Source organism: Benincasa hispida, chromosome 7 (assembly GCF_009727055.1).
Source record: "Benincasa hispida cultivar B227 chromosome 7, ASM972705v1, whole genome shotgun sequence".
In the NCBI taxonomy this organism is placed as follows: domain Eukaryota; kingdom Viridiplantae; phylum Streptophyta; class Magnoliopsida; order Cucurbitales; family Cucurbitaceae; genus Benincasa; species Benincasa hispida.
The window spans coordinates 38,755,217-38,827,305 of NC_052355.1; the positions used below are offsets into that span (position 1 = coordinate 38,755,217).

The following is a 72,089-nucleotide window of genomic DNA, read 5'->3' on the forward strand; positions in this document are numbered from 1 at the left end:
TCCATGTATAATCTATAAGATCGTGGCCAAATTCAACGCATAATCCACGCTTCTGTCCAAATCTCGCTCTTTCTGTTCTCAAAATCTCGCTATCTTCAGTTTTCTCGCTGGTTTGGCTCTCGTAACTCTCGCTCTCGCTGGTTTGGCTCTCGTGGCTCTCGCTTTCACTCTCACTCCCGCTCTCTCCCACTGTCTCGCTGAGAATCTCGCTCTCTCCAATTTTCTCTCCAATCTCGCTCTCTCCAATTTCCTCTCCAATCTCGCTCTCTCCACTCTCGCTCTCTCCAATTTTCTCTCCAATCTCGATAGTTTTCACGCGTGGGTTGCCTTCACTGCTTGTGGTTTCCACTTCCCCTTTTTAACTCTTTCAAATTTTAAGAGTATATGGGCAATTAATTCACCTCCAATTCTTCCAATGAGCAGTGCCTAAACAAAAAGTTATCTACTGCCCTTTGTCTCTAAATTAGCTAGCGTCCAACTTCTAATTAATCCTCCCTGATTCTGCCCCTTATTCATTATTTTTTGGATAATTAATAAATTTCTGTTTTTTTTCCAATTCTAAATTCCACCCGATTTTCCTATTAAGTTTATATATTTTTCATTCTTAATTATATATTTTATTTGTTTTCCTGCTTTCTAATTTAGGGTTAGGGTATTACATTTACCACCCCTTTAAATAAAATTTCGTCCTGCTTAACACTTGACATTTAATTTCCTATAGTGTATGCGTACAAATTTGGGTTGTTACATAAATCTTCTTTATTATATTTATTGTACTAAAAAATAAATTACTTATTTTACTTTTGTTAATTCAAGCATAACTTGACAAATTAAAAGTATATATGTATACACCATCAATTATTTTAAGCTTTTATTCACAAATATAAATGTAGAAATCTTCTTCACTATATTGTTGTTTTGCCTCTAGGGTTGGAAAAATTCTTCGCGGGATCGAGGCTCTGCGGGGAATCCCCAGTTTGATCGAGGATGGGGTCAAACTGGAAAAAATTTTTGGGGTCCCGTCCGGAGACAGGGACAGTATCCCCGCCCTGTCCCCGACCCGATTAATCCCCGATCCTGATTTGATATATTTATATTTTTTATAAATATATATTTATAATATATAAAATAATTTATTTATATATATGTTTATAATGTATAGTTTTTGGATTGGAGCCCAATATTAAATATCCAATTTCTATCTCTAAGCCCAAGAAGTCAAGCCCAAACTTAAAAAACAAAAAAAAAAAAAAAACCTAAATTGAATATGGTAGGGGATTCCCCGGGGGGAATTAGTAGGTCCCTGTGGGGAAACGGGACCACGTTCCCCGACGGGGACAGGGAACACCCCCCCCCCCCCGGCCTCATTGCCAACCTTACTTGCCTCCTCCTCTTATTTGAAACAAACGAGAAGGATGCATGTGAGGAGAAAGAAACATTAAACTTCCAAAGCTACATTAATAATGTGGAAAACTGATGACATAGACCAAAATACTACCGAATCCAAATTAAGAAACCAAATGTTCAGCACATTTTCTTTCATAAGCTTATTATTGTTAAACTTAGACCTCGAAGTTAATAGTGTTAGTTAAGTTATGCTTGTATCTTTTTTTTTTTTTTTTTAATTTACTTGTAATGACTATTACCATTGAGTTAAAATAACAAGTGGGGGAGAGATTTGAACCCTCCAATACTATTAGTCGAAGATACAATGCATTTTACGTCTAATATGCTAAAGTTGATAGTTAATTTCTTTTTAAATTTAATAAAACATTATTTGTAACATATATAAATGGTAAAACATCAACTTTTGGGTTCTAAAAAAAGAGCATGATGGATACATGGTGCCACCCCTTCTTTCCTAGCTTCCAAAAATAATATCACACTTTTGTAGGTTTTGGCTTAATTTTCTCTCTTTTTTTTTCCTTATTTAAAAAAAAAAAAAAAAAAACCCATTGTTTTCTAAACTCAATCTCATTCTTTAATGTTTAGCAACATAAGATGTGGACCACTAGATTTGTGTTACCTCTCTAGTTCTAACCGACTCAAAATTCCTCTTTTGTTCAATATCCTTCTTTTTTAGCTGACGACTCAAAGTGAAGGTTCCTCCAAAAAGAAATTTTGGATATGGGTCCTCTTATTAATTCATATTCATCCCTTTCTTCTTTTCTTCTTATTTCCCTCATTTCTAACAACTTACCTTCCGACTTTACTTTTTCTTTCAAAAATACATCTCTACTTTCTTAAAACTTACTCAATTATCTCTCATCTTTTCATAAATGTTTCGAATCTATCTTTATTACATATTGGTGAGTTCATTTTTAATTTTTGGTTTTTGAAATTCAAGTTTATTTTCTCACATTTCCTTATAATGATTTGCATCTTTATGAAATACACAAGTTGAATTTTTAGCCTTTTTCTTCTTTAAAAAAAGCTGTAAAAAGCTACTTTTTTAATTTTTAAAATTTTGTTTGGTTTTTAAAAATATTGGTAAAATGTAGATGACAAATTAAGAAATTTAGAGTTGGTAGAGATTTTTGTATGCTTAGTTTTAAAAAAATTAAGATCTCGTTTGGTAACCATTTTGTTTTTTTTTAAAAAAAAAAAATTAAGTTTATGGACACTACTTCCACCTCTAAATCTCTTCTTTTGTATATCTACTTTTTACCAATGGTTTAAAAAATCAAGTCCAATTTTGAGAGCTTAAAAAAATAACTTGTTTTTTTAATTTGACTAAGAATTCAATCATTACATTTAACATAAATGTAAATTATTATTAAAAAAACGTGGATAATATTGACTTAATTTTGAAAAACAAGAATAAAAAATTAAATAATTATCGAAGGAGTACAAATGATTAATCACCACGGACCTCGAATGTTAGTATGTTGATTTTTTTTTTTTTTACATGATCTCTCTCTCCGACTTTTACTTTATTTCACTTCATTCAATATAACCCTCAAGATAAAAATATATTTTTTACTGCAATCTTCTTTGATTTCCCATTGGTGGGTTCAGAAAAGGTCAATTTTTTAAAAAGAAGAAAGAAGAAGCAATATCAAAATAAAAAAGATAAAAAATTATAGAGAGAGAGTATGTATAGGAAAAGGTGATTATTTGAAGTTTTAAAAAGGGTATATATATACCTCTTAAGACATAGTTTCTTCCCTGCAAATTCATATATTCCTTCATCTATCCCTCTTCCCATGGAGAAACACAAATCTCTCAACAACCCTGTCATCAACCTTTCCAACAAATTTCTCGATCGCCCGACCGCCTCCAACCGCCCCACCATGCCTCCCGGAGGCGGATGGAAAGCTGCCATCTTCATAATATGTACAATTCTCCACTTCTTTTTCAATTTCTTACCCTCTTGCTCAAAACCGAATCACAAATTTATAGATTTTTCCGAAATTATATATCGGAAAATATAATTGTTAAAATCTTTAATATTCAAATTATATATCGGAAAATATAATTGTTAAAATCTTTAATATTCTTTCTCTCTTTTTTTCTTTATAATTATAATTTACAACGACAGTTAAACTGACTGTCACTGTCGTATTTTACTTCATTCTGATTGATTTTCATTGTCGACAGTCGTGGAGGTTGCTGAACAATTTGCCTTTATTGGCTTGTCCAGCAACCTCATCATGTACTTCACCACCGTCTTCCACGAACCCCTTGGTGTGGCGGCGAAGCAAGTCAATAACTGGGTCGGCGTCTCCGCTGTGTTCCCGTTACTCGGCGCCTTTGTCGCCGACTCGCTACTTGGCCGGTTCAAAACCATAATCATAGCCTCCCTCATCTACTGTCTTGGAATGGTGCTGTTGACGATATCGGCCACCGTTATCGGAGCCGATCATCGGAAGCCGGTGTTTTTTTTGGCCTTGTACATTTTGTCGGTCGGAGAAGGCGGTCACCGACCTTGTGTACAGACCTTCGCCGCCGATCAGTTTGACGAGGAGTCGCCGGAGGAGAGAAAGAAGAAAAGTTCGTTCTTTAATTGGTGGTATGTGGGCCTTGTGGTGGGCTCCACTTTCGCTGTCTTTGTGGTTATTTACGTTCAGGTATTGTTTTATTATTATTTTATTGTTTTATTGTTTTATTTTTTATTATTATCTTTCTTTTATTATCTTTTTTTTTTTAATTTAATCTAACTGAATTTCAAATATCTTTCTTTTCACAAATCAATGTCAAAGAAAAGAGGAAAGATTAAAAGTAGGTCGTTTTTCATTGGAAAGACATATATATATTCTTTAATAACAATAAAAATACATATTTTCAAATATAAAAAAATAAATCAAAATATTTATAAATATAGCAAAATTTTATTGTCTATCTGTAATAAATCACGATAAGACGTGATAGAGTACTATCTGTATCTATTTATATCATGATAGATACAGATAGTAGTCTATTGCGATCTATCACAAATAGATAATCATATTTTATTATTATTTGTAAATATTTTTAGTAATCTTGTCATTTTAAATAAATTTTTTAATAAAAACACACAAACTATAAATATTTATTTCCTATAACCGTAAAATGTAAGATGTGACGTTTGAATTGAATAATTTTTTTAAAACAAAATTGAATAATTGTTAAAGGTATTGTTTGAATTTAATATTTTTTTATTTTTGCGGTGGTATGTCTTGCTGTTAAAATAAATGTTATAGAAATTAAAGAGAGATTGTAAAAAGAAATAAAATATGGGGTGACTCGAATTATGTTTGTGTTTTATGGTTCTTCAATTTTTTTAAATTTTTTATGAGGATAGAAATTTAAAAAAAAAATGTTCAGAGAGCATGTCCGAATCGATTTTTTAAATGTTAAAATACCTATACTTGAAATAATAATTCATATAAGTGTTAAGTTTTTATAACCCGACAATGGATACATATAACCATAAATTCCAAGAAAAAATAGCATAAATTATTACATGTATAGGAACTTATTTTTTTAATTTATAAAAATAACAAAATGAAAACAAAAGACTCAAATGTTAAATATTTAAAGAAAAATATGTTATTCAGTGAAGATATATTTTAAAATATATATTTTATTTAGGCCATTAACTAAAAGTTCCATACTTTTTCCATACAATAATATTATATTAGTTTTCTCTTTCTTCTATTATATTCAAATATAAAATTAACTCAGCTTTTTTCTTTTTTATTTTTTTAACAACAACAAAATAAAATAGGATAATATCGGATGGGGACTGAGTTTTGGAATTCTAGCCGGAGTTTTGGCGGCGGCGATAATTCTATTTCTGGCCGGAGTGAAGAAGTACAGACGCCAAGTTCCGGTCGGAAGTCCGTTGACGAGGATTGCTCAGGTGGTGGTAGCGGCAGTGAGGAAGTGGCGCGTGGACGAGACGCGCCATGAATGGAGAGTGTGTTACGACGAAGAGAACCACGCCAAAAATGAGGGGGAAAGTCAATATAAGCTTATGACTTTAGTTCGCACAAACCAATTCAGGTATGTGTCAATTTTCCTTTGAAGGTCAACTCTTTTTTTTTCTTTTTAATAAAATTTAATAAACATATCTTTTTTTACTACTATTATCTCGACTCCCAAATGTTTTAGGCCATGTTTACTCAAGTGAAAACCTAATAAATTAATGGTAATGAAAAAAATAGGTCCATTTGATTATCTTTGGTGTTGTGTTGTTTACTCGTGTTCTATACCATACTGACATCTGAAATCTACTTCCAAATATGTAATACAGAAAATGCAAACTAATTGATGAGCATAAAATACTCAATATAATTGCATTTGAAAATTAAGTTGTATCATTACCGTTACGGTTATTAATATTGTTATTGTTCCAGAAGAAAAAAAAAATGAATTTTGACACTTTTATTATCATCATTAATGTTTGACCCTTAGAGGTAAAAGTAACGGTAACAATAAATGAGACAATTAATCATTCTAAGTAAACATAATAAAAAAAACAATTATATTTACGATTGTGACCCATTATAATTGGTTTATCAATTGAATTTCATTACGACTACATCAATTTTTATTAGGAACCAGTAAATGTGATCTTATTTCAATTTATAAACTTCAAATAAAAAGTTGTTTTAGTTTTTAAAAGGTTCATTAAGGAAGGACTTGACTTGTTTGACATATTTTGTAATCATTTAGTTGATGAGTAGATATCTATATAAATAAATGTTTAAAGCTTGATGTTGCGGCTAAAATGAACATAGGTTAGGGGTAATTGACATTAATTGCTCATTTCTTTTGTATGTTAGAGGTTTAAATATCAATAACCTCACTTATTATATTAAAAAAAAAAAGTTTGATGTATTGAATTAGATACATCGATGTTTTTACAAATAATTTTTTTTTTTGGTTAAATATTTAATGAGAGATTAATAGTTAAAAAACCCTAATGGGTAGAACTAGAAAATTTTCTTCTCTTCTAATATTTTGTGAAAATCCAACATAATACTAGAAAATTTTCCGATATTTTACTATGTTTGGAGCAGGATTTTGGATAAGGCGGCGTTGATAGACGAAGAAGACGAGGCGAGGAAGAAGCGGAACCCGTGGCGACTGAGCACAGTGAGGGAGGTGGAGGAGGTAAAGCTGGTGGTGCGGCTGATTCCGGTGTGGGTGAGCTGTTTAATGTTTGCAGTGGTGCAAGCTCAGATGCACACATTCTTCACAAAGCAAGGCTCCACCATGCTCCGCTCCGTTGGCCCCCACTTTCAGCTCCCGCCGGCATCTCTTCAAGGGGTCGTCGGCCTCACCATCCTTCTCACTGTCCTCTTCTACGACCGCGTTTTTGTACCCGCTGCCAGAAACTTTACAGCCCACCACTCCGGTAACCACTTCTTTTTTCTATTTTCCCCCCTTAATTTCCATATTAAATTATCTTTGAATGTTGGATTATGTTGCAAATTTGGTCTGTATAGCTTTAAAAGTTGTGGGGGTTAGTACAAATTCATCATTTTTTTACATCTTTAATTTACCTTAAGAACCCAATAAAAACTATATATGTTTTGAGTTCTATAACACAATGATAGTAGATGTGTACACATAAGCTAAATGAACAAAAGACATCATTATGTTATATACTCGTAAATTTCTATTGACTTATTTATTAAAAGAAAAAATTAACAATAGCGGCTAATATAGACATTTATGCAAAATCAAAGACAATTTTATGGACTTAAATTTAAAGTTGCATTTCAAATTTGTATACGACAATTATATATAAATTTTAACCTCCGATGATTTACTATTGAGTTAAGTTATAAAGGATCATTTTTATAAAACTTACATATTATAATGCAGTTACATTGAATAATTTTTCATTTTACGTACACAGGCATAACAGTGCTACAAAGAATAGGAATGGGCCTATTCATCTCTATCCTCACCATGGGTGTCTCCGCGCTGGTAGAGGCCAAAAGAGTAACTATCGCTGCCCAGCACGGCCTCACCGACACCCCGAAAGTGACGATTCCGATGACGATCTGGTGGCTAATTCCACAATACATGCTCTGCGGAGTGTCGGACGCCTTTGCCATCATTGGTCTCCAAGAACTTTTCTACGACCAAATGCCCCAATCCATGAGGAGCTTAGGCGCGGCGGCATACATAAGCATCATTGGGGTCGGAAACTTCCTGAGTAGCGCGGTGATCTCGATCGTCCAGGCCGGGAGCGGAGGGAGCTGGCTGGAGGACAATTTGAACCGTTCAAATCTACATTACTTTTATTGGGTTTTGGCTGCATTGAGCGCATTGAATTTGTGTGGGTATGTTTGGATTGCCAATGGGTTTGTGTACAAAAGAGTTGGAGACAAAAATAATGGTGATGATGTGAAGAACAGTAATAATATTAATGGCTGCTATGGGGATGATATGATTTGAAGAATTATTATGATATGATTAGAGAGAAAAGATATATAGAATGATGATGATTAATCTCTATAATGATGATGATTAATCTCTGTCTTCTTAATTTTACTAATTTGCTAGAGTTTGAGTTAATGTAGAGGTCTTTGGTTTGTGTTGGGTGGGTTTTTTTATTGGGATGTCATCATTATAGTTATGGTTAATTGACATATTAGTATTCATATTATAATTTGTAAGCTTTTTAAGTTCTAGTTTAATAATCATTCAGTTTTTTAAAATTAAGTATATAAATATTATTTTTATTTGATAATTCATTTATATTTTTATTATATACTTCATATTTATAATTGAGAAAAACTTATGAGATCAGAGTTAGTAGAACTATACGAATTCATTTCTTTAGTTTACGTTCGTAATGTTGTTAGCAGATAAAGTTGCTAAGCAAGCTAGGTTACATTCCATTATTTTAATGATGTGTCATTATCCTCGTTTTTTAAGTAGATAGTTGATCTTGTTATTTCAAATGGTTGTCCTAATTTTGCCTCATGACGTTTTAATACAAACTTTCTTCTTTTAAAAAAAATAATAATTAAAATTTTCTCCTAATCATTTTTCACATCATCCATCAATTATGAATGTGGCTTAAGAATAGATATTTTTTTTATGTTTTTAAAGCATATAGAGGTAAAATTTTTATTACAAATTTGACTAAAAAATAATCTAGGTAAATGAATGAGGTTGATGAAACTTATATTATCCACCCTAAAAATTAAAAGGAAAAAAAAAAAAGATTACTCAATTATAATGTTCGATTACAGCATAATTTTCAATGCTATAGTTCAGTTGTTATGTTACATTTTGTTTTTCTAAAAATAATTCCATAAATTAAGTTAAATCATTAAAAAGAAAACAGAAGTTTTAAGCATCAAATTATATTGCTGGAGTCAAAGATGTAGAATTATACAATGTATTTTAACCTAATAAAGAAAAGGGTTCAAATTTAATTTACTAAATAGCCCCTAAATTGGAATTTGCATATCCATTAAAGCAATGGAAGACATGAGTGGAAAAATAAAAGTCAATTCATCTTATCTTGACGGAATGGTTTAGGTACTTAAAGACCATAGCCCAAGATTTTTTTTTTCCAATATTCATTCATATAATACATGTACACATAAATGAAATCCTTTGTTTAATTTTTTTTTTTTTAAAAAAAAAATTGATTTTAGTTCAATTCTATTGTTGAAATGTTTTAAATCTATCATCTGGCAACTCCAAATGACTAAGTATGGACTTCATTGACAAACCTACACATTATTTGTTTATTATGTAATATATGTTGTTTTGGATCAAGTTAATAATAAAACAGCTTTCTCTTCTCTCTTTAACTAATACATTGTTACTCAATTACATGAATTTGTTTGTCATTTTTTTCTTCTTTGATTTCTTGCTTATCAATTGTTTTTGTTATATCATTAAGTATAATTAAACTGTGAAAGATATTCGATTAAAATGTCAAGAAATCTAAGTCGGATCCATGACACTAAAGGCGTATTTGTTTCATGGGTTGAGCTTGGGATGGGTTGGGCATCCTAAGCCCAATCTTTATTTGGGGCAAGGGTTTAGGAAGTCAAGGCTTCCTACACTCTTTCCTATATGTTTGAATAGTAAATACTATTCAAACCCTTGGGTTACTTTTTTTTTTTTTCCTAATTCAATCTTGGAAATTTGCCGGCCAATTTCCAAACACCACCTCCAGTGACCGTTGTCGGCCAACTTCGACCATCACCTCTGCCGACTGTTGCCAAACAACCTCCGGTCGCCATTATCGACGACCCCCATCGGCGAACTTCCGGCCACCATCGAACAAACCAAACAAACTTGTATATAAAAATACTTCTAAGAAAGAGTTGCCAAATGTTTTTTATTTTAAGGAGTTGTTATCAAAAGTGTTTAAATAAAAAAAAAAATTTTTAAAAATATTTTTTCTAAGTCGTTCCAAACATGTCATAGATTACGATAATATTTTTTTAAAAATACACTCTTTTTCTTCTAATTTTTTTATCTTCTCTTCTTTGTTTAAGATTAATGTTTCCTTCCTTTTAGAAGATTTCATTTATTTTCCTTTATTTTTTCTATCTTAAAATCGATAATATTTATTTCGTTTAACAATTAATGTTTACTTGTATAGATTCTGGAAATATATATATATATATATTGGAAAGTTTATAACTAGAAGAAACTTCTCTTCCATGCTTCTTTTCGTATTAATATTATTATATATATTTAATAAAAATTGAATAGTAAGGAGAGTTGAAAAAAAAAATTGAACCAGATTGTTTAAACCCTAAAACTTATTCAGATGTTATTGATAATGTGTAAATTTAAAAAGAGAAAAGAATTTCCGAAGTGTGGAGGCTTTGAGAATGAGTGAACTATGTTTGGAAGTGGGAAATATTCTAAGTGTGGGAAGAGGAAGCTCTTGGATGAATTTAGGGAAGTTTTAATACTTAGCAAGAATTTTAGAGTTCAAAGAAGTGGCAAGCTATGCATTGGGGAGTATGAGGCAAAAGGCGTGATAAGTGTGAGGAGATGGCTAGGCGTTGGCTGTAAGTTATAGAGGTTAAGTGTGGGTTGCTTGAGGCATTGGCGACAAGAGAGTACGAAGCATGTGTTGGCCTCATTAGAGGTTAGTTGGGTTAAGTTAGGCACACATGCATGCTGCCGAGCACCCCACAACAAGGCGCTGAGGTAGGAGCGCCTAAGGCAATACGCAGGAGGAAGGTTGTTGTACATGTGTTGGCCGAGAGGGAACTAGCGTTGAGTGTAAGCCTATGCGTTGAGGTGATGAAGAAGTTTAGTTTAATCAAGTCGGTTAGTGGGTTAAGTGGCAGTATTAGGAGCTTTAACAATGGGTTAGTAGCTTAGGTATCACCTGATTAAACTAGTTGGTCATGCACGGCTTAGTATAAATAAAAGTTGAAGGAAATGGAATCAGTTTTGCCAATTTCTCTCGTGCCAAGGAAGAACTTTTGCAGCCAAATTGAAGTTAAATCGGTGAAGAAGGAGTTCTAAGGCTACAAAGAAGAAATTCCCACAAATTAATGCCAAAATCTTGAGAAATTTGAAGAGTATTGCAGATTCCTTGATAACCCGAGGAAGCTAGAAGATTGGAGGATATTGATCTTACCGAGAACAATTGGAAGCTCAAAATTTGAGGTAAGTTAAGAAGTTATGGAAGAAGTTCTTAGAAGGAAATTTTTGTATTTTGATGTATGAATTTTAAGTTATAAGCTTGAGAAGTTGAATATGGAAATTATTGTCGTTGAACAAGCAAGCAGCTGCGACCGTAGAATAAGTAGGCAGCTGATTTGTTGGAATATACCATCGTGCAACAGAAGTGACCAAGATCAATAAGCACTCTAATTCATTAATTTTGGTAGAAAAGAAAGCATGCTTCAGCAGAAATAAATGGGTTTCAAGACATACCTTCGTAGCACTTCCTCAAAGCTTGAATCCAACTGCAAATCTCCTCCTAGTCTTGTTGTAAACCACCCCAAGATCTTTTCTACTATCCTCTTGGTGCTCTAGATTAAGTAATGGGACTCAAAATAAGCCTGAATTAAGGGAATTTAGAGACAAGCTCACAGCTGCAACCCAAATGAAGAACACCTTTCTTCTCTCGAATTTTTCAGATAAATTCTTTAGGTTGCTCTACTTCAAAACACTCAAATCTCTTCAATATATTGCAGATCATCATGCAAAAAGATTTGCTGCATGAGATGCAGCTCATGCTTGGGGTTAATGAAGCTCGAAGAATATGGGTTGTTAGTGAGCTACTTGGAAGAAGACAATGGAGAAAATCAATTTTCCATTATGTGTTTTTCTTCTTTTTCAATTTCTCAAATATTGATTTCACAAATCAATTCTTTTAATAAAATGGAAAATATTATTAATTTTACAAAATTAATTTCATAAATTAATTTTCTTAATAAAATTAATAAATAATTATTTAAATAATTTAAATTCTAATTAATTTAATATCAAATATTAAATTAATTTTGACACAATTCCATCTTCAAATATTTAAATTGTTGGGGTTGATGCCCTAAAATCTCGTGGTCTGTACTTTGTAAACAGTATAAACGAATACCTGTGATGTTAATATATGATATTTACTTCACATCTTGTATTTTGCTCAGTTAATTGTTTTATTTGTTTTACCACAAACCAATAAACATAAAATCTCTGGTTATCTGTATATGACTCAAGCATGTATATGGTGACATACAAGTGGATCATGTCTTGAGTGATAACCAAAATGGTCTGTAGTAAATGGATAAATGAGGGAAACCTTATCCTGGTAATGCTACGGACGCGGCCCGCTTTGTGGAATGGTCACAAGTGTTGTGACTTGTCACATGTGCTCTGGTCCTGATCATTCGTGTTGGGGACATGTGAGCAGGGGCATCCTATACAAATAGTTTGTATAAGACCTGGTCACGAAGTGTTAATGTCTCGTTATATAATACCGTTCATGACAGAGACTTCACTTCACTAGGATGACCATAGGTAACATGACCTCAATCTTGAGTGAGTTGGGAACTCCTGCCATTGAGGGCGGTTCTTTGATTTGTATGGGTGCGAGTGGCCAGGTCGCCGATTCAAACCTACCATTTTGGGGATTTGTCTAATATGGGAGCTAGGAACTCAGCTACACAAGATGAAATTCACTCCTTCCCCAAGGCAGGGGTAAGTAGATAGATGACTCCCTTAAGGGTTGATTCCAGAGCTTGAACGATGTGGCACCACATACCTTCTTTTGGCCCGAGAGGGTATTCACACATAGTGGACTATGTTGTATTGTTCATTAGAGGAATCAGTGGTACTTAAGGAGTGAGATGTAACTACAGGGGAAAAACGGTAAATTGGCCAAGTTGTACTTACGAGCATCTATGAAGGGTCATCGTACTCATGATTGGTTATATCCAATGGACACAGAAATATATCTGTGGTAAGAAGAGTTCAGTTGTTGGTCTTTAGCGGAATTACTGACGGTTAACGGATGGTGGATCTCGTGGCTAAAGAGTTTAGTTAGCTCTTCACGTACCGTTGGAGCTTCGAGCCACAAGTTTATTAGGTCACTTGAATAGCTTGGATAAATCTGAGAACCAGTGTTTGGGTTAATTTGAAATGTTCAAATTGACAAGAGGAAGTTCAATTATATATGATATAATTGGACTGGTTAATTATATATGATATAATTAACTAAACGTATGAGATACATTATTTTGGAGGGAATTAGATATAAATATGATTTATATCAAGGTAAGAAGAGAAAATACTATAGTAGATATATGATATCAAACTATAGGATATAAATATAATATGATTATATTTATTAATTAAATTAATTGATTAATTATTTGATAATTAACAAATTTATCCATGTTTGGACGTGAGAAGTGGGTTGTGATGGTTATGGTAACCGGTGGATTAAAAATGGAAATCGTTTTAATTTTTATCAATCGTGCATTTGACGTGTTCGTGTACGTTCTGATCGTGTTGTTGCAGTCGACATACTCGTCGAGTGCTGGTAGATCGGTGGGAGGTTTTCCGCTTAGGGTTCAGATATTCGAAAAGACTCTTCATCTAGTATGAACCCTTTCCTTGTTAATTATTGTATTCTGAGCATGCCGATAATGAGATTTATATGCATAACTGTATGTGTTGAATGTATATCGTTTGTGTTTCAGTCACTGTGAAATCGGAGCGATCTAAACCCGCTCATGGAACTCTCGATATGAGATCCTTCATAAATCATATTTAAATATTATTTCTCCAATTTCATTTAATTCTAATTTGAACACTTATTAACTTATCACGCTACTCTAGAGCTTATCCATTTTCGAGCTAGTAGGGGGACCTCGCGGACCTACAGATCATGGGCTCCAACGATCTGAGATTAATTGGCTAAACTCATTAGACCGACCTAACCCTCATTCGTTAACTAATGGGTGATTCCACTAAAGCCCATAGTTGAACTCTTCTCATTGTAGATATATTATGTCCACTCAATATAACCATGATTAGTAAGTTAACCCTTCACAGGTTGTTCGTAACAACGGCTAGGTCGAATCTTTGTTTTACCCCCGAAATTACCTCTTGTTCCTTAAGTCTCATTGATCTCCTAATGAACAATTGATTTGTGATCCAATCAATAAATTGAATCCCTCTCGGGCAAACGAGAGGGTGAAGCCTCTTGTTCAAGACCCAAAATCAACACTTGAAGGGAACAATCTTTCTATTAACCCTAATCGGGTAGGAGTGAACTCCATCTTGCACCCTATGTCCCTAGCTATTCATTCGATCTTATCCCTAAAATGGGAGGCTTATTGAGCAGAGGCAGTTGGTCTATTCTCACCATTTGCAGATCAAAGAATAATCCCAAATAAACAGGAGTTCATAGTTAGCTCAAGATTAAGGTCAAATTACCTAGGTCATCGCTTTGAAATAGTCAGTCTTAAACAGTAAACATCGTTATAAAGTAAGAGTGTCTAGTTTCGTGGTCCGATCTTGCACAAAACTCATTTGCACAGGACACCCCCACTTCTCATGTCCCAACATACACGAATTAGGATCACTTCGTATGTAGCACTTTACAACTCTTTGTAACAACTACAGAGTAGGCCGCATCCAATAGTGTTACCAGAATAAGGCACCCAACCTTATTCATATATAGATCATTTTGACTATTTACTCGAACCTGATCTACTTATATATCTCCACATAAAGTTTAAGTACTCATGTAATAATCAAGGGACTTTGGTTTATTGGATTTCTAAGAAACAACATATTCGATAACAACTTATTGAATTTTCAGAATAAGTTCTATTGTTTACAAACCACGAGTTTTAGGACATAAAACCCAACATGATCAAGGTGGGGAGTTAGGCGAGTGTGTGTTGGCATCAACTTGTGCACGCACGAGGTAAGGTTTTGTGGCAAAGGTAGTGCCCATCTCCAAGCGATCAAGCGAAGCGTAGTGCACACCCAACACCTAATGCATAAGAAGTAAGTGCATTCTAGTGCCTCCCAAAGTGTCAATGAATGCATGCCTTACACCCATCCAACCAAGTAGGGTGCTTAAGTGACTAAGTGTTGGGGCATTGCATTGGCTTTGGTGATCAGGCGTGGGTAAGTTATCCCTCAGGTTCTTAAAGGATGTTAAGTTTCAATATATAAGTATGGACTCAAAATGAGGAACTAAAGATAAATTAAACTAAGGAATTAAGAGGCCTAGAAGAATTAAGTTAGTTTAAGTAAAAAAAAAAAAAAAAAAAAAAAAAAAAAAGATTAACCAAAGGTGTTTACTTATGTAATAGGTCAAATGGAGATAGGACAAGCCTATAACCTCTTGGAGGCTAGCAAAAGACCGTGAGTGACCAAATTTTCCAATGTTTCTTAGTATGTTTCCTACACATATGCTTTATGGGCAATTTACTTAGATATTTTTCTAAGTATGCCTAGATGGAATGCATTAGTGTTTAGCATGCTTTCTATAAGATGTTTTTAACACTAGTTTTACCTAAGGCAAATATATGTTAGAAGCATGGTCCATTCTAAAGCCAACGTTTACTCACAACTAACAAAGCATGCATTTTCTCCTAATATAAGTTTTATGCTTCAATGTTTTCAAACCTATGACAAACAAGAATAGTTTCAAAGGAGAATTTGTAAACCATAAGACATGTTTTACTCAATAAAGCATTCCTAAAGTGATGTAAATTTTTCATGTCATTTAATGTTAAGTTTCTAAGGAGTTCCTAAGTATTTAAATGTCTAATATGGTTAGTGAAATCCTGATTTTAGTGCTCTGATGATGAAACCTGGTACTCAAGGGGAGGAAATAATTCAGGTCTCCTGATACTGAAGGAGATGAAGGTATCCAAGGCATTATTTACATGATCATATTAGCCTTTGAGGTCTATCTATGTGCACGTAAGATTAATATTATCGACGCTGATTGTATTGAGATCTCTCTACGCTAGCTAAGGTTATCGACTTCATGAGGGAGCAAAAGGGGCTCCCCTCAACTAAGTCAAATAAGTATAAGCAAAGTACGTATGTTTTACAAGGCAAACCAATGCTATGAATAGTTCTCACGGTACTGTACTTTATAAATATGTTTTAACGTGCAACGATCTTTTATGAACAGTATATGTTTTCTTAACCTTGAAAAATGGAAGCTTATGTTTATCTAGTAAATTATGATTTAATAATCCTATCTTATTTATGAAAATATGTTTTAAAAGTCAGTCACTCACTAAGCATTATGAGCTCACCCTTTTCAAATATTTTTACCTTCTAGGTAGCGGCTTATTTCTATGAGTCTAGCTTGCCTCTACCAGTCTGCCACAAGTTTGAAGAATTGATAGACTTGAAGTTTTTTAGGCGGTCCACTTGTTTTATTTAAGTTTAAGCCCTCATGTACATAGTAGTGGGAAGATAGAACCCTAAGCTATATCTGATGTAATTATAATCTAGTGAGAAGTCTGTTTCTAAAATGTATATAAGTTGGTAATGTTTTAACATGACTAGTAAAGTTTGGAAGCCTACTTGGCCTCAATTGTGAATGCGTTAGTGAAATGGTATTTGAATATGAACTGTCTACCAAGTTAAACTAGTGTAAAGAAAACAAGTTACAGGTAATAGATTGGGCAGTAGGTGTCATAAGAGGGTTGACAATTGTTGTCTTCACATCTCTGTTGGAATGTACCATCGTGCAGCAGAAGTGACTAGGATCTATAAGCACTCTAATTCATTAATTTTGACAGAAATAAAAGCATGCTTCAACAGAAATAAATGGGTTTCGTGACATACCTTTACAGAATTTCTTCAAAGCTTGAAACCAGCTACAAATCTCCTCTGAATCTTGTTGTAGACCACCCCAAGATCTTTCCTACTATCCTCTTGGTGCTCTAGATTGAGTAGTGTGACTCAAAATAAGCCTAAATTAAGGGAATTTGGAGATAAGCTCACACTAGCAACCCAACGTGAAGAACACCCTTCTTTTTACAAATTTTTCAGAAAAAATCGATCGGTTGCCTTCCTTCAAAACACTCAAATCTCTTCAACATATTGCAGACATTCGTGCAAAGAGATTTGCTACATGAGATGCAGCTCATGCTTGGAGTTAATGAAATTTGAAGTGGGTTGTTAGTGAGCTACTTGGAAAAAGACAATGGAGATTGGAAAAAGACAATGGAGAAAATCCAATTTTTCCATTATGTGTATTTTCTTCTTTTTCAAATTTTCAAATATTGATTTCATAAATCAATTCTTTTAATAAAATTGAATGTATTATTAATTTTATAAAATTAATTTCATAAATTATTTTTTTTAATAAAATTAATAAATAATTATTTAAAAATTTAAATAATTCTAATTAATTTAATATCAAATATTAAATTAATTTTTACACAATTCCATCTTCAAATATTTAAATCATATTTAAATATTACTTCTCCAATTTCATTTAATTTTAATTGAACATCTCAAATTAACTTATCGTGCTACTCTAGAGCTAATCCATTTACGAGTTAGTAGGGGAACCTCGCGGACCTATAGATCATGGGCTCCAACGATCCGAGATTAATCAGCTAAACTCATTAGACCGATCTAACCCTCATTCGTTAACTAATGGGTGATTCCACTGTAGATATATTATGTCCACTCGATATAACCATGATTAGTAAGTTAACCCTTCATAGGCTGTTCGTAATAACGGTCGGGTCGAGTCTCTGTTTTATCCCCGAAATTACCTCTTGTTCCTTAAGTTCCACTGATCCTCTAATGAACAATTTATTTGTGATCCAATCAACAAATCGATTCCTTCTCGGGCCAATGAGAGGGTGAGGTCTCTTGTTCAAGACCCAGAATCAGCACTTAAAGGGAACAACCTCTCTACTAATCTTAATCGGTAGGAGTAAATTCTGTCTTGCACCCTATGTTCCCAGCTATTCATCGGATCTTATCCCCAAAATGGGAGGTTTATTGAGCAGAGTCAATTGGTCTACTCTCACCGTTTGCAGATCAAAGGATAATCCCGAGCAAACAGGAGTTCATAGTTAGCTCAGGATTAAGGTAAAGTTACCTAGGTCATCGCTTTGAAATAGTCAGTCTTATACAGTAAACAGCGTTATAAAGTAAGAGTGACTGGTTTCGTGGTCCAACCTTGCACAAAAATCATTTTATAGGACACCTCCACTCTTCATGTCACAACATGCACGAATTAGGATCATTTCGTATGTAGCACTTTACAACTCTTTGTAACAACTACAGAGTAGGTCGTATCCAATAGTGTTACCAGAATAAGGCACCCAACCTTATTCATATATTATAGATCATTTTGACTATTTACTCGAACCTGATCTACTTGTATGTCTCCACATAAAGTTCAAGTACTCATGTAATAGTCAAGGGACTTAAGTTTATTGAATTTCGAAAAAAACAATATATTCAATAACAACTTTGAATTTTTAGAATAAGTTCTATTGTTTACAAACCACGAGTTTGAGGACATAAAACCCAACAATCTCTTCTCAGGTTAAGAGAGTAGCCTGGGAAAGGGTGTTATAGGACAGATATGACAATCCTAGAGGGGGTGAATAAAGTTTAACGAAACTAATTAAAACTTTTTACTAATGTGAGCCCAATTAAACAAATTAACAAAAGTTTAACGAAACTAATTAAAACTTTTTACTAATGTGAGCCCAATTAAACAAATTAACAAACTTTTTACTAACAAATAATTTCACTTTGAAATAAACAAAAAATTAACCATCATACTTTAAAGGCCAATTTTTAAATCTAATAAAAGGATTGGTAAAAGATATATAAATTTAAGAACTAACAATCAAAATAAACATATATGAGCAATTAAATTTAAGAACAAAAATTGCAAATAATTTCAAGCAATAAAATTTAAGAACAAATTAATAGCAAAATTAAATAGTTGAAGGATAGAGAAATCGAAACCGAGAATTTTATAGTAGTTCGACACAACCGGCTTACATCACTTCTTAAGCTCCTCTTAGGTTTGTCACTCAAACTTGACTCTTTCCATAGCTTAGAGTCGAACCACTACAACGTTCTTTTTTCAAATGCAAGAACAAACCCAACCATTTTCGCAGTTAAGGATCAAACTGTTACAACTTTTTTTCGGGATCAAGGGCAATCCTTACAATGGATTTGAAATGAAACACAATATGATAAAAACTCTCTCAAAGAATAGATTTACAAATAAAAGTTCTCAATGAATCAATCTCTACAACTTAAAATATCTCTCTTAAGTAGAAGATGAAAAGAAGAAAATTGAAGTTTAGAGAGAGCAACAATGGAAGCTTTGTATTTCTGCAGAGGATTGAAAATTATGAAAATTGTTCTAAACATTTAGAGAAGAATATGTGTTTAAATATAAAGGAAAAAATTTTAGAAACCACATCTAATTTGGACCATTAGATCTTGGAAAAAAATTAAATGGTGGAGATTTAAATCTAACTAGCCATTAGACACAAGCATAATATATATAGATATATATTTAGATCATTTTCTTTTAAAACCCAACAAAAAGTAAAAGTTCATCATGTGTCAACTAGCCGTTAGACACAAATATAAAATAATATTAAATTCATTTTCTTTTTAAATTTAGTTTCATTTTAAATCAATCCAAAAATCAACATGTGTCATTTCTCAATACTCCAAGTGACATCTTTCAATTGGTCCATTTTGATGAAAGAAAATAAGCTTGTTTCGGTCATACATTCTTCGTTTGATATTCGATTTAAGTGATTCAAATTGCATTGGAATCGTTGTTCTGAGCTCTATACAATGGACACTTCAGAACACTCAAACTATGAATAATTAAAAGCAGGTTTGTTATCATCAAAATATTAATTAATTAATTAAATAAGATTAATTAATTTGGAATTAAGGGCCAAAGAGACAACAGGTGTGACAAATAGTCCATTAGAATACAATTGTGTAATTTGGTATATTTGTCCAGGCTATAATAGGGGTGTACATGGGTTGAGTTGGAGAGATTTTTTGGACCAACTCGAAAATTCGAGTTGGTGAGGTTGGCTACCCAAATAACATGAGTAGAATCCAACTGACCAACCCTTAGCATTCGGGTTGGGTTGGGTTGTCGGGTTACTTATTTTTTCTTTTATTTATTTATTACATCTTCATTAACTTAAAATACTTAAAATTGTGTACAAAACATATGAATAACTAAAATTTCATGAAACTCAAATGTTAAATATCAAAATCCAAGATATTTATTATAAACTTCATACAAACATCATAAAATTATATGAGTTATAATATTTATAAGTTATAATATATACATTCTTTAATAATATTAGAAATTTGGATTGGGTTGGGTCAACCTAAATTTTTTAAAATGTAACTTGAACATAACCCAATATAAAAAAAGACATAAAAAATTCAACCCAACCCAACCAGAAATCAATACAACCCTTACAATTTGAATTGGGTAGTCCGAGTTGTTCGAATTGTCGGATTATTTGAACACCTCTGAACTATATATATGTAGAAGGTCCTAATTTAAATTAGTTATAGTAATAAAAGTTAAATTTTATTTCAAACCTAGTAAAATCAAAATATCAAATTATTAAAACAATAAATTAAATAAAACTATAATTTCAGTCAAAACTCTATTTCAAAATTTAAAATAAAAACAAAAACAAAAACAAATATTCTTCAATTTTTTTTTTGTTTATTTTAAATTTATCTATATTAAAATAATTTAGATAAAAAATTTAAACTAATCTAAAATCTAATCATGGATTAAATATAAGACAATATTTTACAAACTCAAGATTTATAAATCTGCAGTTCATTTTCAGACTTCCTACGCCTGCACTCCAAACATAGGTTTCTTAAATCCAGACTTCCAAAACCTACACTTCAAATACTGTTTTCTAAACCTCTCAGCTTAACCCTAGATTTAATATTTTTAGACTTAACATTTCAAACCTACGCTCCAAACGTCCTTAAAGATTAAACCTTCTTGGGAGGAAAAAAAAAACATGGGGAATTGGGTGTTACTATTTCATTGCCCTCCAACAATATACTTTATTTAAAAAATAAGAATCAAAATGAGGAGTTCAATTCCTATTCAAATGTTAGACAAACTTATATTCATTAAAATATCGGTTTAATTAATTAGCAAGATGTGTGGCAGATAATTACAAATATTCTAAATAAAAGGTTAGTTCAACCAAAAAAGTTTATCCTATAAATATGTCAGCTTATCAACATAATTTTAATAATAGTGTTGGGTTAGGAACTAAAATATAAGCATTATATATTGTCAAGAAAATATATAGAAGCATAATTATTGAAAATTTTAAAACGTAAGTACATTTTTTAAAGGAAAATTTTAAAAATAGGAAAATTTGGGAAATTATTTATACAAAATAACAAAATTTAATCATTTTAGATTTCTATGGGTTTGATACTGAAAAACCTTTATTAGTTCCTATCCGTAATAAACTTTTATTAACATCTATCAGTATTTTTTTTATATAAATAGTTTGACATATTTTCTATCTAAAAAAATTTAAAATAGTCATACATTGAGTAAACATATTACTCAAAATACATTAACTTAATTTATAATCTCAACCCCATGGATAAAACTTTCAAATATACAATAATTCTTTGTTATCCAAACTTTTCTTTTTAATATCTTAACTATAATTTTTTAAAGAACTTCAAAACAGAAAACATGATTGTACATATACACATATATATTTTTTTTTAATAAATATAGAAATAAAATATTAAGTTAGAAATTTAATCTCTAAATTTTCTCAGTATCTAATTGATATAGAACTATACTTTAAAGACTAACCTATTTTTAAACTTTCAATTTTGTGTTAGATATAAATCTTCGACATATTTCACATTTTTTGAAAAATAAAGAATCTATTAAATATAAAATTGAATTGTAGGTAGAATATTGGACTTTAATTTTGTATTGGATAAATTTTTGTTTTTCTTTTATATAAAAAAATGTTGAATATGCTATGTTTTTTCAAAGCTGGAAAATTTATTAGATACTTTTTAAAGTTTAGAGATTCATGAAAATACTTTTTTAAGTTTATGAAGTTGGACACAAACGCGAAAGTTTGAGATTAAATTTGTAATTTAATCAAAATCACGAATTATTATCTAAAAAAAAAGTTATCCCATCTTTTGAATTGATCTTTCTTCAGCACTATAGTTATGGGATTACATGTGATGCAACTATATAATCTTTCAAAAAGGGATTGGAAGATAGTATAAGAAATTCATATATTCTCTCCACTTCTATTTTATGGCTTTCATTTATTTTATAATTCATATTTATTTATAGGTCAAGAAAAAAAGTGTGGATAAGTTTGAATTGAACAACATTTTCTTCTCCAATCACTAAAATGGTTTAATCATTTAGTTAAAATAACACATAAAAATAAAAGTTTCACATGATATAAAACACTTAAAAATAATCACTTTTTTTTCCTTTTAGCCAAAAGGGTTAGGATTGGGTCATTGTCTTTCTTAGGACTAGGTCATTTCAAAACTTTATTTCACCTTTTTATATACTAGTCTCTAAATTAAAAAGTGATGAAGGAGCTATTCTCAAACGAAATTCTAATGGAAAGTCTAATTAATTCAGATATAAAAGTTAAGAAGTTTAACCCTATCCAATTATAAGTGGCACACAATGTTTTTCAGAACAAAATGCAGTGTCGGGTGTAAATTGATACACTTATAAAAAATTATGATTCAAATTGATACAATTATTAGTACATGATTTTAATTGATACAACCCAAAGTTTATAAGTACAAAATTGATATTTTTCTAAAATTTAAAAAAAATATTCTTTTTTTAAAATAGTATTAATGATAATATATATATCATAATATTTATCATATGTCCAATTCTAAAAATTGAAATGCAAGAGTATCCAATGTAAAGGGATACTTAGAAAAGATATGGCAAAGAAAGAGGACAAAATTAAACACGTGTTTTTTGAGAATGTGAAAAAGAGGGGAAAAAAAGTAAATCATGGGACAAAATATAGGATTAGGAATCAATTGTACAAATTAAAAGTAGGGAATGAGAAGAAAAAGATATTTTCCACCTATAATCTGTCAAGGATAAAGAGGCTGCCCCATCAGTAGGTGACAAAGCGCCATGTAGGAGCTGACGTGTGAGCCTTCTCTCTCTACCTAACAAACTCTGCTACAAGTTGTTATTCTTCACCAGCTGTATAAAAAGATTTGGTAGTTACCTTTTGTCCTTTTATTCGATTCCAATTGTATATATACACACCATAGCCCTGTATCAAGTATAAGAAGAATTATCATACTTCCATTGAATATATAGTCATAAAAAGGAAAGGGAATGCGTAATCAAATTTCCTGATATTCATCAAGATGCTGTCATCCTTCTTTTTCTTTGTCTTCAAGTTTTTTTTTGCAGCTGTTCTAACCTGGTATCAGAGCCAACCAATAAACTATGGTGAATCCACCCACTAGAAACTTCTTCTCTCCCATTTTTTCTGGAGCTGCCAACAATGGCAACATCACAGGACCTCCCTTAAATCAACTACTCAACCAAGTGACATCCATTTAAATGGATAGGTTGAATTTCTTGCTTTGGCAAAACCTTGCGTGGCTGATTCTAAGAAGCTACAGATTGGAAGGCTATCTAACCGGGGAAAACCCCTGCCCAAATCGCTTCATTCAAGTGCAAACCAGTGGTCGATCTGGTGAAAGCTCTAGTGTAGATCCAGCCATCACTTCAATTCCTGATGTAGAAATGTAATAAAATCCAGTCTATGATGCTTGGATAGCAGTTGATCAGCTCCTTTTGGATTGGCTTTACAACTCAATGAACCAAGAAATTGCCACACAAGTGATGGGCCTCCAAACCTCTAAAGAACTCTGGGAAGCAATCCAAGAGCTAGTTGGAGTCCAATCTAGGGCTAAAACGGATTATCTCAAGAGAATGTTCCAACAGACTCGCAAAGGCGCCCGAAAAATGAGTAAGTATCTTGCTATGATGAAATGATATGTTAATAGTCCTGCCCTTGCAGGTTCTCCTGTCTCCTCCTCTAATCTTACTTCACAAGTATTAGCTGGCCTTGATGAGGAGTACAATCTAGTCGTAGTAGTAGTCCAAATTAAAGGAACAACACACTGGTCTGATTTCAATCTGACTTGCTGTCATATGAGAAGAGGCTTGAATATCAACTTGCTATTAAAACTGGAATCACTGGAATGACTAATGTCTCACTCTCACCCAGCCCACCCTCAGCCAATATTGTGCATAATAACTTAAACTCTTCAGCAAACACCTCTCGTAGAAATGCATAACCATCAAATTTCAGGGGTGGAGGAGATCGCAACAGAGGTCGTGTTCGATGGAATAATGCATCTACAACCAGACCAACTTGCCAAACTTGGTCATATAACTAACATTTGCTATTTCAGGTACAACAAGAAGTTTAATAACCCCAGACAGACACATACTCGTATTGAATCCACTCAACTCCCACCAAGTAGGAATCAAGAACAGAACACCTTTGTTCTCCTCACTCACTCAGCTGTGGCTTCACCTGAATCAGTTGCTAACCCAACTGGTATGTAAACAGTGGAGCATCCACGCACATCACCAGCAATCCCAACTTCCTCCAATCCTCATCTGCCTACACAGGTACTGACAAAGTAGTGGTTGGAAATGGTACCTCTCTCCCTATATCTCGCTTGGGACGCACAAATATACTTACTAATTCTGGCGTTCTTTCACTGCTTAATATACTTTATGTACCTGCCATAGCCAAAAATTTAGTAAGTGTATCCAAACTTGCCAAGGACAACAATATTGTGGTTGAATTTCATGCTGATTTTTATATAGTTAAGGACAAGGAGTCAAGAATTCCAATCCTGAAAGGCAGGCTTAAAGATGGGCTTTACCAGCTGGATGCTGTCAACCAATCTATAAATAATGCACTGACTGTTTCAAGATCATCAGATGCTAGCTTGACCACTCGATCCGTTGAGTCTTCTCCTCCTTTTGCTTTCCAAACCAGCAAGACAATATCCACAATGCTTCTCCACAGGCGGCTTGGCCATCCATCCCCTAGAGTTTTGTCAAAAGTTATTAGTGGATGTAACTTAAAAATTACTGATAATGAGAAATCTTTTTGTGAAGCTTGTCAATTCGGAAAGTCTCATACTTACCTTTTTCTGACTCCTTATCTCATGCACAAATACCATTTGAATTGATGCACATTGATCTCTGGGGGCCAGCCCCAATGCTTTCTGCTGATGGCTATAGATATTATGTGTTATTTATTGATGACTACAGCAGATTCACCTGATTATACCCTTTAAAACAAAAGAGTGACACTGCTACTACCTTTAGATATTTTCAGGCCTTTGTTCATACTCAGTTCAACAAATCACTTCGCACGTTGCAAATGGATGGATGAGGTGAGTACAAGACTGTGGCACATTTGTATGATCATTAGGAATTCAGGTAAGGGTCTCTTGTCCCTACACTTCAGCACAAAACGGTAGAGCTGAACGCAAACATCGCCATGTTGTTGAGACCAGTCTCACCCTCTTAGCACAAGCTAAGATGCCCTTACATCTATGGTGGTATGCATTCCAAACTGTTGTTCTTCTCATTAATTCATTTCTTTCTCTTATACTCCAGGGTAACAGCCCGATGGAAGTGCTACTTGGAAGCAAGTTGGACCTGCTATCTATCAAAGTTTTTGGGTGCGCATGTTATCCACACCTTCATCCATATTAGCAACACAAGTTTGACTTCCACAGCAGCAAATATGTTTATCTTGGCCCCTCACCAATACACAAAAGCCACAGATGTCTTACTGAGGATGGAAAGGTCATTATCTCTCGTCATGTCATCTTCAATGAAGATGAATTTCTATTCCAAAGAGGCTTTGCTAACGTTCAAACTTCTATCCCTTCCAATGTAGCTCCACCAATCTCCACATGGTTCTCTCCACCCCCTACTCATCTACCCTCTCAACAAAACTTACCAGAAATCAGTCCCTCCACCCAACCTCAATTTCCTCATAACTCACCTAGTCAAATCATGAGTCCACCCCCTTCACACCCTAGTCCAGAAATCAGTCCACCACTGCCCCTCTCAACATATCCTCATTCTTCTGCAGTGTCACCCTTGATAACACCCCCCTTCTCCACAGCAATCCTTACAATCAGCTGTTCAACCTCTTATTGGCACTCATCCAATGATTACCAGGGGGAAGGCTGGTATCTTCAAGCCTAAAGCTTGGATTACTGAGCTCAATGACGACCTTACTCAAACTGAACCTAACTCAGTCTCTCAAGTCCTTTCAGTCCCACTGTGGCAAGAGGTTATGGTTGAAGAACTTGTTGCTCTACAGCGTATAAATACTTGGTCATTGGTACCTTCTTCTTCTGACCAAACTATTGTTGGTTGCAAATGGGTCTATCGTATCAAACGTGATGCTCATGGTTCTGTTCAAAGGTATAAAGCACACCTTGTTGCCAAAGGATTTCACCAACACCCTGGCTTTGATTATTTTGATACGTTCAGTCCTGTTGTCAAGATGTCCACTGTTCGAATTGTGCTCACCTTGGCAGTATCTAATCACTGGTCACTTCGCCAAATTGATTTCAACAATGCATTCCTCAATGGCAGGCTGAAGGAGACTGTCTACATGTCTCAACCTCCTGGTTTTGAAAGCAAGACTCACCCACATTACATTTGTAAGCTCAATAGAGCTATTTATGGTCTCAAGCAGGCTCCTCAGGCATGGAATGATGAAGTCAAAGCATTTCTTTGTCAATTTGGTTTCATTGTGAGCTCTCTAGACACCTCATTATACTACATGCGTACCTCATCTTCAATTACTCTACTGCTTATCTATGTAGATGACTTGATACTCACTGGTAGTGATCCAACTCACATAGATCACCTCATTTCCCAATTTCATAATCGGTTCTCTCTCAAAGACCTAGGACAACTCAGTCAATTTCTTGGTGTTCAATCACTTCCACGTCCTCAGGCCTCCATCTGCACCAAGCCCAATACATAACTGATCTCCTCACCAGACTAAATCTCAACCATATGAAGCCTTGCTCAACCCCTGCAGTGCCTGGCACCTTACTATCCTTAAGTGTTGGCACACCTCTACATGACCCATTCCTTTATCATAGCACAATTGGTGCTCTTCAATACCTCACCAATACAAGACCTGACATTGCCTTCATTGTCAATAAACTTAGTCAGTTCCTCAAAGCTCTTACTGATGTTCATTGGTCAGCTGTCAAACGTGTGCTTTGATATCTTGCTGGGACCCTTCATTTTGGCCTTACCATTAACTCTGATTCTCACCTCAGTCTAACAGCCTACTCTGATGCAGATTGGGCCTCAAGTATTGATGATTGAAAATCCACAGCAGCATATTGTCTCTATATTGGATCCACACTCATCTCTTGGTCCTCTAAGAAACAAATGACTGTAGCCCGCTCTAGTACCAAGTCAAAATATTGAGCTATAGCACATGCTGCCACAAAGATTATATGGGTAAAGAATCTGTTAACCGAGATTGGCTTTCCTCCAAAGGGTATACCTGTCCTCTGGTGTGACAACATGGGCGCGGGTGCCTTAGCTACCAACCTCGTTTTCCCCGCATGAACTAAACACATTGAAATAGATGTGCACTTTATCCGGGACCTTGTTCTTCAAGATAAAATTCACATTCGATATGTCCCCTCTGCAGAATAGTTGGCTGATTGTTTAACCAAGCCTCTCCCTTTTGACACATTTGCCTACCTTCGAAGCAAGCTCGGGCTAAAAGACTTACCCTCTCGCTTGAGGGGGGATGTCAAGGATAAAGAGTTTGCCCCATCAGCAGGTGACAAAGCGCCATGTAGGAGCTCACGTGTGAGCCTTCTCTCTCTGCCTAACAAACTCTGCTACAAGTTGTTATTCTTCACCAACTGTATAAAAATATTTGGTAGTTACTTTTTGTCCTTTTATTCGATTCCAATTGTATATATACACACCATTGCTCTGTATCAAGTATAAGAAGAATTATCATACTTCCATTGAATATATAGTCATAAAAAGGAAAGGGAATGCGTAATCAAATTCCCTGATATTCATCAAGCTGCTATCATCCTCCTTTTTCTTTGTCTTCAAGTCTTTTTTTTGCAACTGTTCCAACCTAGTCCCTCTCTCAAAATAAAATCTTATTGTTTTTTTTTTAAATCATATTTTATACCAAATTTTTAAATATCACCAATTTTACTAATTAAACACTAAATTTTCTATTCGAGGTTGTTTGGTTGGAGAGTTTTCTACATGTGAATTGGCACAGGCATCTAAATCCTTTCACAGTTTTCAACTTTTTTCCTAGAATAAGTTTAAGTTCTTTTCCTAGAATAAGCTATTTCCAAGCATCCCCATTTCCCACGGACAAAAGTTTTCTATTCCCTTCCAAAATTGTGAGTTTATTCTTTTCCTCTCTCTATCTGTTTTTCATTTTATATATAATTTCACTTTGGATATAGTTAACGGAAATTATTTCAAATGGTAAAACTGTTGAAAATATTTACAAGATATAACAAAATTTTATAACGATCAATGATGGACGCTGATAGACACGGATGGACTTCTATTAATGTCTATCAATATCACTAATAGAAGTCTATCAGTGTCTATCAATATTACTGATAGACGTCTATCAGTGTCTATCAACGTCTATCATTGATAGAAGTCTATTTGTGTCTATCAGCATCTATCATTGATAGTTTTAAAATTTTGCTATATTTTGTAAATATTTTGGTGTATTTTTCTATATTTAAAAATAACCCTATAGTTAATTGATTAATTAATCAATATTAACTTAACAAAAATAATATAAATATTTATTTTATTAAATCAATAATAATATATCAAAATATAAACTTAATGTATCAAAATATTTACTTAACTTATTTTTGGAATAAAAAAAATATGAAATGAATGGAATTATTTTTTACATAAATTATTAATTTATTAGCCAAAAATCTTAATTTTATTTAATTAGTAAACTAGGATTAGTTGAATTTAGTTAGTTTAAAACTTCAATTTTCCAATAATAATAATTTGTTACTTTATTATATTTTTTTGAATAATCAAGTCATTATTTATTGAATTTAATTTTACTTTGGTCAGTTATTATGAATATATAATCATTGTTGATTACTTATAATAAGTTAATTATTTATAGTGAATTTCCTAAAAAAAATTTATTTATTGTAATTTATTTTTATTACTCCATTCATTATTAGCCTATCATATTTACAAAATATATTTTAGTATTCTTTATTAATATATCATATTTTTATCTCATTCTTTACTCCATTTATTATTAGAATTATAATCCAATGTTTAATCTTTTTTTACAAAATATATTTTTTTATTAAAATATATTTTCTTATATTATTTAATTAAAATCAAAATTACTAATATTGAACTTAATTAATTGTAAAAATGATTAAGTATTAGATTATAATTAGTATGATGTTCATTAAATACATTAATTGGTTAATTTTAATTATAAATTACTTAATCTTCAAATATTTATAATTAGAACTATTATTAATTCATAGTTAATTAATTTTCTATTAGTATATTGAACATTGCTTATTCTTTAATTTATTAATCTGCTACAATTATAATAAGATTTTTATGCTTAATTTCATAAATTAAATGCAAACACAATTTTTGTTTATAAAATTTGGTAGTATTCTCAAGCACATTCAAACACAGTCATTTTTTATCTATCCTGCATTTTATTCCCAGACATCAATAAAATTTTAAACCAAATGACCCTTTAATAAAATGTTTATTTGATACTATTATCAAAATATCGACATCGATATATTATGAATATACTAATAAAATATCAATATCAAATAATATTTTTGTAAATAAATAATAATTATAAAATTATTTAAATGAATAACTAAGTTAATTTTTTATTTTCAAAATTAAATTATTGATCATGTAATTACATTAGTACATGAATATTAGTTATATATTAGAAAAAATTGTACAAACCTTCCCTAACTATAAGGTTTGTTACAATCACACCCCTGACTTTTTAATTTGATTAATAAACCCCTCTAGTTTACTAAATGTTACTATCAAACCCTTTAGTTGGTTAATGTTAAACTAGGGAAGGTCAAACCTGTCTCTTCACAAATATTCAAAAGAAAAAAAAAATTATGCTAAAAATTAGAAAGGTTCAATGATAGTCTTGGACTGCTCAAGGACGTTGGTAGTGTCAACCACTTGGAGAAGCTTTAGGTTCCAAATGGGTTTGGCCAGAAAAATCATTAAAAAAATTGGATAAAAAATAGGAAGATCGAGAAGTTAGAGCACCCACTGCCCAGATAAAGAGGCGAAATTACAAAAGTTCAAAACATATGGAAAAAATGGGAAGAAAGTGAGAAAGAGTCCAGAATCTCAAATAATTTAATTTTTAAATATTATTTAAAACGTAATGGGGCTTTTAAAATGGTTTTCTTGACATTGGTCGCCATATCCCACAAGTGAATAGCATCGCATGACCTTCATCATCATCTCCCCAAGAAAAGTGGAAACAAAAGAGATGGAAAGAAGAAGATGAATGGAGAGAGAGGTTGGTACAATAATATTCAAAGAGGAGGAGAAGGGTCACGAAATGACGGTCAATAGAGAGGCGTGGGTGAACACTGGAAGGCAACACTGAGTTGTTGCGGTTGTTGACTATCGAGAGAGAAGCGAGAACAGGGAGGAGGAGCTTATCGGCATCGAAAGATGGTTGGATGGAAGACGGTCGAACGACAACAAGAATCGACAGAGACTGGTTGACGACTGGTTTGTGCTAGCTGTGATGTGGCCTGTGTGAGAAAGATGATGAACGAGAGAGGGCATGAGTACTTGCATTGTGGCTTCATCTAGCTCGGCTGCCAGCTGGTAGAGGTCTTTTGCTGCTTCTTTTCGAGTAATTTTCTTTTTGTTTTTCCTTGTATAGATATGTAAATTGACAACTTTGTCCTCCCTTAATTTAATTTCAAGTTATCAACTAATATAAAGGTTTGATTGCAGCAGTTAGTAAACTAAAGGGAGTCGATTGATCAAATTAAAAGTTAAGGGATGTGATTGTAACAAATTTTATATTTCAAGGGTGGTTTGTGCAATTTTTCCTATATATTTTTTAAAAAAGATATGGATTCACCTCATCTATGGACGAATTTTTAAATCTCGATTTGATCATATCAAACTATATTTTACTATTTAAATTTATATATCCCATATATATTTTTTTTTTATTGGTGAATAGGAAGGTCTTAAAGTTTCTCCACCGCCAATTGAATATCAACATTTAGCCCATACTTTATAAGAAAAATAACAAAGTCCGTCTTAATATTTTTTATATATTTTTTTAATTAGGACAATCAGAAATTATATATATGAAAGAAAATTATGAAAGAAAAAATCCATCAATTTTTGTATTGAAATAAACAAATATCGATCAATAAACATGAGGTGACAGATTTTATTTCATTTTATTTTGCAGATTTGGTTAAAGGAATTTGACATTTTTTTTTATCTCGATCCAAAGCTTATTTAGGGGAAAAAATTGTAAAAAATCTAAAATTCGATCAGAAGAATCCCAATAATTTTGGAAAATAAAATCCATCGAAATTTGGGCTGAGGAAAGTGGCTGGCGACTGCATGTGCTTAAAGATTAAAGGATCATAGTCCTACGATAGGAAAAAATTCTATTTTTATCCGTATTTATTTATATCATTAAAAAATCGATTAAATATATTATAAGTAAGGATCTTTTTAAATATAAAAAAAATATTTAAAAATATTTATATTTTATAACAAAAATTTTCAAAAATACTACCAATAGAGTATGACTAATGTTTTTCTTAGGAAAAAATAAAGTATCACTAATATTAAATTAAAATTTGTTTAAAAAGAATGAAATATTCATTTGTAAATTAAGAATATTTTTCATATTTATTATTTTTTTACAAATATTTGTAAATATTTTTATCAACATTTTTATTAACATTATCATAAGATTAGAACCTCAATATTTGACCTTCTAATCTTAACAAAGATTTCTTTTAGTAATTATATTGCAAAAATGAAACCTTAGAATAATATAATTATAAATATAGTAGAAAATATCACATATCATTCAATCATAATAATGATTATTTCAATCAAAATCCAATTTAATCATTAATTAATTATCGTAAAAATTAAAAAGAATTAGTACCATCAATTAATAGTTAATGATTTGTTTAAATAAGAAATGACAAGTATTTATTATTCCTCTTGTAATAAAGAGAAAGTCCATCTCACTTGATTTGGACATAATCAAATTTTCATCCCAAATCAAATTTCACAAAATTTATCTTACAATTTTATTCCAAATATGAATAAAATATTTTCACTTGATCTCAAATATCAAATAAAAAAATCCAAATTCAAGCTATTTAGAATTATCTTAAATCTTAAAAAAAAAATGTCATATTGATATTTACCTATTTTGAGTGAAAATGAAAATTGAAACATACTCTGAAAATTTTGATTGAATTATAACTCTACTTGCATATTACATTAAAAAAAAAAAAAAAAAAAAAAAAAAAAAAAAAAAAAAAAAAATTGACATACAAACTTCAAAACTATAGGTTAAAAAACTATACTCGTCAAATATAAACTTTCTAAACTCAAACTAAAAAACTCCGAAATCAAAGTAGTTCTCTAACTATCCCTTAATTAATGATAAAAACTTGAGAGAGAGAAAAAACCGAAATAGTCAAAGAATATAATAACTGAGAAATGAAAAAAAAAAAGTCCAAAAGAAATAATAATATATATATACATATATATAATTTAATTGGGAAATAAAAAAACAAAAAGAAAAGAAAAGAAAAAGAAGAAATGAAAGGAAAGCACCTTGTTGTTGTTGTTTGCTTGTTGAAGTTGAATTGAAATAAGAATAAAAATTGAAGATCCGGGAGAGATTGGGTAACAAAATCTGTAGGATCTTCCTTTCCAAACTGTCAAAAAAATCTTGTAAGGATTTCGCAAAATTATATCCCAATTCCCCATTCTAATCAGAATCAAAATGCTTTCTTTCTTCCCCATTTATAAACCCTTTATCCTTCCTCTTCTTCCCACCAGAATTCCCTTTCTTCTTCTTCTTCTTCTTCTTCCTTTGATTTTACTATTGAATTCCAATTCCCATGGCCCTTCTCTCCGCTGAGCCTCGATTTCATGTCTTGGCTGTTGATGACAGCCTCATTGATAGGAAGCTCATTGAAAGGCTCCTCAAAACTTCCTCCTTCAATGGTACTACTCTGCTAATCAGCCTTCTCTTTCTCTTTCTTTACGCTTTTATCTTCAATCTCTTTTTCTTACGTCTGGTCTTTTCATAATATGAATTTTGATGTCACCAATAGATTTAAGTTTTTGGGTTGACTGGTTGTTTAATATAGTGTAGAATGTCGCATTTTCCCCCATTGTTAGTCCCTTGTTAGATCTTGTGCTAATTTTCGACCTCACGACCTATTGGCCAAGCTTATGATATTGGATGAACTCTTTGGAATGTGATTTTCTCCTCAGTCACTGCTTGTTTGGTCTCACTTTTTAAGTTTAAAATTATCGAGTTAAAAGAATTGTTTGAAAAGTATTTTCAAAGTCATTGGAATAATGCTATGATCTATATAATCTATGGTTTTGGTTGGGTTGAGTGATGATTGATTTAACAAGTGGGTTTGTTTGTTTGTTTTTTTCCACAGTTACTGCTGTGGATTCTGGAAGCAAAGCTTTGGAGCTTCTGGGTTTGGTTAGAGAAAGAAATGGAAGCAACCATTCTCCTATTTCCCCTGAAAATCATCATCATTATCATCATCATCATCATCAAGTTAGTTAACAATTACCAAGTTTAATCTTAATTTGGGTGTTTGTTTTGTTCTTTTGAGGCATTGTTTGATTAGTTTACTTTGATACAGGAGATTGAAGTTAATCTCATAATTACAGATTACTGTATGCCAGAAATGACAGGCTATGATCTTCTCAGAAAGATCAAGGCAAGTTCATAGGCTTAGTTCTCTTGTTGGGTTTTCACTTTCCAAGTAATGTTTTATTCTCTCACCTTCCAAACAGAAAATCTGAAGAAAATTTACATCTGGCTTTGCAGGAATCTGACTCACTTAAAGACATTCCTGTTGTGATTATGTCCTCTGAGAATGTTCCATCAAGAATCAACAGGTGAGGAAAACTGATAGAACAAGAACCAATTTATTTATATTTTTCATGTGAATCTGAATTGGGTTTTGGTTTTTTTTTCATTTTGAATCAGATGTTTGGAAGAAGGAGCTGAGGAGTTTTTGCTAAAACCAGTGAAATTATCTGATGTCAATAAGCTTAAGCCTTTCATATGTAGAGGTAAAGACAAGGAGATGGATATCAACAATCTCAAGAGAAAGGAAATGGAAAAGAGCCAATCATCTGAGAGAACAAGAACAAAATACAATGAACTTTTCTGAACTTTTGCGGATGACCATTAATCATTATTACCAGATTTTCTAGAGTTAAATGACAATTATTATGGTTACAAGAGTCGCAGTCATTTTGAAATTTGTCTACTTGTACAAAGTTGATGAAAATTCAGATTTTTAGGCTTAGAAATCTCATTATTTTGTAGTTTAGACATGTGAACTCATGATTTGATCTCTACCAAACAAACAAAATAAGAGCATACATCACTTTTTTTCTTTCTTTTTATTTTCCAATTTTGGCTTTGGACCACTAATAAGATTGCTGAATGAATTTGGTCAAGATTTGCTTGTTTCCAGTTCCAACACGAAATTGGTTGTCAATCTTGTAAGGATTTCAAGGGAGTCATAATTGGAATTCTGAGATTTCATGTTTGAACAGTAAAAAGAAAAAAGAAAGAGCTTTCAAAACATGGTGTAATATTACTTTTGAAGATCTTGATAAGAAATTATTTGATTGGAAACATTAATTTTCATAATGCATTTGCACTTCTATCTGTTTGAAACTTATGTCAAGTATGAGGAAAAGGAGTAATAATATTATGTCTGGAATTAAATGTTTATAATATTCATTGAACTTGTACACAAGTTTGAATCAGGCTTCTCATTTACCTAATAATATAATAATAAATAATAACAGAAGAAGAAGAAAGTAAGAAAGAATCGGACTTCTCATTTTGATGATTAATAATTGTCACTTTCTATTTCTCTTAATCTCACAAAAGAGAAAGGAAAGAAAGTGGAAAGATCTTGATTGATTGGGGAGAATCTGCAAGATATTGGAAAAATTCTCTTCCTTCTTCATATTTGCCTTCTGAAAATAAATTAACTATTTAATCTTGAATCAATAGGGAAGATCAAAAGGGCACTAATGATCAGATCTTTGAATGAAGTTATATAAATTTTCTTCTAAAACATGAGTCACTAAATGCTACACCGCTAAATTTTGCTCAAATGAAGATAAGAATTACCAAAGAGAATATTTAATCCTCTAGTGAAAGTAATACATTGATTCTTATCTACAAGAGAGGAAAGGAAGAAAAGAAAGGAAAGTGGTAATACATTGAGATTTTAGTCAAAATTCCAAAGTTGAGAGTACCTACTGTGATTTTTGTGGTGTGATTTTGACAAAAAAACAAAAAAGTTTTAAAGGAGGGTAGAAAATGAATCTCTCTTCACTCCATCTTATATATATATATTTATTATTCTATCAGAAAGTTAGTAAAAAAAAGCACTACCACTGAGGTTTTCCATTTCTATCCTTTTCCTTTATTACCTAAAGATAATTCATGGCTACTTCTCAATAATATGATGAAATACAGAGATCTTAGCTTTCTTGTAGACAAAATTAGAAAACCCCTCAATCAACCAACCTTTTTTGGATGCTTGCCCTAATTTCAACCTTTTACATACTGAATAAAGCAGAAGAGAAGAAATCAGATAACTCACCATTGATTTCTTTTATAAAGCACAAGAAAGAAGTCAAGTTTCGTCAGGAACAATATAGTTAATTGATCAAATATATCTAACCAGAAATTTGAAATGAAGATTTTTTAAATGGTAAATTTTGTAGACATTATATATACATGGCATCTTTCATTCTTACACCAGCAGTATTACAACCTGCATCAATATTTCAATGGCTTGGCCAACTTATAAGAGCAGAACAAAAAATTATAGCGAGTGTTCAATTGGGATACGTTTCCCTCTCAAAAAATCGTATATGTGAGGAGGTCAAACAAATAAAAGTCTAATTTGAATTCAAACCTGGCCTGCCGTCTGTGCTGCTGGGTCCAGGAACGGAGTCTGGCGAGGGAATCCGAATCACTATACTCGATAGCTCTGTTGTGGCTTTTGTTTGATTCCTTAGATCTCATGAGACCCGCCCACCATTACAAATAAAAAGCTTGCCCTTTTCGCTTGCTATTACGAGTGTTTGCTACTTCTATACACCCCGGATCCGGAGCTCACTCTATATTTCTGCCCATCGGAAACTACTCTACTGAACTATACACATTTTGTAAATCCAAGTTCTTCAAGACCTAAGTAATAACAATATGCTGATTGAATTCTTCAGTCTTCAGCAATAACTTGGAACTCAACAAAATGAAGATACAGCTACTTCTATTTCTTGACTTTATGAATAGCATTTGAGCCACTGAAGACACCGTTGGCCTCCATTTTTCCCTTCAAGTTGTAATACCAATCTTATTATGTCTACACTAACAGCAATAGAATATGTCAGAGACTGCACTATATAATTAAATATTCTCTACAACCTTTTCCAGTATAGGATTTGTCCTGACAAACTTGAGCTGAGAAAGATAATTGCTCCCAGCAAAATCGTGCAATGAACGATGAGCTCGTGGTCCTTCATAATCAGGCTTGCCAAATTCTTCCTTCATCAATCTTTTGCACTCATCAGTATCCTTCGTTTAAAAAGGGAAAAAAACAAGGCATTATGAGAAAATAATAAATAATGAGGATTAAAGCATTAAAAGAAACATACTAAAAAAAAGGCATTAAACGAAACGATGTGGAATGTTTAAGAAAAATCCACCATTTAAGTGTAAGAAAAGCAACCATAGAAAGTGCAAAAGAGAGTAGCCTACAAAAGTACCAAGGATTAGAGAACACAAGATAATGGAATTGGCACAAAATATATACTGGAGGCTGGAACACTTTTTTTTAGTTCAACAAATAAATGATGTCGTAGAACTATGCTTGGACAGTTAGGTTGGCTACTGGAGACTGGAATGTTGCAGTCACAATTTTCACTAATAAAAACCAATGCACTACAACAAATGGAAAAATCAACCGGAGCATCAAATGTTTTCATTTTTCATCAGAAACAAGAAAAATGTAAAGAAGAAACCAGAGACAACCCAAGGGCGGGGGAAGAGAGATCCCCCTCCCACAATGATATAAGAGAACCCCAATCACGAAGGATCTCAAGCACCTAACTTAAAGCAAGTCACTTACTAGTTACTATACAAATAGGAAAAGGATTGAACTTAAGCTGCTTGACAACCACAGCAATACACAGCATCTTAATGATATGATAACCCAGTGATGAAGAATCTCCATCTTAAGCACCAGCAGATGATGAAGTTGATTGAGACATTACAGAAATGTGAAGACTGATGAGAGAAGATTCAAGGTAAACTGAGATACTGGGCGGATGAGGCTTAAGAAAAAACTCTTTACATTTCCAGGGTTTCTATAGCTGACAGCAGGGACAGATTAATAGAAATGAATATGGCTTTGACAGGATAAAGATTCTACAGGATTTTGCTCCAAGCCCTCATCCAGAATTCAGAAGGTGAGTTCCAGACATGTGTTGGCACCTTGTCTTACATGTTCATGGACTCTTCTTTTCATACGGAGGCACTTATTTTTTTCCTTTTGGAAATATGGAAGTCAAATTCCAAAAAATATGTTGAGATTATTTTTATTGATCCCTGGACGAGGTTAGTATTTTGAACATATTCAATAGAAAATTCCTAGATCAGCCTTTTCCAGAACTAGTGTTGTCAATACAAAAATTGTAAAAACCATGACCATCTGCCTTTTTTCCCCTGGACTTCCCAGAAGAAGATTTTTGGGGTTATTCCAGGTCACTAATAGGTGTTACTTGTAGAATCTTTAGGCTCTCTTCATCCAGATGTATCTTAGCACTTATCAATAGAATGGAAAAAGAAACTTCATACAAGGTATTTAGGCGTTTCTTGAATTCTAAAATGTTATCTTTTAGAAGTTCTTTGGTTGGAGCATTTTACAATTATAGAGGCTTTACAATTTTTATTGATTGGAGGGAGAAAACATCTTGTGTTGTCTATTTCTTGTGCATGCACTTTAATAAAAGACTTCTTGTGTGTGAAACAAAACATAACAGATGTGAAAGGTGTGTTTTGCCAAGAATAAGGAACCAAGGTGCTCAAATCTCGATACATTGAAGCTTTGAAATCAAAGACACCTTTAGTAAGTTCTTCAGAAGACATTACTGCAATATAATTACACAAGTAAAAAGGTTCTTATTTTTTCGAAAAGAAATCAACTTTTATCAAGATATATGAAAGTAAAAAAGGAGGGACCTACAAAAATAAACAGCCAAAGTTCAGAAAAAATAGAATGCAAAATTACAAAAACTAGAGCACATAAGGACAGGATGGTTAATACCCAATGCAAGATCACTACCACTACCACTACTAGTATTTCAAGAGCCTATGACGTACCTGTAGAAACTGTACCATTTGCTCTTCAATAGTTTCATGCATTACTAAGGTTTCAACATGAATAGGACGAATAGCACCCATCCGATGAGCACGACTGATCACTTGTTCCTCCATGCTAAAAAAAAGAGAAATAATCGAGCAAATTACTATAGTTGAAAACAATCCTATGCTGAGCAGCTAAAAAAGAATACAGAACGGCCAAAATGGATTAGTTATTAATGCTTTATCTGCTGAGAAATCAGAGCCAAATGTATAGAAACATTGATCTATTACTCAGATTAAAAGTGCAAAAATGCATGATGAACTGGAAAGGTATAGGAAACCAAGATAACATCCTATGAAGGATGAAAATAAATCATGAATTAGCCTGTTCCTCAAGTATCTAGAGATGTTTAACAACAAAACAGCAGGTGTAAGCCCTATTATTCAGAAACCTGGAGTCTGCATCTAACTCGATCAAATCCAGTAAGCTTCTAATGTTTCGAATGAAAGCTAGAATCGATTACAATCTTTTGAAGACTGCAAAATCACTAATTCAAAGGTTTCATGTGCATATTTTGTTACAACTGCTCATGCCAAAGAGGACAAACATTCAGCTCTTTTGCAACTGACAGATTTTTAGAAAACAATTTTGTTGGTGTTAGGCTTTACAGATCCAACTTTCCCACAAAAGTATTGCATCATGTTTTAGTTTTTGGCTTTATACATTTATGACATATGTTTATTAATCTTTTTTCCCTTTTTGGTAGAAAACGAGATTTTCATTCAAGTCAAAAGGGATGGAAATAAGGGTGGGAAATAAGACATAATTCACTCTAGAGCTTTAGGAGCTTCGAACATTAGTCTAATTGACCTGAAAATTTTAATACAAGACAAATTGAAAAGAGGTAAGATTGTATTAATCACAACTCACTACATTAACGCGGGCAAGATTAACTCTTATGTTAAAAGTCATAACTGGCTACATAAAGGGACAATTCATTCAGATTGCTAGGAGAGATTTCTTTCAGGAAGGTCAGGATTCAAAGAAAAGATCTTACTACTTGAATGGTTAACTGTTTTCTTATCGAAAAAAATGGTGGTCAACAATATATTAGTAATAATAAGGCAAAAGCTACATGCCTAATGAATCTGATTCTTCGTGGTACAAACTAATAGTCAGTAGATGAGTTTCGAAAAATCCTTGGTGGTAGCATAACTAACAGCATGAGAAAATCCAATTAACTAATCTAACCCCTATCTTTCAACAAAATTCCGCTTCATGGACTCCACCAATGTTTTCTCTCCTTAACCACTATCTCGTTTAGGAAACAAAGATTCATACATGCTCAAATTAAATGGAGAGAGACACACGTCCATTAATTACTCTCTCTACCAAGTTTGAAAGTTCTTGGTTTTCCCTATATGTGAGATGTATACTTGAAGTGATAACTCCCTTCAGGTGAAAGGTTAGAAGGATGGTCGGGATTCACTCTCAACCAAAAATCAGATCTGCTGCAAGAGTATTTGAGATCGTGCAAACCAAATTGTTTTTCTTTTTTTTAGGAAAGGGAAACAAGTCTCTTTATTGATATACTAAAACGAGACAAAGCTAAAAGTATAAGAGAGATATACCAAGAGTTTAAAATATGAGTCCTATGGATCAGGAGGCGCATCCGGACATCTCAACTAGGTTGACACCTCCTTAGCGCCCTCATCATTTCCTACAACCTAAATTTAAAGGAAAAGAAAACCCTTACAATGAAGCATTAATAGACCAAAATAGACTACATACATGCGAAAATACAAACTAAACCGTAAATATGATTACAAAAACCAGAAATACAGCAAACAAAATACAAAATAAATCTATACATGACTCCATTAATGGTCTGGAAAGATGAATGATCTCCAATTTAAGTAAGAATCCCAAATAAAATAGTCTTCAAATTGTTTTGACAATATGCACCACGAAGAGGCATTCCTTCAGGCAATCTCGAACCGATCCAACCAACAAAGGGACCTATCATGAAACACTCTTTGATTTCTTTCGAACCATATCTCATTCAGCAAAGCGTCAACACCATATTGATCTAAATCAAACTAGAATTTTTATTAAAATGTGATCCCAAAAGGAGCTGCGGTCAGTTTTCTTTAAAATCGTTGCTAAAAGCCCATGATAAGTTGAAAATAGTGAACAATTTCTCCCAACAATTTTGAGTAAGGGCAACTGAAAAACAGATGTTATGCATCTTCTTCATGCTGTTTACAAAACATACAAATGGATGGGGAGAGACGACTAGCAGACCTCTTTTGTTGCATTATTGAGGAAACATTTAGGTGACCATAAAACATTGTCCACACAAAGATGTTTACACACCTAGGGCAGTTTGTCTTCCATAAGGCCTTAATAGATGAAATTGTCCATCGGTGAGGAAGGAGATAAATGGTTTGTTAGAGATTTTACTGAAAAAAACCCATTACCCTCCAATGATCATGATCTTTTATCAAAGTCATCTATCACTCTCCTATTAGAAAGCTGGCCAAGCAAACCCTGAAACTCTACTATTTCCTCCTCCTTGAGTAAACGCGAAAGGTGATTGACCAAGACGCCAAAGAGTTATCCAAGTGGTCCGCTACCGATCCATTCGAAAGTAGAGCTACCCTATAAAGTTTTGGAAAAAGAGTGCAAAGTGGAGTTGAACCTTCCTAAGTATCTTACCAAAAAGCGATTCGTCTACCATTTCTAAGCTTAAAGGTAGCCAAAGTATCCATCTTCAACCACGTTCTCGATATACTAATCCAGGGACTTCTCAAGCTTCTTCCTTCTCTACCCGCCATGTGCCAGTTGTAGGTATTTTTACCGTGAATGTTTCTAACAACCTGATTCCAAAGAGAATCTTCCTCTTCGATATATCTCCAACCCCACTTTGCTAAGAGAGCCAGATTTTCTGCCTTAAAACCCCCCAAACCAAGGCCTCCATCTCATAAAGTTGTTCTCCCTCCTCTAGATAGATTAAATCTCTTCCATTTATCCCATTTATCAAGTTTAGCATGAATTTTATCTATTACTGGTTGTCAAAAAGAAACTTGTTTAGGGTAGCCACCCAATGGTAACCCAAGATAGAGGATAGGTAATGCTCAGCTTTACAATTTAAACTTGCAGCAGCAGATAGCAACTCAGTTTCATCCACATTAACTCCGCACAAGGCTGATTTCTCCCCGTTTACTTTCTGGCCTGAACACCATTCAAACAAATCAATGGTTTGCTTTAGTTTTGCAAGCATATTATTATCAAACTTGCAAAAAATTAATGTATCATCTGAAAATTGAAGTAAGGATACGTGAGTCTTCTCCTTTCCCACCACAAAACCTTCAAACAGTCCACTTTGATGAAGCTTTGCCACTAGAGCTCCCAATACTTCACTAACAAGAAGAAAGAGAAAGGGTGAAACCTCTTGATGCTACGATTCTTTCTCTCGGTCTACCATTAATGAAAACTAAGTATCTAGGACTCTTAATACATCCCAAAATCCATTTGACCCATTTTTATCAAACTTTTTATTCAGCAAAATCTTTTCAAGAAAACTCCAATCAACACGGTCGAATGCTTTCTCAAGGTCTAGTTTCAGAATCCATCCTTTCTTCTTTTTAACTCTGTTGAAATTGGGATTTTGTATTCTAGGGGCATTTTTGTCTTTTTCATTGTACCCTAGGGTTTCCCTTTTTTCTATTTAAGCTGGTGGTCTGTTGTATTTCTTTGTATCAGTTTTCTAATAAGAATTCCCTTATCCCGTGGTTTTCTCCCTAATTAGAGTTTTCCACGTAAAATCTTGGTGTGCTATTTTTCTTTCCCTACTCTATTTTTCATCATGGTATCAGAGCATGGAGACGAAAGTATGGCTAGCATTGAGGAAAATCCAACAGGAGAATCTCAAACCAATAACCCAGATATAACCAGTATTATCCAAAAAGCCATTAACAGGTACTTCCAATCTCTTCTTCCCCACTTTCGTGAAGACCAGCCGCCGCCGCCCTACCCACCGCCGGCCGACTCCTTCGCAGACGAAATGACCAGCCGCCAGACCCAGCAACCGTCTCTTATACACATCTAGATGTGTATAAGAGACAGGATATAACCAGTATTATCCAAAAAGCCATTGACAGGTACTTCCAATCTCTTCTTCCCCACTTTCGTGAAGACCAGCCGCCGTCGCCCTACCCACCGCCGGCCGACTCCTTCGCAGACGAAATGACCAGCCGCCAGACCCAGCAACCAGCGACCATCAACCCAGCAGCTACCCATCTGGTCCGGTCGCACGCAGACGAAGACGACCAGCTCACAGCTACCCATCTGGTTGGTCGCGCACAGACGAAGACGACCAGCGACCGGCCAAACGAAGTCGAAATCTGTCCGACCGCTCACAGACCCTGCCAAATGACGTCGACCAGTCCAGATCGACCGTGCCCAGCAGTTCCCGTCTGTTACTGTTGCTGCCGGTCTTCTCTCAGATCGGCGTCTCATCTCAGCCACTGCCGCACCAAAAGACAGATGGAAGAAGTGTGGGTGTTTTCCAGCCGAGTATGAGCAACCGAATGGGGCAGTTTTCGCCGATCATGGATGAGTTTGGAGGGGGAGATTCTTCATCATACCACCAGGACCAAGGAAATATAATCCAAGATCAAGTTACCCAGTTGCAGTTGCAGATTAAACGACAGAACGAGATGTTTCAGCAGTAGCTTGCTGCTATTGGGGAAGCCCTGAGATCGACATCCAAGATCCAACAGATCTAAACCCATATCCTGATAACTCGGTAACTCCGTTCCCTACTTACCCTTCAAATTTATGTTCTGGAGCTATAGGCAATTCTTCTGACTTTATTATAGGAGAAAAGTTGAATAATGATAATTACTTTTCTTGGTCCCAATCTATTAAAATTGCCCTTGAAGGCCGTCACAAATTTGGATATCTAACAGGTGAAATACCAAAACCAAGAATCGGTGATCCCCAAGAGCAAATGTGGAAAGGAGAGGATTCTTTGTTGAGATCGATTTTGATTGGAAGTATGAAACCTCAGGTTGGAAAACCTTTATTGTATGCAGCTATAGCCCGTGATATTTGGGAGGCAGCCCAAAAACTCTACTCCAAGAGACTGAAAGCCTCTCGTTTATATACTCTACGTAAGCAGGTCCATGAATGCAAACAGGGAACAATGGACGTTACTACTTACTTTAACAAGTTGTCTCTCTTGTGGCAAGAGATGGATTTGTGTCGTGAAATGATTTGGAACTATCCTTGTGGAGGAGTGTTACATTATTAGTCTGAAGAAACGGATCGCGTGTATGACTTTCTTGCAGGACTCAACTCTAAATTTGATACAGTGCGAAGTCATATATTGGGGACCAGACCAATACCATTCCTAATGGAAGTCTGTTCTGAAGTTCGCCTGGAGGAAGATAGGTCGAGGGCCATGAACAGTACACCTGTAACACCAACAGATTCCGCTGCTTTCAAAACATCAGGCCCTGTCCAAGATAAACAGAACAGTAAGCCGCCCCCTGTGTGTGAACATTGCAAAAAACCCTAGCACACGAAAGATCAGTGCTAGAAACTTCATGGCCGACTGCCAAATGGTAAGAAACGACAGCCAAGTCGGGCTCTTGTAGGTGAATCTGTTATTGGAGATACTCAGACTCAGAATCAAGAAACCACTCAAAGCACTACTACTACAGTGGATGTAAGTGCAATTGCCCATTCAAGTACTTTCCACTCCTTTGGCCTTGTGAGTATAACTGGTAATAAACCGTGGATATTAGACTCAGGAGCCACAGATCACTTAACTGGCTCCTCTGATCAATTTTTGTCTTATCAACCTGGTGCTGGAAATGAAAGAATCAGAATTACAGATGGATCCTTTGCCCCCGTTGCTGGAAAAGGACGGGTGTCACCCTTTGCCGGCTTAATCCTCCAAGATGTGTTGCATGTGCCAAAAGTGTCTTACAATCTATTATCTATTAGTAAACTTACAAGCGATTTGAAGTGTCGTGTTATCTTCTCACCTGATGATGTTGTTTTTCAGGATCTGAGCTCGGGGATGACGATTGGCACTACCCGGCATGACAAGGGACTCTATTTCCTCACTGAAGAAGCTTCCTTTAGGATATATGATAGGACTAGTTTTTTTTCTTCCCATTTTTCTGTTTCTGAAACTGATTATATGTTATGGCATTATCGCCTAGGCCATCCTAATTTCCAGTATATGAATTATTTGTTTCCTCATCTTTTCGCAATGTTAATATTTCTAAATTGAAATGTGATGTGTATGTCCAAGCCAAATAGCCTCGTGTTTCTTTCTCTTCTCAGCCTTATAAGCCCTCTAAACCGTTTACCCTGTTCCATAGGGATGTCTGGGGTCCATCACCAGTCACTACCATAACTGGGAACCGTTGGTTTGTAACCTTTATTAACGATCATACTCGACTAACATGGGTTTTCCTTCTAACAGATAAATCAGAAGTTACTTCAGTTTTCCAACAATTTTACAATTCTATAAAAACCCAGTTCAATGTCAAAATCGCTATTCTCCGGAGTGATAATGGTCGAGAGTACCTTAGTAACGCCTTACGTGAATTCCTAGTCTCCAAAGGTGTTGTCTATCAGAGTTCCTGTGCGTACACTCCTCAACAAAATGGAGTGGCCGAACGGAAAAATCGTCACCTTGTTGAAGTTGCCCGATCACTTATGTTGTCAACTTCCAATCCTTCTTATTTGTGGGGTGATGCTATCTTGACAGTAGCCCAGCTAATAAACCGCATGTCATCCCGGGTCCTAAAATTCCAAACTCCCTTAGATTTCTTCAAAGAGTCTTACCCAAACTCTAGACTTCTTTTTGATGTACCCCTTCGTGTCTTTGGCTATGTGGTATTCGACCATACACACAGACCTAACCGTACCAAGTTTACCCCTCGGACACAAAAATGCGTTTTTGTAGGGTACCCTCTACATCAGCGTGGGTACAAGTGTTATCATCCTCCTTCAAGAAAATACTGTCTCTATGAATGTGACATTCTTTGAAGATCATCCATTCTTTCCCAATGGTTCTCTTCAAGGGGAGCATTCCAGTGAAGAAACCAATTTGGGTCCCAACCTTTCTGCCTTACCTGAACCTGAACCTATCCTTGATGTCAATATCAGTACCAATGCACCTATCCTCCCAACCAAACAAGTCCCTTGGATCAAATACTATAGGAAGAATCTCATGAAGAAAATAGCGCCGCCTGTTATCTCTCCGACTCCAGTTCATAAGTCTGAACAGAGATCAGTTCCAGGTACTAGTAGTCCTATCCCTGATCATAATAATAAATGTGATAAAACTAATGCTTGTGTTGAAAATATTGAGAGCAAAAGCAAGAAAGATAATGACAGCAAAGATGTGATTGAGGTCGATGATGGTGCAAAGACAGATGATTATGTGACTCTTGAGAACATGGTAGAACCTGGAAAAGAAGCATCTCTTATTCCCGCTGAAAAAATTGTTGAGAGTGGGAAAATAACAGAACCGGAGGGTGAGTACAGTATGTCAGAAGAAAGTAAAGACAGAGATGAACCCCTTGCTCTTCCGATTGCCCTAAGGAAAGGTACTAGATCATGTACTAAATATCCGTTGCAGAGTTACTTGTCCTATAGTAATTTGTCTCCTGAGTTCAAGGCCCTCACTACAAATCTAGACACAGTGGTGATACCAAACAGTATACACACAGCGTTGGAAAGTCCTGAATGGAAAGCTGCGGTTATGAAAGAAATGAGAGCTTTCGAGAAAAATCATACGTGGGATCAAGTCAATCTTCCAAGTGTTCATAAAGCAGTTGGATGTAAATAGGTGTTCACAATAAAGTATTGACAGATACAAAGCCAGATTAGTTGTCAGGGGTTTTACTTAGACTTTTGGGGTTGATTATTCCTAGACTTTTTCGCCCGTTGCAAAGCTAAACACAATTCGGGTCCTCCTTTCTGTTGCAGTTAATAAGGATTGGCCCCTTCACCAGCTTGATGTGAAGAATGTCTTTCTTAACGAAGAACTGGAGGAAGAAGTCTATATGAGCCCTCCCCCAGGATTCGAGAAACAGTTTAATCACCGAATTTGCAGATTAAGAAAGTCCTTATATGGGCTAAATCAGTCACCAAGGGCTTGGTTTGGCAGATTTACTATGTTTGTAAAGTTGCAAGGATATAAACAGGGTCATTCTGATCATACTCTGTTTACTAAAAGGTCAGTATTCGGGAAAATTGCAGTTTTGATTGTTTATGTTGATGACATTGTTATTTCAGGCAATGATACCTCAGAGATTGATCGATTGAAGGCAAAGATGGCTAAGGAATTCGAAATCAAAGACCTTGGAAAACTAAGATATTTCCTTGGAATGGAAGTAGCTCGATCGAAAGAAGGAATTTCAGTTTCCCAACGGAAGTATACTCTGGACTTGCTTAAGGAAACAGGTATGACGGGTTGCAAACCGGTTGATACCCCTATAGAAGCAAATGCAAAGTTAAGTAATATGAGTAAAGGTGTTCCAGTGAGCAAAGAAAGATATTAGAGACTTGTTGGGAAATTAATATATCTCTCTCATACTAGACCTGACATCTCTTATGTAGTAAGTATGGTAAGTCAGTTCATGCAGTCTCCATATGAAAACACATAAGGGCAGTAGAGCGCATCTTGAGATATCTGAAAACCTCTCTAGGGAAAGGCTTGATGTTCAGGAAAGCTGAAAGGCGATGCATCGAAGTTTACACCGATGCTAATTGGGCAGGATCTGTAGTAGACAAAAAATCAACATCAGGGTATTGTACCTTTGTGTGGGGCAACCTTGTTATATGGAGAAGCAAAAAGCAAGGTGTCGTTGCCAGAAGTAGTGCCGAGGCAGAATACAGGGCCATGAGTCTGGGAATCTATGAAGAGATTTGGTTTGAAAAAGTTTTGAAAGACCTTGATCAAGAACATACCGGTCCAATGAAACTCTACTATGATAATAAAGCAGCCATAAGCATAGCAAATAACCCTGTTCAACATGACAGAACAAACCATGTGGAGATTGATCGGCATTTTATCAAGGAAAGACTTGATAGTGGCAACATTTGTGTTCCTTATATTCCTTCCAATCAATAGATTGCAGATGTCCTAACAAAGGGACTACCCAGACAGTTGTTTAATGTATGTGTGAGCAAGTTGGGTCTTATTGACATCTACGCCCCAACTTGAGGGGGAGTGTTGAAATTAGGGTTTTGCACTCTAGAGCCATTTTTGTCTTTTTCATTATACCCTAGGGTTTCCCTATTCTCTATTTAAGTTGGTGGTCTGTTGTATTTCTTTGTATCAGTTTTCTAATAAGAATTCCCTTATCATGTGGTTTTTCTCCCTAATTAGGGTTTTCCACGTAAAATCTTGGTGTGCTATTTTTCTTTCCCTACTCTATTTTTCATCAAACTCAATATTCCTCCACCACCTCATTAGCTATCAAAATTGGATCCAAAATTTGTCTTCCTTCTGTGAAGGCACTTTGAGTAAGAGCAATAATAGAAGGCATAACTTTTTCCAACCTTTCAGCAAGAACCTTAACAATAACTTTGTAAGCTAAAGTAGCGAGACTAATTGGCCGGAAGTCCTTAACAGCAGTAGCATTCTCTTTCTTTTGAATTAAACAAATAAATTTTCCTGAATGCATGCATTTAGCTTGCCATTCTTGTAAAAATCTTCAAATAAAGACTGGAAATTCAACTGTGAAGCTGTCCGGACCAGGAGCTTTACTCTTACCAAGTGCCTTAACTGTTGACTTCAATTCTGACTCTGAAAATCTGCCTGTAAGAACAGAATTCTGGATTGAATTTATGCCAATCAAAGTTCAACGGCATGAATCTAACTCCGGGAACTTTAGAGTATAATTGCTCATAAAATCCCAAGATTAGACTTTCAATCTCTCGAAAAGATTTGGTTGGTTCCCCTTGGTCGTTTACCAATTCAGTTGTTAAATTTCTTCTCTTTTTGGCTGCTAAAAATCGATTAAAGAAACTTGTATTTTCATCTCCCAACCTTATCCAATTCAACTTGCTCTTTTGCAATAAATTTAGCTCCTCTATCCTGTATATTGACATCAATTCTGCCTTCAAAGATGTTCTAATATCAAATTCCAGATCTGAAAAGTTGACTGTTTCAGCCAAAGCATCCCATTTTTCAATTTCTTTTAGTAATTCCTCTTCCTTTCTTTTTTGTAATTCCTGATAATCAGTAAACCATGCTTTGACTGTGCTTTTCACCTTCTCATCTTAGTACTAAGAGCAAAACCAGCTCATCCAGCCGATCTACTACTGTTCCAAGTCTTTTCAATGATTTTGGAACATTCTTTATTTTGCAGCCAGCTATTGCAAAATCAAAAAGGAGAAGGGCCCCCAGTTAAAAGATCCAGCTTCAAGTAACAAAAGGGAAATGATCTGAAAATAATCGAGCTTGTTGGCTGACTCTAGTATTTTCAAACTCATCATCCCAAACTTTAGTAACAAAAAACCGGTCGATTAGTGACCTTGAAGTAGAACTGCCTTCTCGGGACCAAGTGTAGCTGCCACTGGAAAGAAGAATTTCCAAAAGATTAGCTTCATCAATGAAATTATTAAACTTCCTCATACCTTTGGTGACTCTATCAAACGGAAATTGCTCATGAGCCCATTTATTGATGTTGAAATCTCCTCTAGTACACCGTGCTTATGAACAAGCTGAGAGGGAAAGCAATTCGGGCCATACAAATTTCTCTCCTTGTAATCATTTGGACCATACATGTTTGTAACCCAACACGTCTTCTTACACACTATAATGCATTTAACTAAAAGTGAATATCCTCCTTTGAGAGATTTGGCAATCGAGAGCTTACTCTTGTCCCATAATGTCAACATTCCTCCTGACTTACCAAATGATTCCACAAATTCCCAACCTATGTCTTTAGAGCTCCATATAGATTTGATGAACCCAATATCGAAGTTTTCTTTCTTTGACTCTTGTATCAACACTAAGTCCAAATCATGTTTTTTCAAAAATCTCTTGAGTGCCAATCTCTTATTGACATCCTTCAAACCTCTTGTATTCCACGAAACAATTTTCATCTTGAAATTACCAATTATAGAACCCATAATTTAACTAAGGAAGATCAACCCAAAATTACTCCCCAATCATCAATTATTGATTTCAAATGATCTGGGATATCCACTAATTGGAGTGGTGGAAGGTTAACTTCAAACTTCTCTTTATCAGCTGGATCTTCCTCAAACTGGAACAGGGCATTAAGATCTGAAGTTGATATCTCCTTCCTCTTTCGAGTCACTTGCCCATCCTCTTGTTCATAAGGCTCAACTTCTTCGCTACTAACGCTGAATGGGGAGTCGGCTTCTGTTTCTTCTTCTTCTTTAAAGCTTGGGAAGGAGAAATAATTGAGTACCTCTCAAAAAATTAACCGTAGAATTAAGGGGGGAGAAGACTGAATGATTAAAGTGTTTTGTTTGAGAGTTTAAAGACACTGACCAACTTGAGTTAGATATGGCTTGAGCTTGAGCACAACAGACTTCTAACAAATCGAGGTTGCTTTCAGTATTTTTCTTCTTGTTGCCTAATCTTTTCTTTGAGCTCAACTTAGACCTCTTAGTTCTTGCAAAATGTTTGGGGAACAACTTGAAAAGATGTGGGAGTTTTCTTGTTTTTAATGTGCTTTTGGCCGTTGCAACACTGGAATTTTCAATTACAGGGGGTATCAAGAAAGTCGATTTGGAAGATGAGGAGCCATTAATACTCTGTTTTGATGACGTATTACTAGAATGTGAACCATTGACAGAGGGAGGGACATCTAGACTTGAAGAAATAGAGAACTCTAACCTGTTATTGTTGAGACTTGGAGTGACCATCGAGGACCCTGTGACCATTGGAGTTCCATCGAAGGCATTTCCCCCGACTTTGGCTGGGAATCATTTAAAACTTCTTTACTAAAAATATTAATTGTTGCATCCTTGGTGGGACCCAAGGAAGGAGTGTCCGTTATTTTCTCCTTCCTCATTAAAAGTGACTCTTCAACTTCCTTTGCCGTGTTCACACCAACCAGGTTTAACTTTTGAACTTCTTCTGCTTTGGATTGGGTTGTCCAAGGGGAAGTAGATGGATCTTTGGCCAAATTCCGTTGAATATCTTTCGTCAAAGTTGCAAATGGATTTCTTGAAATCCCCTGTTTTGAATATTCTGCTGATAAGAACAACCATTCTGGATTCAATACATTAATATCAATCTCTTCATCCTTAAAGACTATTGATTCTGATTAAATCAATCGGATTGGAGAAGTTTTTGACAAAAAGGTCTCCTTGAACAATTTTTGGCTTTTCAAGTATTTCAATATCCCCAAAGTTTAAAAAGAAGGTTCACCGATTTTCATCTGTGATTTCTATCATCGCGGGCATGAAACCACATAAGTTGTTTATTACCTTAATCTTATCTTCCGAACAACTTAACATATTTAAGGTCTGAATTGAGATACATTCAAGACCACCAAAGTAGGCATCAATTGCTTCAAAAGATTTTCTACACTAGTAGTCCAATGGGAAGTTCGTTATTGAAATCCAACCGCCAAATCCTTCCATAACTTCCGGTCTGCTGTGTTTGAATCTATTCCATTTTTCAAAACGAATGTGATATGGCCCAACCAACTGCCATTTCCCCGGAACTTCAATCAATTCTTCCAGATTTCCTTGACTAATACTTATCAGTGCTTTATCTGTAAAAGGCGGGTTGATGACAACTTTAGATTGGAAGTAGTCCTCCAACAACTTTGATATATCCTTCCACTCAATGAACGCAAATAATCTGGATATTATCCATAAATTACTGAAATCTTCTTTATACACTTCGTTACATTTGCAAACTCAGAAGGAAGAGGTGCTCTTTTTTGGTGATACAAAAATAGAGGACTGTAACTCCTTGCTCTTACAAGAAATAATTTGATTTTGGGTGATCTCCTTTTCTGTTCTTGCTTCCTCCAGACTTGTATTATTAAACTTCGGATCCTTTTTGTTTGTCAAACATCTACAAAGCTTGCTTTCTGGATCTTTGATGAGGGAGAATGAATGTGGGCTACTTGCATCTGGCAGCTGCTTGATGGATAATGAATTTCATCTATGGGAACCAGGGAGGTCAGGGGTCTATTAATACAAAGCTAACCATTTCTTTGAAATCTTGCCAGCCAGATTTGCCATCTCCATACAGGATGTGGATGTTCTTTCTCCCTCCTATTGATGGCCATACCGCACACTCCACAAACCATTTATTTTTGTCACGGAACTTTGAGAGGCAAATAACACTTCGGTCCACCCTTTCCTTAAGTAAAAAGAATTCAAAGGTCGAATCGTGCAATAGCCTTTTCAAGCTTGTGTCAAGCCATTGTACCATACTTATTGAGAAGAAAACTTTCTGGCCTCTTTTCAAATCTTCCACAAAGAAACCATTGCCTTCTTGCCACATACAGAAAAAGTGATAAAAAATACAACTACTTTTCACCTCCATAATTTCGGGAAATAAAAGGAAGAAAGAAAGGAAGATGGGGACTAATTGGCCCGGTGGCGGTGACAGCAAGGTACGCAGTGACGGTGACGTGCGCCGTTGTCGTCTGGGTAGCGGTGCTCAGGCTGTACGGCGGTGACGGTGACGTGCACCGGTGTCGTCTGGGTAGCGGCGCTCAAGCTGTACGGCAGTGGCGGTGGCGGTGACGTGTGCCAGTGTCGTCTAGGTAGTGGCGCTCCCAAGCATGCAAGCCAAATTGTTTTTTATTGTATAGTCCTGTAGGAAGGTTTAAATCATCCATCAAACAACTCAAACATATAATGTTTTTGTAATACCTTCTGTCCCAGATTGGCTCCATCAGAAATACGTAAGTTACAAAGCTCAAATCAAGACCCAATGCTGCACTTCCATCCATCAAAAGCACCATGCAGCTTGCATCATGCTGAAACATGGTCAACGACTTCATCTGCACAGATGAAACAGAATCATTGCACACCAGCACCATGCCTAGGTATCTATACACATTCTGGACATGATAGAAATAAATGCCACACCTTATTACTAGCATGCATCGGACTATACATGCCAGCAAATCTGATGCCTGCAATGGTTAACTGGCCAAGGAGAAATGGTGTTAAGAACAGATGATGGTAGAAAATTCCTGAAATTTAGGGACAAAGACAGAACAGTTACCTGTTGTTCAATGACATGAATATGCTCAAGAAATTGAGAGAAAATAAGAACTTTATCCCTGATTATTCCATGATCTGAAGTGATAGGCCTTGAGTGGTCAACTTCCTGCAGTAGTGCATCAGATTTAGACAATAAAGGGGAAGGGACCAAAGCAGCTTCATCATTTGCTTCACTTAAAGCTTTTAATCTCTGAATGAGATATGTAACTTTACTGCTAGATGTTGATTGCCAATCAGGATCCCAGTTATCCTGTAAATATCACACACCATGATCAGTTGATCCTATGTTGATAAAGTTAGAAACCAAAATTTTCAAGTAACTATCTCTCGTAGTCACCCTACTTGCTTATATGACGGCTGCAACTCAATAAGGTCTTTGGGGACAGGCCACTTTGGGTTGGGATTTTCTGGCCGTGCTAAGGTTTCAGGAGTCTGCATCACATATAATTTACCACAGCCAGGAAATGTGCACCCTTCACTGTCCAGAGCAACACAATCAAGGCACAGAAGATGCCTACATGGTGCAATCACAGGTAAACGACACCACTCCCCACACCTATACAAGCATTCTTTGATTAGTAAAAATAAAACAATGTGAAAGAGTCAGCATGAATTAAAGTGAAAAAATACCTAGAACAGCTCCCACCATAAAGGAGATTATATTTTATAAAAGAATACTCCTGTGACATAGGATCCAGACCATCATCAACAAGAATATCCATGGTTTCCTGAATATCTTCACCAGCTTCTGCAACTTTAATATGTCCTGCCACACAGCAAGACAGTCTGATGTTCTTGATTGTTGTGCTTCGAAATTTCCATTGCTTCGGATTCAGTAAACTTTCAACATGAGAAGGATCATTCCAGTCAGCCATTAATATATTACGCCGTACTGTGACTACAAGTTCATTGTAACTTCGAGCATGCTCTTCTGTAAAATTTAGGTATTTTACTTTCTTGACGCAAGGTGGGATTGTTAACAAGTCTGTCTTTCTTGCACTAATCATACACCTACGAAGTAAGTTCAACAAAAGTAACCTTCCTTCCTCCATCTCTGCCTCAAAAGGTCTGAGAATACCAGCCTCCCATGACTTATGATTCTGACCATAGGCTTCTTCATGAAGAAACCGAAGTAATGGTTGAAGATGTGAAAGCTGACTATTAGGTGTGTTAGGAGTTGGAGTTCCGGTTAGTATCCAGCGATTTGAAGATACCAATGAAACAGCCATTTGCAACTTGTTTGTCAAGTTAAGACTAGAGCCAAGGGTGTGCCCTTCATCTAAAATGACCCTATGCCAATGCACTTGCATTAATATACTTCTCTTCCGTGGCCCCCATTCTGCACTTAACCGACTAAATGTGGTAATGATAACATCATAATCCCATGCTAGACAATGTGCAGAAGGTTTTCTATGATCAGTCCATACATAAACCAGTAACTGACCGGGTCTGACATGTTTTTGAATTTGAGTCTTCCAGTGATCAACTAGATTTGATGGAACGACAATCAAGGTTGCTCTTGATAAATATAACCGGACCAAATCTATAGGCTCGCTCAGTGCAATTCTCAAAGCAGCAACATCAAATGCCAAGTTGTGAAGATTCTGCGGGTAGTACCATCTCATAGTGCCTTTTACCATTTTTCGTACTAAACCAAATGCTTCAAATATTTGATGAAAACCACGGACATTACCACCAGGAACCACATAAGATGTTAATATAGGACTTCTTAAACCAGTTCTTTCCATTTCTGAAACTTTTTCAGGCGCAAGACTAGATAGCCAAGTCAAGGCTCTTTTTGTTCCAGAATTTATCAATGCACGGTTTTCCTTGAGCACACTGGTGAAGAACGAAATATTTTTCTCCTCTCCTCCAGAAGTTTCTTTGGTGTAGAATCCTAGAATATTAGTAATTGGACGGCACTTATCATAAGATTCTTCTGGAACACTGCAACTTTGGTAAAAAGGATTAGTGTTCATACTACAAAACCAAGCTGCACTAGAATCAGCTATAGAAGTTTCTGCAAGCTTCCGCCACTTGTGACAAGCATCACACTGAACCCATGTGTCATTATATTCTAATTTATCTGCATTGGTTGTCCAGGGTATCTCATAGTTGTTTGTGAATCCATTAGATACACCAACTTTCTTTGCCCCAGCAGGAAACTTCCTTGTCCGTGTTCTAGTTGACTTTTTACCATCATTCAGTTCTTTGGAAAGGCTAGATGCTCCTTCATACGCGAGAAGAAGATTTCTCTTGACACTACTACTCAAGCTCCTGGTGCATCGAACCACATGAACTGCTTTTGCATAGTCTGCAGATGATGGAGACCTCAGCTCATTGACAGCACATGAATCATTAGTTACTGTATGTCTATCATCCAAAGTTGTCACCCTTGCCCTTTTAGGTGTATGATATGTTAAGTCCTCCAATCCTTTGAGAGAATTCCAAGCCACAGCTTCCTTCACCAAGAAATGGTTGGTGCTAGTATTACTATTACTGCTAACCTCATAGTAACCACATTTACGATTGCCATTATGTGTGCACCAAACAATCTGTACTCCAGGTGGTGGCTCTGCTAATGTTCCTTGAGTCTTTAAGATAAGGGACAGTGCAGTTATTGTCTTTCCTAAGCCAGGTTCATCACAAAAAAGCCCCCCACGAAAATCAGTGATAGCTGGGGCCCCCCCAGTGACTATTTCACCAGTAACAGTATTTACGTGAAATGAAAAGCCATCTTCTGTTGAAAAAGGTGCATATAAAGGATGGTAGAATACTTCAGCATTGCGCTCACGATGTAACATCCATTCGACAGCTGCCTGTTGATGAGGATACAATTTGAGTTTCATGCATGGCATGATTGATGCAGCTAAGGATCTCAAATGGCGGCAAGTTGAAGCAACCCTAACAAGATCCAAGGGGCGAAGAGCTTTCAGTATATTAAATAGAATGTCATCTGATATGTCCCATATGCCCGATTGAAAGTAATCATCCTCTGGTTGCATTCTCGTATGTTCACGTTCACTTGAGTTAAGAATACTTGGCAAGCTTCTAAATATTTCATGAAGTTCAAAGAGCCTTCTATTTGGAGAACCTCCGGAACTATTGTGCAATTTGCAACTGTGGACATGACATTCTGCGAGATTCCACACACTCTTCCTAAACATATGTGCAGCTTGAGAGTGGTCTTTTCCAACAAGTATAGAGTTTCTCTCTTGCCATTCACAACTGAAAATATATAACATATTAAACTTACAACATTTGTATGAAACAAAAATCCATTAAAAGAAAGGCTATGAAAAGAAATAGGAGTGAAGGTCCTACTTAACAGAGGAAAAAAATAAACAAATAAGAACGAATAGACAGCTATAGATAACAACTCATACCAATCTTGATTATTGAAACAAAAAGAGGGAGATTTAAAAACAAATAAAAATAATAATAATAATTTTTTTTATTAAAAAAAAAAAAGAGAGAGAGAGAGAGAGACTACTTGGCCTCTAAAAGAAATAAGGTGCCACAACAATTATTAAAAGTAAATAAGGGAACAAAACATCAAGAACTTTCGAATTTGTCATCAAAGAGATCCTTTCATTTCTTCCCTTTCAATAACTCAATCACTAGGGCAATATCTACACTTAGCTCCGTTAAAATTCAAGAATTTTTCACAACAATACCACTCTCTTTTAAGTGCCTTTCTAGCGTGTAATGGAGGTCTGGTTTCTCTATGACTATATCATGCAAAGGCTACTAAGAATATTATCAGAGAGCGGAATAAATTGTTACTTCGGATCTCCATAGAAAGGAGCCGATGATAAAGAAGATTAATTTGTGCAAAATTTTGAAGAAGAAAATTGTTTATGTCCAAATAAGAATCGTGAAACTGAAGTTGAAGGAGATGAAAGCTTGAGATAACCAATAAGATGCAAAAATCCAGGTTTAGGTAGTTTAATAAAGGAATGGAAACTCTACTTTTTTTCACCTATATGAACTGGTGTCTACAAATTGTATGGAGGGATGATATGGGTTTATGGTCGGAGTTACAACTTATATCAGATCTCTAAAGATCTTCAAGCAACTATGTAAAGTATAAAGGTTCCTTGATTTGTAGATAAAAAAAATGCCATTCATGTAGATAGATAGTTTGAACATACTGTAGTTCTTTGGTAGGGCAAAAGACAATTTTTTTGCGCGTCAATCTGATTATTCAAAAAATAAACGAGTAGCTAGCCACTCCAATTCCTCATTAATAATGCAGAGGAAAGTCACTCAAAAGTACAAACTCGAATTCCAACCCAACCGGGATAAAAAACGAAGCAAATTAAAGCAGTCCATCACCTCAAATGCTTAAAGAGCGCACCAGCAACCGTCTTGGATCTAGGAAACTGCCAACCGGACCACAATTCAACGGGAAGGTGAACATCAACCAACAACACAGCTCTGGCGTCCTCATCAACGCCAATGTCAACAAAAATTACCTGCGCATCAATCTTCAAGCACTTGTGTACTACCAGAGCGTGAATTTGGTACACAACGCTCATGCTGCCATGAACCAGCCCCATCCTATTCGTCCTCTTCTTCCTGGAGCTCCTACTTCCCCTCGCAGAAACCTGGCGCTTCGGAGTTAAATCACCAATCTCCACCGCACCAATGCCCTCTCCGCCTACCGTCCCCCTACATTGCTCGGAATCTTGAGGTAAAACGCGGGGATTGGAGACCGATTTGGGGTTTGGTTCAATCGGAGAAAGCATGACACCGTTTTCGGAAGTAAAAGAAACATCAGAACCCTCAGCGGAGACATAACAACGCGTACCTGGACGTAGAACATTCAGAAGTTCGGATTGCGGCGAAGGAACGGCAAGAACCACACACAAGAAGCCACAGAGCTTGTAGTCGGAGAAGTCGTCGCCGTTATCCATTGGAGAAGCTCGGATTGAGAAGTGATTGAGGATATTGGATGAATGAGAATTGAGAAATTTGACGCTTGTTGATTGCTGTAACGAGTAGACTAGGGGCGTACATTGTTCGAAGCGAAGACCGCCATGGGAATAGCAGCAAGATTGGTCATCTGTCGGTTTTTTCTTTTTCCTTTTCTAATTTTCACTGGTTATGAATGTGGGCCCGGTCTGGAAACTATCAGCGGACAAATATATAATATTCTTTTTATGTTGAAAAACTGTTTAATTACATTTTTTTTCTCTCAATATAATAATGAAACTTCTTTTCTTTTTTTCTATTCATGCAACTATGATTTTTCTACTTTACCTTAACTTTTGAAGTTTTATTTTTATTTTTATGTTTAATCTTTCAATTTTAAAAAACATCTAGTTTTTCAAATATTCATTTCAATTTTATACAGGATGTATTTTTTAAAAATTAAATATTTTTCAACCTTAGTAAATCTACTCTATATAAATTTGAATTGTAATAGAACTCTACCTTCTTAATTTTATGTCTAATAACCAAAGTAAGCTTAATTAAACGATAATTGAATTTGTCGTTTTCTCTAAAAGTTAAAGGTTGAATCTTCCATCATCGCAGTTATTATATTAAAAAAATCATCCAACACATTTTAGAAAATATCCAAAGTTGGTAGACTTTATAATTTTGAATTGAAAGTTTAAAGATGAACTAATTACAAATATCAAAGTTCATCGACTATATTTATATTTTTTTTAAAAAAAAAATGGAAAAAGGAAAAACTAAGGCAGATGGCATAGTCTTTTTTAGTACACCTCTATTTAATTGTTGATTTTTTCACATAGTTATATATGGATACTTTTACTATAGTTTGTAATTTTGACACAAAGTATTATTAATGTTTAGCCAATTTTTAGGACTAAATTTATGTTTTTTTTTAAACAAATGGATAAAATTGAAACCAGACTAGTTTTATCATCGACCTATTTTGTAATGTAATCCAAACAAAATGGTCTTTCTTTGCTTATTATCTTCTTAGTCTTATTTCATCTTTTTCTTAGTCGGCCATTGTTCATAGCAGATCGTCGTTGCCTCTCACCAGGAAAATTCTATCGTCACCATTGTGATTCACTTCTACGGGTTCTTTGTTGTTGTTGCTTTTGCTTCTTTTTCATCATGCAATTCTATGTTCAAAGTTGTCTTCATCAATTCATCCATCTGAGTCATTTACCTCGTTTTTATTCTATTATGTTTTCTCTCGTTTTCATTCTTCTTCTCTCAACGTCCATTTCATTAACGGAGAATCTCCGATTACATGGAGAATGAAGAAGGGAGAGGATTGTTTCTCCATTTACTATTCGGGGTTGGGGATCAGGATTATATTCCCCATCGCTGTCTCCAACCCCATCTCGCCCCGACCAAATATTATTTATATACATATATATTTAATTATTTATATTAATATTAATATATAGAATATATTAATTTTTATATATAAATATATATATTACCTTTAAACCCTAAAATCTTCACCTTCAGTCCCTGATTCCCAAGCCCAGTGCTTGCCTGTTGCCTCCCAACGCCCCTTCTGTCTTTCGCGTTTCACCGGCAATCTCTCTCACTTTTTCTCACTCATCACCTATAATCTCTCTGCATCTCTTCTTTCTTCAAGTTTTGACATAATTTTGGTGGATTGATTGTGTTTATTCAAGCATTTAATGTGTTTTGATGGATGAATATGATGTACTGTGAGAAATTGCAACTGGGTATATGAGTTGTGAAGTTTTGATATATTAAGGCAAAACAAAATAATGAGTTGTATTCTGAGGTTTTCAACTCATAAGTTTTGGTATATGAGTTGTACTGTTTTTCTTTCTCTTTTGCCGATGTGGAAGTGGAATCTATATTAGCATCAGGGGGCTATTGGCATTTGAACTCCTTTGATCTTACAACTGTTAAGGCTGCTTTAAGGAGTTAGAGCATAACAATGTAGATTGTTTTTGGCTTCATTACGAACTTATGCTTGATGTTCATTGACAAGTGATAATAAGAATTTATTTCGTTTCGTTGATACAGTGACAAAGAATCTCATGTTTAATATAAACTGTTATAGAATTGGAATAGAATTGTAATATAGATGGACTGAAATATAATTTAATTTAGTTTCACAAAAGAAAAAAAATAATAAGAAAATTGTATTCAAATTCAATATGAAGTTTTGGTATATTCAACCATTTAGTTATTTTTGTAATAATTATAAGAAATTGCAACTGGGTAGTGCATCTTCAACTTTTGGCTGAAGTATTTTTTTGGTATATGAGTTGTGAAGCACGGAGGACGGAACCAATCTAACTCAGGGTTTAAATCAAATTTTTAGATACTAGGGAAGAAATTGTTTAAAAACGATGATTTAAATTAAATGAAAAATTGGTATAAAAAAATCAAATGGGTTGTTTAGGGCCCCAACATGAAATGGTATATCTTACCTCCTATATCATTACCATTTTGGAGACTCATCATCTCATCTCAGTGTTTGAACATATTTGATCATACTCGATCGTTCATATTCGATTAGAACATTCTATATCATCTTAGCGTCCCAAACAACCCCAAAATAGAGAATTTTTTCTATGGGAATCCCCGCCCCCGTCTCCGATGGAAAATGGAATAGGGGGACGGGGATAGGGATGGGGAAGGCTTCCTTGTCCACACCCTGTTCCGTGGACATCTCTACCGACCTTGTTCTTTGGGATTCAACTTGTAAAAGACGAGGCTCCATGTCCTTCAATGGTTTTGTTACAAAACTTTTGTACCCCTCAACATGCCTTTATGTTTGGAAGAAAGTAAAGGAATGGACTGTCTTTTCGTTCTTTGCCCTTGATTATGTTTTAGATTTTCAGTTTTTCTCACATCGTAATTTGGAAGAGAATATATTTCTTCTTGTTTATGGATCACTGGACAAACAAACTTTAGGGTAGAGTCTAGGGTTGGAAAGATCCAATAGAGTTGAAATTGGTTAAATTTTGAGATTGCTAAGTTTTGCTGTTTTTACTACGTTTTTTTGTAGATAATGCCTCCACTCCAATAGTTGCACTTTGAGTCTACTTCATACTTCTAGAACCGGTGTTTTTGTAAACTCCATTAGGGGTAGCTTTATTTGGTATCCTTAATGAAAGTTTTTACCATATTAATGAAAAGTGATTCCTATTTCTAAATGAAAAACAATTGAAAATCAGTTGGTAGTCTTTGTTAAATTTGTTTTTTTCCCGAAGTCGTCGATCTTCTTGTTAGATGGTATAAAATTGATGTCATGAATCTCACAACATTCAGTGCACTTCAAAATTTCAAGTGAGGATTTGAGGGAACGATAAGCAATTATGTAGGATCGGTATGCCAACTCTAGAAAGGCGAATAGAGTGTATTAAAACTAATGAAAACTTTTTACTAATGTGGATCCAATTAATAATTAATACAATTTTAGGTAATAAGTAATTTAAACAAAAATTTCACCTTGAATTAAACAAGAAATTAGGAATCACACTTTCAAGAACCTTATTTGATTATAGATAAATAAAGGAAAATTCTTAAATAGAAAAATCATATTTATACTTTATAGCAAAAAGTTTCAAAAGTGCTTGTATTTTTTAAATTTTTTGCTATAAAGTATAAATAATTTTAATTTTTTTATATATTTAAAAAATCCCAATAATAAAAGGATTGGTAACGAATATAGAAATTTAAGAATTATCAATCATAATAAATAAATATGAGCAATTAAATTCAAGAATAAAAATTGAAATTAATTTTAAGCAATAAAATCTATAACAAATTAATTACAAAATTAAATAGGGGAAGGATAGAAAAATTGACACCGAAAATTTTATAATGGTTCGGCAAAGCCAACTACAACCATTTTTTGCTCCTCTAGGATATGTCTACGAACTTGACTTTTTCCACGATTTAGAGTCGAATGGTCACAATGTTTTTTTTTCGAGAGCAACGATTGAGGATCAAACTGTTACAACCACTCTTCTAGGGATCAAGAACAACCTTTACAAATGATCCTTTAGGAATCAATAGCAACCTTTACAATGAATTTGAAAATGAAAAATAATATGAGAAAAACTCTCTTGAAGAGTAGATTTACAAGCTTTTGCTCACAACAAATAAGATATCTCTCTCAAGAATTTAATTTAGGTCATTAGATATTGGTAAAAGAAAATTGAATGGTGAATATCTAAACTCAAGTAGTTGTTTGATGCAAACAAAAAATAATATAATAATATATATCTTTTAAAATCATTTGTTTTAAAACCTAACAAAAAGCAAATGTTCATCATGAATCCAAAACTGGCTATCGGACATAAAAATAAAATAATATTAAATTTATTTTTTTTAATTCATTTTCTTTTTAACACCAATCTAAAAATCAAAAGCGCATCATGTGTCACTTCTCCATTGCTCCAAGTGACACATTTCAATTGGTCCACTTTAATGAGAAAAATTCTACCACGTCATATTTTTTCATTAAACTTGTTTTGGCCCTATCTTATCTGTTTGAGGTCTGATTTAGTTTATTCAAATTGCGTTGAACAAAGCTCTACGCAATGGACACTTTAGAACACTCAAATTATTTAATAAATAAAAGCACGTTTGTTATAATCAAAATATTATTTAATAAATAACTTCCCTCCCCTTAATTCTCCCATCAAATCATGGAAGGGAGTGGGAAGTTGTTACTTGATTTTAATTCTCTTTGCAGTTTTGTTTTTCATGTACTCTATATAGTGTTATGTGAGATAGCTCTGTATTTTTTTTCTCAAACACTGTTCCTCTCTAAATCTACTCTCCCTCTCCCAAAACTCAGAACCCACATATGAGAATTCTCTACCCAAAAGAGAATACAAAAAGTTCTGACTAGCAGTATCCTTACGAATTGTTCGTGACCAGTTCGAGGGATTTCGTGAAGAAGGTTTCAATTTCTTCAAGTGTAAATTTTTCTTGAAACCCTAATTTCATTTCTCCTTTTCCTTGCATGCTGTAAATTTTTTGTGTAATTGAGAACGATCCTCGCTTCCACAATGGAACTTCACCATTCCTTCAAGAGCAATCCTTACAATGAATTTGGAAATGAATAACAATATGAGAAACTTGAAGAGTAAATTTACATGCTTTTGTTCGAAACAAATCAATCCTCACAAGTCACAATACATAAGATACCCTTCTCAAGAATTAAATGAAAAGAAAAAAAAAATTGAAACTTAGAGAGAGAATAACAATGGTGGTTTTGAGATATGGAGTTTTGAAAAATAATGTAAAATTGTTGTATTAATTTGGAGAGAAATGTGTTTAAATAGAGAAAAAGATGGTGAAATCCAAATTTATTTGGGTCATTGAATGTTGGTAAAAGAAAATTGAATGGTAAAGATTTAAATTCAACTAGCGGTTAGACACCAACAAAAAAATATATAATAATATATATTTTTTAAAATCATTTCTTTTAAATCCAACAAAAAACAAATGTCCACAATGTGTCAAAAATTAGTTGTTTGACACACACATAAAATAATATTAAATTTATTTTCTTTTTAAAACTAATCAAAAAATCAAAAGCCCATCATGGGTCATTTCTCAATTGCTCCAAATGACACATTTCAATTGATCACTTTGATGAGAAAAATTTTGTAACGTCATTAGATTAAAATTTTTCCATACTTGTTTCGGTCACATCTTCTTTGTTTGAGGTCCAATTTAGTTTATTCAAATTGCATTTTGAAACTGTTGTTCCGCGTTTATATAATAGATACTTCAAAACACTCCAATTATTAATAAATAAAAGCATGTTTGTCATCATCAAAGTATTAATGAATGAATTAACTAAAATCATTTCATTTGAAATTAAGGACCAAAAAGTAAATAATTCCATGCAAAGAAGTTTGAAACTTTGAATGCCTGGAGCTGTAAAAATCCAGTAACATTCAGCTTTTGCCCTTTTTTTTTTTCTCTTGCTTGAAGAGTTTTCCCATACTCTGAGTTAATAGTTAATCTTCTTGGGGAGTGAATAGACATTTGCCAAATCTATATAAAATTCTCAATTTTGCCTTTTCCTTTCTCTTTTAATTTGTCATCTGAATACTTTTATTGTATTATTCTTGCTAGATTTATGATAGAATTTCATTTTGTTACTTGCATAAATTATATTGTTCTTGCTTTTAAAATGCTCAATTAGTGGCTAACTTTGGCTTAATTTGCATATATTAAAATTGAAAAATTGGTAGACAAGTTTATTCGTTCCTCTCTAGTATTGTCATGAGGGTGAAAAAATGTGACTTTTGTTAATAAATCAATCAGAATATATAATGGTACGTTTACACTAAATATGATAATAAAAATATTTTAATATTTCACTAAATTTTGTCGACAAAATTTATACAATATAATCTATTTGCTTTTTTTTCTTGTATTAAAATTGATAATATTACAAATTTAATTTCTAATTGTATTATCTAAAAGATTTAAGAGCTAATTTTTATACTTCAAAATGTAAAGCAATTAAACATCGAGTTTTAAAAAATAAAAAAACAACAAAACAATGGTTAGTTTAAACATTGAGCTAGAGGCCTTAGTTTTGTTTTTTATTTTGTTGTTTTTCCTCTTTTCCTTGGACCTTATTTTCTCGATAATTTTCCCATATGCATAACTCGTGACCAATATTTGAAAGAAAATTTCCATATTATATTTCCTTTTTTTTTTCTATTTCTTTTTAAAAGATAAAAATCAATTTTCTATCGACCACAGACCATATCCCATATTTAAATTTATTTTTTATCTGACGCATTAGTATTGTTTGTATTTTTCAATTTTTTCGTTAAATTTTGAGAACTTGGAAAAATCCGTTGGAATCATTTTATAACTGTTATTGAATATTATGAGTGATAACTTATCCTTAATTTAGGCTTATTTAGGTTGGTTGGATAACGTTCCTCTTTCCTGTTTTCTATTTTTATTTTTCATTTTTTAAGAAATTGACATGTTTGATAATTATTTATGTTTTTTGTTTCTAAAATTTGAGAACGTTCTTAAAAAGGGGCAAAATTTGAGGAATTACAAAAAAAAATGTTTTATTTAAAATTGTTTCTGTAATATATCAGTGTAGATTTTGCTAATTTGTCAAAAAAAAAACTTTCCTAAAATACTCCTTAATTTCATGGTTTTGGGATCATGGGATACTTATTTTATTTTATTTTCCTTTCTTTCTTTTTATTTCATTTTTCTCTCTCTATATATTTTTTGCATTTCTTTTATAATTTTTTCTTTCTTTTATTTGTATTTATTTCCTTCTATTATTTTTTTTATACCTATATGTTTAATTGATTTTGAATTTTGAATTTTCAAATTTCAAATTTTCAATAGAGTTGTTCTCATGTATAAGAAAATGAACCAAAATATTTATAAATATAACAAAATTTCACCGTCTATCTGCAGTAGACCGCGATGGACTAGTATTTGCGTCTATCTGTGTCATGATAAACACAATAGTAGTCTATTGCAGATAACTGTGATACTTACTATTATTTGTAAGTCTTTTCAGCAGTTTTGCCATTTAAAATAATTTTATTTTTCAATGTGTATATATAAACATTTTTTGAATTTTAAATTTTAAAATTTGCAACATGAATTTTTATATTTTAATTTTTTTTTATTTTCTTACCTATGAAACCAATTATAATTTTACAATATATAAATTTTGTTTACTTAGATATTTATTTAGGTTTATTTTAATATTTGTACAACCACGATATTTACGCAATAATAAAATTGGGTTAGATTTTATTCTACATCATTTAAAACTTAAAAGAAATGACTTGAGTGAGAAATAATATTGTAAATCAAATTTTAACAACGTATAAATGATAGATACAAATAATTGTTATTAATTTTACATCGGGACTTATGTATATTTGATAATTTAAATATTTATTAATTATTTTTCATATTTTGATGGCTATATATTTTTTATTTTATATAATTAAATTATATTTGAACTATAAAATATAGAAAAAATGTAAAGAAAAAAATTACAAGAAACGAGAAACAAAAACATTTATCAAACAAGTTTTCGTTCTTGTTTCTTTTTTTTTTTTCGAGAAACAGGAAACATGAATAGTTATCAAACATATTTCTATTTCTTATTCTAAAAAAAAAAAAAGAAACAAGAAACAAGAAACGGAGAATGAGAAATAGAAAAAAAGAAATAGGAGCGTCATCAAAAGCGCCCTTAGAGGATAAACTTAGACTTTCCTTATTTATTCTATAGTTTTTTTAAAGAAAAATTAAAATTAAGTAATAAAGTCTATTTTCACTGATTTGTTTGTTCTATTATTATTTACTATTTAAGGTTGTTTCAAAAATACTTTTGTTTAAGAATTTGGCTGAGAATTGAAGTGTTTAGTTGGGAAGGATGACAACAATGATAAATGAGTTGCAAGAAAAATAAATCATAATTTTCAAAAACTCAAAACAAATTATTTTTAAAGGGACTTTAACTTTCTTTTCCTTAGAAAAATCATTTAGGGGCATTTCATGCGCGCTAAAAGCAGAAAGTTGAGTTGGTAATTATTATCTGGAGAGTTACACTATTTGTGTTTGGTGTGCACTGGGCAGAATTGAGTTGAGTTGATAATTATTTTCTGTGCTTTGATGCAGAATTGAGTTTAGTTGGAGAATCTGGTGCGCTTTTGTAAATGAAATTGATTTTTTTTTTTTTTGCTGTTGATTTTAATTTTCAACTATACACATATTTTTCTAACTTTTCTAAGATCTTCTAATTCTTTTCCATTCTCAAAACATAATAAATTCACTACAAAGTATTCATATACATAATACAAAATTTTGAATTCATTATTCCATTCAAAAACTCAACTTAATCATTAATTACCGTAAAAATTTGAAAGAACTGAAAGGATTAGTGCCATCAAATGAAACCATTGATATTGTTTTAGATAAAAGGGATGAAACTTAAATGTTAATCTTAAAAAAAACCAAAATCTTACAATCTGAATTATAAAACCAACTAATAGTCTTTTTTGGTCAATTTGTGAGATATGGATTTACCTTTTTCTAAAACCAGTGAAATATTAATGTCTATTTTTTCTATTATTATGTTGCACCAGTGTACAAACTATCTTTTTAAAAGAAAAAAAAAACTTGGGTCATAATTTTAAATTCCACTATTTCATTAGAATTATGTAATATTTGAAAACATCAAAGGATAGGTTGCTTAAAAATATCGTTTAACTTTGTTTAGTAGAACAATAATAGGACATCGTATGTAATGTTTTTTAGATCCAAGAAAAAAATGAAATAGAAGAAGAATAATGAGGTATAAAATAACAACCATAGAAAGAAAAAAAAATAAGGAGTTGAGAAAGAAAAGGGAAAATAAAGCTCATGCAAGCTACACAGAGAAAGAAAAGAGAAAATGAGAAAGTCGAACCAGACGGCAAAAGAAGAGAGGAGATGAGAAAAGGGGAGTGAATGTGAAGAGACATGAGAGAGAGAAATGACGAAATAATTGAGGGAGTTGGGAGAGTAATGAAGATGTGTAGAAAAATGGGTGAGAGTGAGAGTGATAAAATAGTGGGTAATAAAACCCACCATTTTTATTTTTATCAGTGATCGTCGAAGTTGGACACACGAAGGTGGTAGGTAGAGTATGTCGCCAAAATTACTTGTGCGAAGGTAGTCGTTGGAGTTGGTCGCTAGAGTTGTCGTCGGAGGTGGTTGGTGGAGCTCGGAGTTCTACATCGAAGTTGGTCGTGCGAATGTGGAAGTCAGAGTTTTTTTTTACCAAGGTGGTTGTCGGAATTGGTTGCCGGAGTGTTGTCAGGGTGATTGTCGAAGTTCAGAGTTGGTCGTCGGAGTTGGCCATCCGAAGGTGGTCATTGGAGTATATCATCGGAGTGTGGTAGCGATAACCGCCAACAGAGACCGATGAGTGGAACCATTAAAAATATGGAGAAGAGTTGGGGTGAGTTGGTACTCAATCCCACCAACATTTAAAGTTGGTTGTCAAACACTGAGTTGGTAAAAAATACCAACTCAACTCAACTCTCTTTAATTGTCAAACATTCCTTAACAACTAAGCTGAAAGTGATAACCAATCGATCCAGGTTTCAAAAATGAAAAACAAAAATGGATCGTTATATTTGTATATGGGGCCTATAATTGTTATTTTTGATTGCAATTATTTCACTTACTTTTATTAAGAAAAAGAAACAAACACAAGTGACGCATTTAAATTATATATTAAATGTTTTCCTTTTGAATTAGAAATGATTATTTCCAACAAACAAAAACATTAAAATAATAATAATAATAAAATTCACTGGAAAAAAAATCTCAAAAGTACAACTATAAAAAAGAAAAACAAAACCTAGAAATATAATTGACAGGTCAGATGCTCCTCAATTTTCACGTAGAGTACAATAGCTCACTCAATACTTTAAAATATTTCATCACTTATTTGATTTGCATGACCTACATTCTTAAGTTTGGAGGTTCACATTTCCTGTTCTATTGTTGTAATGTGTAACTCAATTCATATTTTTTCAGTTAAAAAAATATGTCAAATGAGGTTTGAATATCTGATCTCGATTATCGAATAGTTGAGTTATGTTTTTGTTGATGACAATTTTTTTTTATTGGATTCTAGAACGATGGCTTAATTTATGAATGACTTGATTGAATATGGTAGTTTGTTAGTATTTTTTTTTTGTTATTATTAATATTTTAATTTAATAAATAGTTGAACGTTTGAATAATTTGTTTTTTAGTTGAAAATATAGTACTTTTAACTAGTTAAGTTCTACTCACGGACTGAAGTCAATTAACTTGTTTAATTGTATTAGTTTGGGGGACAAAACTAAATTGACGATTATTGCTTTAGTTTTATACTTTCCATTTAAGATCAAACTTATAATTCAACACATTTAATTACAACCATCGAATACATATAATTATTCTAGAATAATTACAAAACAACCATAGAAACAAAGGTGGAAATTATTTTCAAGAATTATGGTAAGAAAATTATAGATAATGAATAATACAACACCAAAAATTATTTATTTATCTTTTTAAATCTTGAGCCTCCAACCTACCAATTACAACTAAATTCTACGAATTCTATTTTAGTTTTTATATTAATTTATGTAATTTTATGTTTGTCTATCTTGATCATCATTAAGATGTGATTTATATAACTCTCTCAACTCTCTGATTCAAGACATAAGAGTTAGAGATGTCCACAGAACAGAGCGAGGTCGTTGACTTATCCCCATTTATTCCTCATGCATCTCCGTGAATTTTGCCATTTAATTTTGTGGGGATCAAGGTGGAGTATTCTCCACAAGAATTCACACAAATCAAGTTTCCAATAGTTTCGTGTCGTCAGGGGTGGGTCCTCGGACAACCTCATTTCTACTGGAAAAATGAATATTTTCTAATTGAATCGTGTGTGACCAAGCACCACATTAGTATGCAAAACTTCTTCTTTTGTAGGCCACAATATTATTCTCTCACTCAAATAAATTTATCTATCTTTGTTGTTACGTGAAGTTCAAAACTCTTTTTTTGTCAAGTTTTTGGCATCAACGAGTATAGTAAATTATTTAACCTATAAAACCCTATATTTGTCAAGCTGGATATAATTCAATTGGTTGTCAAGGTTTATTTTTTTTAACTTTCAAGCTTGCATCTTTTTGTTCATTGGAAAAGTGTCTACTAAGTTAGAACTTCAATTTTTGTCCACTAGAAGAATTTCAGGCTTTAATGTCGGTTGTAATCGACATTAAATCCCTTTAATGAAATTTGCAACCGATATTAAAGCCAACCGACATTAAAGCCCTTTAATGTCGGTTGCAACTGAAGCCCAAGAACCAAATGAAACCCTTTAAACCGACATTGAAGCCCAAAATCTATCCGTTTTATCAATTATTGTCCATTTTTTAAAATTCTATTGCTGAATCCATTTTTTTGGTTAAAAAGTATAACATGACACATCATCATCGAACACTGTGGCTATGACATATTATTTATATATGGATTGTAAATCTATTACATTTAATCCACAAATTATACTATAAAATTATAATTTAAAAGATCGTACAATAATTCAACCCTTGAAAACAAAAATTACAAGTAATACAAACATTATGAGTTTACTGTCCCTCTCCACTTGGTAAGTATGGATCCCTTCATAATTCTTCTTGAACAGACCCCCCCAGCTTCAGCAGTGTCTGGTTATAGGCATCTTTGTCTGACCACTATTGTTCAAAGGATCACAAACAAAAAAGGTTTAAGACAAATGATTGAAAGTGAAAATGTGATCATAATTCATATTCAACTAACCGTGTTTATTGGGAATGTGTATAAATGGTACATTCAAGGCAAAATTCTTGTAGTGAATGTGTTGGATCTACAGTTCCCCAAGAAAAATCATAAAGAGGTTGCGATACCAAATCTTTACTCCTTTGTTGCACATGCAAAACAAGAAAACTCAATAATTGAATAAATGTGAGAATCTTCTTTTTCAAGATCTTGAAGAAGAGAAGCTTGGTTACCTAGATATGAGATACGAAGACGATGAAAAATTTTCAACAACATAACGATGAAGTTGGACTCATCAACTAAAATTTATTAAAACTGTGAGTCAAACATTCTTTTAGAGTATTTAATTAGCATAATGCACATGTTCTCAACCAATCAATCGTTTAGTTCCTGCATCTATCGCTTAACTCCAACGGCCCATCGTGTAGCTCAATCGTTTAGTAAACGATCTCACGCATAGGCTATCGTTTAGCTACCCACCCATCGTACTTTAAAACATGTCTAATTGGTCTTTAAAAGGTGTGTATTTGATATATATCAAAACTTAAGGATCTATTAAATACAAAATTTGAAGTTCATAAACACGTTAGACACTTTTAAAGTTTACCAAATAAATGCAAACTCAAAATGTTTAGAGACTAAACTTATAATTAAAAGTGAGAGAGAGAGAGATAGAATCAACTTATACGTCTAAACTTTGGAGTGCTATCAATTTAAAATCTTAAACTAATAATTGGACAAGTTTAAAATTTGAACTTCTATAAGCGTATATCAATTTACAACCTTCATTACATTTTGTTTGGATAAATATCGTTTGAGACTTATAATTGTGTCAATTAATCCTCTAAAGTTTCACAAGTGAACTGATTTAGATTCTCAAGTAAGATTTCAATCGAGAATCGTCTATGCATTAATTCTAATCGTTCATTTTGTAAAACGAACACTTGAAGAAGATCTACACACATGAAGATTGATATGATGATTTTTCAAATGTAATCCCAATGAAGAATCCAAAATGAGTTTTGATTTTTATTTCAACAATGAAATTTGTGTTCCAAAAACGATAATAAAGTTCATTTCAAACCATCTGTTTCCCGATTTGCTAGGTACCAAATAATTTCAAAGAATACTTTGGAAAAGAAGAGGTCAAATCGAAACACACAACTAAACACACTACTTCTTACTATTTTAAAGCTATATTAGGAAACATGACATATTTTACAAAAATAATAAGGACTGTTTTGGGGCCTAACATGAGATGATATATCTCACATTCTATATCATCTTAGTGTTTGGAAGTCTATTATCCTATCTCATTGATTTTAATTGAACGTGTTTCGTATCTCACCGTCATTTCCTTCCGTGTATCGTATATCATCTCAGTGTTCGAACATACTCAATCATTCATACTCAATTAGAACTCCTCAGACATCAGACCTCTCAAGACATCAGAACTCCCCACATCCTATATCATCTCAATGCCCCAAATAATCCCTAAATAACTTTTCTATGCCACATTTGTAATATTAAATATTTTTAATAATAATATATTTTACAAAAATAAGTCTTAAATCAATTGGCATAGTTGTACTATGTCAATATTTGGTTAAAATATCATTTTAGGCTTTATACTTAATTTCATTCTATTTTAGTTGTCCAAATCTGCCCGTATACTTTTAATAAATCATAAATTTAGT

The 72,089-nt window shown here is 33.7% G+C and overlaps 3 protein-coding genes across 7 annotated transcripts; 2 read left to right on the plus strand and 1 right to left on the minus strand.

Moving 5' to 3' along the window:
* Positions 1–3,186: 3,186 nt before the first annotated feature.
* On the plus strand, positions 3,187–8,040 carry LOC120081892 (protein NRT1/ PTR FAMILY 5.4). The gene is made up of 5 exons (XM_039037069.1): positions 3,187–3,336; positions 3,601–4,070; positions 5,210–5,487; positions 6,507–6,844; positions 7,352–8,040. The coding sequence occupies exons 1-5, from the start codon at positions 3,207–3,209 to the stop codon at positions 7,894–7,896; spliced, it is 1,761 nt and encodes a 586-aa protein (XP_038892997.1). The 5' UTR covers positions 3,187–3,206; the 3' UTR covers positions 7,897–8,040.
* A 24,911-nt stretch (positions 8,041–32,951) lies between these two features.
* LOC120081687 (two-component response regulator ORR4-like) lies at positions 32,952–34,879 on the plus strand. The gene is made up of 5 exons (XM_039036773.1): positions 32,952–33,388; positions 33,838–33,962; positions 34,051–34,128; positions 34,239–34,309; positions 34,401–34,879. The coding sequence occupies exons 1-5, from the start codon at positions 33,283–33,285 to the stop codon at positions 34,585–34,587; spliced, it is 567 nt and encodes a 188-aa protein (XP_038892701.1). The 5' UTR covers positions 32,952–33,282; the 3' UTR covers positions 34,588–34,879.
* Positions 34,880–36,088: 1,209 nt separating this feature from the next.
* On the minus strand, positions 36,089–58,190 carry LOC120081239 (F-box protein At3g54460). Of its 5 annotated transcripts, none has more exons than XM_039035947.1 (10): positions 57,421–58,189; positions 53,713–56,310; positions 53,425–53,638; positions 53,291–53,332; positions 53,084–53,188; positions 52,945–53,004; positions 52,726–52,856; positions 38,832–38,946; positions 36,876–37,025; positions 36,089–36,783 (listed from the first exon to the last, which is right to left on the minus strand). In XM_039035947.1, the coding sequence occupies exons 1-10, from the start codon at positions 57,999–58,001 to the stop codon at positions 36,721–36,723; spliced, it is 4,059 nt and encodes a 1,352-aa protein (XP_038891875.1). In that variant the 5' UTR covers positions 58,002–58,189; the 3' UTR covers positions 36,089–36,720. The 5 variants fall into 5 exon arrangements, 4 of the variants coding, with proteins under 4 accessions (XP_038891875.1, XP_038891876.1, XP_038891874.1 ...); XM_039035948.1 differs by having other exon boundaries at positions 53,084–53,332; positions 57,421–57,756; positions 57,896–58,188; XM_039035946.1 differs by having other exon boundaries at positions 53,084–53,332.
* Positions 58,191–72,089: the final 13,899 nt, after the last annotated feature.

Bases quoted from the DNA above. Each gene is read 5' to 3' on its own strand.
- LOC120081892 (XM_039037069.1), top strand. From the start codon at position 3,207: ATGGAGAAACACAAATCTCTCAACAACCCTGTCATCAACCTTTCCAAC. The intron at 4,071-5,209 runs GTATTGTTTTAT...AAAATAAAATAG, and splicing joins TTGTGGTTATTTACGTTCAG to GATAATATCGGATGGGGACT. The intron at 5,488-6,506 runs GTATGTGTCAAT...TGTTTGGAGCAG, and splicing joins GTTCGCACAAACCAATTCAG to GATTTTGGATAAGGCGGCGT.
- LOC120081687 (XM_039036773.1), top strand. From the start codon at position 33,283: ATGGCCCTTCTCTCCGCTGAGCCTCGATTTCATGTCTTGGCTGTTGAT. The intron at 34,129-34,238 runs GCAAGTTCATAG...CTGGCTTTGCAG, and splicing joins ATCTTCTCAGAAAGATCAAG to GAATCTGACTCACTTAAAGA. The intron at 34,310-34,400 runs GTGAGGAAAACT...ATTTTGAATCAG, and splicing joins GTTCCATCAAGAATCAACAG to ATGTTTGGAAGAAGGAGCTG.
- LOC120081239 (XM_039035946.1), bottom strand. From the start codon at position 58,001: ATGGATAACGGCGACGACTTCTCCGACTACAAGCTCTGTGGCTTCTTG. The intron at 56,311-57,420 runs GTGATGGACTGC...ATATATTTTCAG, and splicing joins GCGCTCTTTAAGCATTTGAG to TTGTGAATGGCAAGAGAGAA. The intron at 53,639-53,712 runs GTATTTTTTCAC...ATGCTTGTATAG, and splicing joins TATGGTGGGAGCTGTTCTAG to GTGTGGGGAGTGGTGTCGTT.